Here is a 72,089-nt window from a genome sequence, read left to right on the forward strand (position 1 = left end):
CTGGAGGGCTACTGGGAACCACAGACATACATGCATCGGAATCAATGCCCTTGGTCATGTCATTTAATGTAGGACTAGGCAGCTCTCTTTGCTCCCCACCAGCAATTAAAAAAAATACTTGATGAGTCCTGCAGAGAAATTAGCTTTGATGAAGACAACTGCTCACATCTAGTAAGAACTGATTGATCTGAGGCAAAAAAAGACTGATGTGTAAGGGGGTTTTCCCCTCACCTTCAACCAAGAGAAAGTCATTGCTAAGCTTTAGACAAATTCTTCTCAGAACAAACTTCAGTAAAAAGTGTGTATGAACCCCATCTGCATTCACCATCTGAAAATACTTGCTAAAGCTATTCATGAGGGAGTAGTTAGCAACACATCAGACAAAATAGAATCAGACAACAGATCTCCAGACTTGATCCAATGAACACTGAAGTCACCAGGAATTTTCCACTCAGTTTTGGCAAGAGTTATTTTGTAAGAATATATAAACCTACAACAGGAAGTATTTATCCCTCTGCTTTATGTTTTACTTGAGTATATTATTTGAGATGATATTGTCCATGCAGAACTTTAGTTTTCCTTGGCAAATGTAATCACAAGAAATTGCCTCGGTAGACCATAGTTTGGATAAACATAACTTGTCCAGAGCTAAAATCCTGACTTCTTCAACTATACCCAGGCCCTTGCATCAGTTGTGGGCCACACAGTCTAGAGAGCTGAAAAGCCAACAGCAGAAGCCCCCATTACACATTTTGGGACCATATTTTGTGTGAAGAATACATAATTTTATTTCTTCTACTATCCACTTTGAAAGATGAGATCCCAAAACCTGCCCCTGCCCCAACACTCTCTGTCAGCAGGGATAATTTCTCCTGTGCTCCTGACAATTCACAGTCATAGTGCCAAATAAGACAGACTGATTTGGTGTTAGCTGGTGGTATTAAACTCTAAACAAAGTGAGGGGCCACCTGACTCCCTTAGTTGACAAGGTCGGACCAGGATCCAACATCTGTTCTGGCAGTTATAGAGATACTTCAGGAACATCTTTACTGAAACTTGAAGGCTGTGCAATTTTCATGCTTGACAGCCAAATGCATACAAAAACACAAGATACAAACAAATGCATTTGTCAGCTTGGACAAGCTAAATTTACTACTTTATATAAGCATACAGCTTGTGTACTTTGAAAAGCCACTGAGCAAATATGTTTCTCCTCAGGTAATGCCAAACAAATATACACAGAAATGAAAGGAAAACAAAAGGAAGAACAGATGCCTGTAAGTGAAGTCATCATCAGATGGTAGCTCTGTTCTACCAGATGAGGAAAATGGCCTGGTACATAAAAGTCAAACTCTGTTGACGAATCACCTTCAGAGGCTGACACATGACATCCCAATACCTCTAGACAAGGCAAAAAAACATGTTTGGGCAGCAGTCACAATTCATGCTGAAATAATTTGAGGATTCCTGCTTTAGTCTGTTCAGTCCAGACCAGAACCTCACACAAGTAACATTTTTAATTTGAGTAGCCCTCAACCTTAAGTTGAGGCCAGTTTGGGAAACTAAGTGAGTAAAAATACTCCAGTGCATTGGATGATGTCCCTGCATCCCTCCAGAGACCCAGAGTGTTTCTCCAATTGTGCTAACAGTCTTTGGGGCTTATATTTTTGCTATCAGAGAGAACATTTTGCCTGAAGGAGGATTGGAGAATGTGGACCACACTGGTTGAAGGATGTGGGGCAAAGAGAAAAACCATACAGCATTTTTCAGATGCAAAAGAAATGGACTTAAACTCACATTAGAGAACAGAATCTTCATACCTGTTCGCAATACTTTATACAGAGCTGTAAACACACATGGCCATATTTTACAGAGTAAAACCCTGCTGCAAACACATTTAATACCAAAAATGCTTTTTACATTTACTTGTCATTCGCATTCTATGGATTCCTTCTGCGAGCTTCAAAAGACAAAATAAAAATAAAATGTTTGCCCAGTGATCAGCAGCAGAACAATCAAACGCAGCTCCTTCACCAACCTTCTGACTCAGATCTTGTGAGAAGGACTGGCAGCTCCTTTATTCTCAATATAAAAATGCTATGCATGGTAAGCTCTTCAAAAATAAGAAGCTGAGAGTCAGATCTATCTAATCTCAAAACCAAAAAGAAAATAAAATAATAACAGGCACACAGAAGACTCAAAAATAGGTTCAATTGCTCAGTACAATAGAAACATTGCCAATAAGAGAGCATGGCCACACCCAAGTGCCCACAAACTTGACCCTTGGAAACTGCATTTGCCTGTGTGGGTTACAACAGGCCTCTGACTGTCCCCATTCAACTCCCTCAAATTCTGAAGGGCACCGAGACCATTTCTATCATACAGAATATTATGTTAAGAGAAACAGCATTACTATGAGTACTGAGGGAAAAATTGCTATTTGCAATCTGCAATTTGCCCAACAGCAGAAAAGATTTCTGCTCCTCCTCATATTCACTAGAAGGAAAACCAAATTTATGAATGTCCAAGTAATTCTGGTTTAAGGGCACACCCAGGTAGAGAACTAGCAGCATATGCAGGGGACAGTTAGAGAAGGACAGAAGATATGTGAGTGAAGAACCCAGTCATTGCTAATGACGTCAGCAGAGGGTGCTTCAGTTTCTCTGTTATCCAGCCCTTTGGTATTATTCTTAACTTTATTTCAAGCTCCAGTAAGTTTTATTTATTAAGGTGGTCACACAACTCTGGTGTCTTAAAAGAACAGCTGCCTTCTGGCTTCAGAAAGAAGAGATTTAATGTGATTAGCTTTAACACCTTTCCAGTATGCTGTTTAATAACCACCTGATGACATTCTGGGAAGTTAAAGAATGGTCCCCTTTGCTTTTAAAGCCAGATTTAAACCCCTAGAGGAGATATTGCAAAGTTTACCACTGTACTTGAATCTGGTCCTTTACCACTATTTTAAAAACCTGCTTATCTAGTTTCTCAGCCCCTTTCTAAATGATGAGCTCTTTCTCACTCGCTAGAAATTCACTTCCAAGTGGATTTCAAGCATTGAGAACAAAGGCTGCGGGAAAAATCATCATGTGCTTAGCTACAAACAAACTAATTTTGTCAATATAAATCATTCACAGAAAAGATTAAATATGCATATATACTCATAACTAGAAACAATAACATCAGCCCTTTCCCACCTTTGAGGCAGTCCAAAAATGCAAACCAAAGTGATTCAGCCAGCTCCTCAGCCAGCTCTCCTCTTTCTCTTATATGAGGAGCTAAATCCCTGTTTGGTGCAGAGGAATATGGAACTGCCACAAAGTCCAGTGGCAGCCAGACAGCTTTGCCTGACTCTTTAGTTGCCAGGCTAATGTTAACAAGATGAAGGAGCCTGAGTGAATGAATAAACAGTACTGACTGAAGCCTTTTCCAAACAAAAAAATAAAGTAATATACAGTCATGTCCTATCTGTGAAAGGAGGGCCCTCAACCAAGTAAAGCGCTGGCAGGCAGATGCTTTTCACCCTGCTCACAGTCTGCTCATTTTAACTGTGGAAGGGGTCCAGAAGCCATCAGATGGCCTCGCTGAGTACAAGGCTTGCAGTGTTTCCTTATTTCCATCTGAGTCATTTTGAAATTTATACCTGTAAAACAAAGATATAAAGAAGAGAAAATGGAGATGTTTAAGTGGGAGTGTGAATAACGGCACAAAACTTTGATATCTGAAGCTGAGCCATGTTTGTATGGGCAAGTTTAGATTATCAGTGATCTGAAAATAAAAAGGAATGTGATGCCAGGTTGGTTTTTTTTTTTTTTTCCCTTCATTAGATTGCTAGAGATCACTCATTCCCAGCAGCTTTTTTTCCCCTGTACCAAGGGTACACAATCACCGAAAGTATGATTGCTGCTGCTGAAAGTTTCCACAGCCAGATGAAGGGCTTCACAGACACAGGGGCAGTACTCTCTCTCTCTCTAGAAGTCGAGTCCCACAATCAACACATTACACAGTATCTTCCTTTTACTATCATCACATTCACCATCTTTCCTGGAAAGAAGCCACAGGCTGACATTAGCTTGAAATATTTGCTTTCTGGGGCAGTAATTGTTTCTGATGGAAGAACAAAGTTCTAGAAAATCAGTGGTTTTGCTTCAAAAGTAGCCAGTATGGTTAAATTATCCCCCTCCTTAAGCTGCACTGAGTTAGCCTCCAAGTAGCTTTTGCAGCTTTCCCATGCCAGATGCCTAGCACAAAGAACAGTGCAGAGTAACACTGAAAAAGTCAGTGAGTGTGCTTTGCCTGCAGACCGTATAAAGCAAGTAACATTCCCCTAGAAAAGACAGCAACATGGAAGAACAAATCACACAGAAAGCTCATAACGACAATACAAAACCAAGCCAACATTGTACAACTCCAGACCAGAACTGCATCTGAAACAAAACGCTGTGTTTAGCTTTGGGCAGTTGCTGCATTAGCTCTAAGCTTTTACATCTGGAGTAGGAGTCAAAACGGATGCAGATCAAGCATTTTCATATAAGCAGATTTGTAACAGCAACAAGCAGTCATTTGCAGCAGACAGGTGCACCCTGTACAAAAGCAAATAAACAGCAATGCCTGACCTAAAAAAGGCTTGGCTGCATGCAGCTGGGGATAGAAGATGGTTACAGTAAGCAGGCTGGAGTGCTCAGAGAACTGGGGAGGAGCCTAACAGGGGACAAGCAGCGATCATCAACTATTATTGAGTGCACCCTCAGCAAGTTTGCTGATGACACCAAGCTGTGTGGTGTGGTTGACACGCTGGAGGGAAGGGATGTGCCATCCAGAGGGACCTGGACAGGCTGGAGAGGTGGGATCGTGCAAACATCATGGAGTTCAACAAGGTCCTGCAAATGGGTTGAAGCAATAACACGCACAAATACAGGCTGGGCGAAGAGTGGATTGGGAGCAGCCCTGCAGAGAAGGACTTGAGGGCATTAGTGTACGGAAAACTGACTATGACCCAGCAATGTGCGTTCGCAGCCCAGAAAGCCAACCGTGTCCTGGGCTGCATCAAGAAAAGTGTGGCCAGCAGGTACAGGGAGGGGATTCTCCCCCTCTACTCCGCTCTCATGAGACCTCACCTGCAGTGCTGTGTCCAGCTCTGGGCTCCCAACATGAGAAGGACGGGGACCTGCTTGAGTGAGTCCAGAGGAGGCCACAAAAATGATCAGGGGGCTGGAGCACCTCCCTTATGAGGACAGGCTGAGAGAGTTGGGGTTGTTCAGCCTGGAGAAGAGAAGGCTGCGGGGAGACTTTATAGCGGCCTTCCAGTACTTAAAGGGGGCTACAGGAAAGCTGGGGAGGGACTCTTTATCAGGGGGTGTAGGGATAGGATGAGGGGTAATGGTTTTAAACTGAAAGAAGGTAGATTTAGAATAGATAGATGGAAGAAGTTCCTCACTGTGAGAGTGGTGAGACACTGGCACAGGTTGCCCAGAGCAGCTGTGGCTGCCCCCTCCCTGGCAGTGTTCAAGGCCAGGTTGGACGGGGCTTTGAGCAACCTGGCCTAGTGGAAGGTGTCCCTGCCCATGGTAGGGGGGTTGGGACTAGATGATCTTTAAGGTCCCTCCCAACCCAAACCATTCTATGATTACCGGGTCTGCAACAGAGCAAGGTGTTTCATATTTCCTTTGTAAATCTTTGTGGTGAATTTACAGGTTTTAATGAAGTGCTTTCTCATACTTCCTTCTCCCTCTCAGCATAGTACCTTCCATTGCTCTGTGAGACCAGTATCACTGTATTTTACACATGGGAAACAGCAGCCTGCTTTCAAAGGAACATTCTGTTTGGGAGAGTTTTTTATCAGAGAGATTTCATGCCTGTTGCATGAAAAAAGCCTGAAACACCTGCTATTTTGTCGGATAGCTGAAGGTACCTCAGATTGAAAAGTAATAGCTATGCTCATTGCATGAAATCTCATTACTTTGGAAAGGTTATAGATTTAGCCAGGTAGGACACATGATCCATCTCAGGCCAAGAGTGACAAGAACCACCTCTGTGTTCATCATTGCATTCTCTAATCCTTCTGGATGGGCTGGGAACCCACTATTGTTGCTGTGGACAGTTTATAGCTGAAGTCCTCAGTTGCTATTACATTTACTAGTTAAATCAGAAAGAAGCCTCAAGCGGCTATAAGACCCTGACCCACAGGCATAAATCAGCAATGTGTTCACTGCCCCTGATACCAATGGGACTGCCTATAAAACAAAGCCCATGATTCAGCACTGGGATACCGGAAAGGAAAGAAAAGTACCAGCTAAAGGAAAACTGCAGACAAACACAAGGATTTCCACCTAGGTTACCTAAATACAAAAAGGAATAAAGCATTTAAAGTACTTTATCAGCTGGAATCAATTCAGGGGGAATTTCAAATTAGTAATTTTATGATTAAAAGATTAGAAGAGGGTAAATAAGCAAATAGGAAATAGACTATTTTAGATCAAATTCTGTACCTTTAATGAAAGTTATCAGCTAGCCATTTTAATGAATTTAGAAACTTTAAGACATAAAATGTTGTTATTCTACAGAGCATAGCTAATCTTTTTATCTTAGACTTGTTCATGGTTTAGCTCTTTTTAATGGGGTCTCACTGAAACCAGGGATACTATGGACATACAGAAAGAAGTAAATTGAGTGGTTTTGGGCTAGTGATGGTGCCGAATCACCATAGTATGGATATATGAAAGTGGGCAAGACTGCCAAAACTATCATTTATACAGTGAAAGCACTGATATGATGGCAGAAATTCCAATAACTGCTTTAAAAAACACTGATTCTTTCTGCAGGAAATCTTTCTTTTGCTATCAAAAGTAGCTCTAAGTAGAACTGGAAAATTAGATTTAATTCTTCCATTGTCCATCTGAACAAGAAGCTAAGTTAACTCCCAGCAGCTGAATTACTTCCTCCTTGCCTTATCTTGTTTCAGAGCCAAGCAAATGAAGCTGGTTGAAGCCTTGTGCAGGTACACAGGGTATTTTAAGTAAACAAAAAGGTACACAGGCAGGAAACACTGAGCTTGTAGCTGGAAGTATTTTCATCTGACTACCAGTTCACAGTTAGGCACCAGGCAGTCAGAAAAAGAAAGAAAAAAAACAGTGAAGATTGGTTTTCTGAAAGGACAATTGTACCATTTTAAACTCCTATCCAGAATGCAGCTACTTCAAAAAGCAACACAATGCTTTGCCCTCACTTTGAAGGCTACGGCTTTCCTGCATTACCCCTTAGAATAAATGGTCTCAAGAGACTACAGGGTAGCTGGCCCCTTCCACTTGCTCTAGGCAGGGAACACATTTAGCTAGAAAAGGCTTCTAAATACTTCAATGCAAGTACACTTTTACTTGTGCAGCCTGTAGACACCCATATATAGAACAACTTCCATCTCAAGTAATTCTTTCCTGGTAGGGCTGTGGGTTCAAAATCTGAAGTTTCTGGAATTTACAGAATCACACTTTGGTTGATTTCTCAAAACATGGAGATAGGTGCAGCCACAGACAGATGGTGACGGAATACAGCAGGGCAAAGCTACCATAAAACTTCACTTTTGCAGCCTCTGTTCTTATGAATGAGGAACTATGCTGTGATACTATTCTTCCTGCCCTCAGAGTAGGACCTTCTACAAAGCAGGAACCAATATGAACACTTTATGCTTTGATTAGACTAGATCATATTTCTCTTGATTGTTTTACACTGTGAGCATTAAATTGATTCTCTACTACACTTACTTCTTCCCAATCCAAACTCTCCATAATGTGACTGAGAAAAGAGAACAATTTCTCAGCGGTACAATGAAAATAATAGCTGCATGGAAAATTCTGTGAAGTCTGCAGATGACAAAATCTCTAAGTGCAGATGACAAAATCTCTAAGTGCTGTGACTTACCTATAATGATTACCTAATTAATGTAATGAAACCTTAAATCTTATTACCTTTATGCACTTTTTTGTTGAGTTTGGGCAGATTTAAGCAGCACACTTTCTTAACCTTCCGACCTAAGGGTGAAAAATAATACATTACCAGTGGAGACAGATAATGCAAATAGCTGAACATATACACCAAATGGGTTAGAGCCCACAGACATTTTGATTACCGTATTTACCACTGAAATCCTTATGCAGAGAGATCTGTGAAACATAGGGTCATCATGACTGATTTTTACATCTGTGTATAGCTTTTTCCGTAGCATAGAACAGGAATTAATTTGTTCTTTTCCATCATTACTAGCAGATATTCCTGATACATTGTGAAGATTTTTACCCTTTGAAATGTCACATGTTGGCAGGCAATACAAGCGGCAAATTCCAGCAGTCAACCTAAGAAAGAGACTCTGCACTCTTTTTATAGTTATATCACTCAATGAAAATATAAAAGATTATGAACAGGAAAAAAGAGTATCTCTGGGTCCATATGCACAGGAGTGTAGGATAAATTGCTTTGGATGGGCAAAACCATTTAACTATTCCCTCCCCAATAGACCTACATAAGAGAACTGTTGATTGCACTTGACACATTATGTGCTGGACACAGAGGGAGGAGAAAGGTTGACTCTGGAGCAGAAGTAGAGCAGAAAGGACAGAGGTAGGTGATTTCTCATCAACAAAATCTCACATAAACTCAATGTTTCTGGAAATCCCTGTGGTACAGTTCTACAGCCAAGCTAGTGATGGTGGCTACTCTAGCATCCAAGGGGTTTGAGATGTCTTGTCACCATCATTTCATTCTGACATATCAGGTTTTACATAAAAAGTACATTAATCTTGCACACCCAGGTACTTCTACTTTCCCATCAGCATGTTTATGGATAAGGGACAGCATTTTTTGTATGTTTCTTCCCCACCTTCTGACCCAGAGAAGCACCAAACCCGTAGGACACACATTAACAAAAGGGAACATTATTATAGGATCCCATGTGTATTCATTTGGGTCTTATTTGGTGTTGCTGTCTCCTGTCCTTCCTGGACTAGCTTCTGCTATGCTCCTGAAGACACATCTAGATATTCTCCAACTCCCTTTGCACTATTCCTTAAGTGTCCCTCAAGTGGCTTGGGAAGCCTGAATAGAAGCAGAAAATGCAAAGGGAGGAGAAGGACTTCAGGTACATATATGACAACATTGTTGTAGTGTTCACTCCCCCTCACCACAGGTCTGACAAACAGCTCTACCACTTAGAACAGACTCTGGGCAGCTGACTTGACCAGTTTGAAAGACGGCTTCCACATGTTTCTCCACACTTATATTTACACATAAAGTGATTCTAGAAAATATGAAGCATGGCAAATCTGCTGTTCCTGACCTTTGGACATTTAGCTTACTTGTTTGTCCTTACCTCATATTCATTCTCTACATCTTGTGTAAAATAAATACCATGGATCAACCATGGTGGGTCCCTGAGATTTATAACATCAAGCATCAAATCTGAACAGGTAACTAAAAGTTACACCTTTCACTTTTAAAATCCTACTAAACTGTCTCCCTGCAAACCCAGAATGACTTCTCCATAGACAGATGGAAAAAACCTCTGTTTTTAAGATTTAAACTGCTCTGTGAATTTGTGCACTTTGGAATACTGCAAAATAGTAACTGAGTGCCACAAAGTAATACAGTAATAATTAAAGTGCATAATATCAGTGGTAAAAAAAAAAAAAAAAAAGTCATCAGAAGAGCTACTTTTGCCTGTTTCACTACTGTATAAAGAACTTCTCATTTACTCCAGTTCTGGTGACCTCACTGTTTCATATTCCCTTTCTCCATAAGGGTAGAAACTTTTTCCATTAATGTTTTTCTCAGTATCCAGAAAATAAATTATTTTTATATTGGCAGATTGTTATCTACTGGAAAAATAGAACAGGAATTTTTTTCAAAGGAGCGGGTTTCAGAACACAGACTAAGGTAAAAATTAATCAAGTTGTACTACATGCAACAGGAAGTAACAGAGAGGGAATACTACTGTACAAACTAAAGCATCGATATGCAAACACATTCTGCAGTCTAAGTCCTTTCCTAAATTCATTCTTTTCTTTCTAGTTGTCAAGCTCTGTTTGTTTTCTTTAATTAAAATCAACATAGAGAATAAGCAAAGAATAGGAAAAGAAAGGAGGCAATTGTGTTAGAAGAATATACTGTACCTTCTGCAGTAAAGGCATCGACACACAAAAGACAGACAAACAAAAAGCCACATAGTGCCAGAAGCTTCATCCTTCCAACTAATCACCAGACGTCTTCAAGGAGGCTGAACCAGCATTCAGGTCTACCTCCAGTGCAACCTTACCTTTTTATAAGGTAAATCAAAAGGAATGCTCTGTTCAGAATGGGTGGAGATTTGGCCTTTGTATTGCACTTCAAGGGATGAAAAGAAACAGCCCTTCCTATTACAAGAAGCAGTTTACTCAAAATCAGGCAGCAGTTAGCTGCGTTAGAGAGTGTCCTACCAGCTAAAAAGGAGTACCTGGCTTTGAGCGTTAGAGTATACAGGGATGTTCTGCTGCAGATTGTTTGTCCTGTGGTTCACAGAAGCCTCCTTAGGTGATCTTGTGTGCTCCTCTGGGTGCTTGGAATGGCAGAGAGCACAGCTGAAATGAAGCTGTGTGGACAGTGAACTGGAACTGAAAAGGCAAACCAAACCCAGAGTGTTTAAATCAAAGCAATTGCCAATGCGTTGTTAACATAATTAACAAGACAGCTGGTTAAGCATCAGATATCTGAGTTTATTATTAACTTCTCAGTATCTATTATATCTGGATAATTAAGTCTGTTACAGATTCCAGTTAACAGTCAAGATTAAGAAGTCCGTCAAATTCAACACAATATCAAGGTTCAGAGAGCGTGCATTAAAAAAAAGAAAAAAAAGGTCCTTCACGCAGGGATCAACTGCAGACCTGAGTCTCTTAAATAAGGCAAAAGTTTTGGTTTGGCAGCATTTAATTCTCACAGCTTATTCTGACAAGATTTGGGTCTCAAATACCAGAATATGCTGTGAACTGTGTAGTGGGACCTGGAAGCCACTCAGACTTGGAATTGCAGCATTGCAGCAGGACAGAAGGCTTCACTCAGATGCACATACGTTGCCCTCTCCGCTCCCCCCCACCCCTAAATTTCAAATGTTTCACATTTCAGGTTTTGGATTTGGCTTGTTTCTTGCACTGGATCAGCAGCCATCCAAATCAGGTCACCCCTTTATCTACCAATTTTATCCCCAAAAGCTTATTTCTACATTCCTATCTAGCAATATCTAAATATTTTAAAGACCTCTAATACCTGACAGTCTTTTTTTGCCAAGGCTGACATTAGCAAGGCTCTAGGATCATATCACTAACAACACTTGATACAGATAGTATTATCTTTAAAGTGCTTTATGAACAGCCCTGCCTTACCATTGGCACACCTCAATTGTTCAGACTATAGTAAGGTATTTAGCTCACATCACTGCTAAGCTTCTCAGAAAGTACTTTTACAGTTCAGTCAGTGATACAGAGAAAGATGAATAGGACAAGAGTGTCAATGTTTTGATGACCTCAGGCTTCTTTTGAATAGTTGAAACACGGATGTGAACCCTCAATCCTGTACTTTTAAAACCAACATTTTGCTGGTTAACAGAATCAATCCTTTAATTTGTGGAGAAGTTCTATACTCCCCTCTAAAAAAGGAACAGTCATTACTATTACTGAAGTAGATTTTATCAGTTAAGTATTTTAGAAAAAGAACTAGTTATATAAAATATATAAACTAGAACTACTTATGTAAACTAGCATTATAGGAAGGACTTTTTGATATAGAAACATCTCTGTAGTCCATTTTATTAACTGAATCAAATTTACAGCTTCCATGTACCAGCAAAATATTACATTGCTTCAGATGAACTTTAAATGGAGAAGAAAGTGTGGCTCTCATAGCTTTGAGCACAGAACGAAATCTACGGTGGCACGAACAGAATCCTTTCAGACTGGCTTTCCTGAAATAATGTTTTCCATTTGATCAGCAACTTCCCAGTTTAGCAGACCAAGGTCGATTTGTTACCAAAGAATTTCAGACTTGCGTTTGTGTCAATTACATGGCACAGCCCATCCTACTCCAATTCAAGAAAATCTTTGAATATATTTCTGTCCAGTCTTGCTCAGCGAAGCACTTACTTGATTTTAACAACATATCGAGTGATTTCCCTGTATAGAAAAGTCCTGATGGTTTTGTTACATCTTTTCTTTCAAATATCCAGTGAGAGATTTTGAGCAGTGACAGTCTCACTGCATATACTAAATATCTGCACAGATAGCATAAAACAAGTAGACACAATCTTTTTCAAGGAAACAAACAAACAATAAACAACCTAAACTGAGCATGTAAAACAGAGCTGGGAAATTTAATAGGCTAGTCAGCCTTCTTGCTAAGGTTTGCTGAAGATCTGAAGTGTCAATAAGGCACATGAAAGGATAGGTAGGAGAGTCATTTTTCTGCAACATTCAATCAGGCTGTCTGAATAGTGAAGCAAGGATGTACCTCACAGTGACTACAGTATTTTATCTCCATTACACTTTCTGAGAAAGTTCTAGGCAAGCTCATGTATAGATGGTGACACTGCACAATATAGAAGAATCACTGCAAAGGGAGTCTAGATATAAGCAGTTAATAGAGATTCTCAGTATGGCTTTGATATTTACAAAAGTAAAAACTGATATATACCTAATTCCACAGAACTCAACCCACTGCACTTTTAAATCTTGAATCAAATATCACTTAAATCTTTATTTGTTCTACATATTTAAGCCTGTGAAAACCTAGGAAATTAGAATATCCTAAATTTTGGTCTTGTTAAAGTCAGTGAGGCTTTTTCTACCAAGTTGACTCCAAGCCAAATTCTCGATTATATTTTCGGTGGGGTTTTTTGTTTGTATTTAGAATCCCAGGTCCTACTGAAATATCTGGGAAAGATGGGGCAACAAGGGATGCATGTGTGGAGTTTGAAAGGAAGAAAGGAAAGAACATGTTATTTTCCCCATAACGTGTTTTAAGATGTATCACTACATATGCTACTATACTATTGAATTAATTCGCCTTTTTTACAGACAAAAATTGTACACTGAACACATGATTGAAAGATTTTTTTCCAAAAGCTGTATTGCTTTGGTTTTCCTGAATGAAAAAGAAATGAAATGTCTTGCTTTACTGACAAGTCAATTTTGTGACTTAGCATAACCATATATAGGTGGCAACCATGTGAACAGAATGTTTTAGTGGTAACACAGAAAAAAAGCTTGGTTTGTAACCAAAAGACATAGTCTCTCTAATGATAAATGGTTAAAGCTCTCATACCAAAAAAATCTTGTTACTTCTTCTGACTGTTTTAAAGCTTTTTACTCCCCAAACCAGTTTTAATTTCACTGATTTTAAGGTGGTTATTTCTGAAATTTACACTCAAGGTCTTCTCATGCTTCTCTATTAACAAAGAATTACCATCTTCTCCCCCTCCCCACCACCACCCCCCTGCCGCCCCCAAGAATGACTCTGTTGATATTCGGATACCTTTGTTGATAACAGAAAAGTAAAAAAGGAAAATCCCATCACTGAGCGCATCTTATCTCTGTGTCCTAAAATGGCAGCTGCCTCACCCAACTGGCTTTCTTCCTTAAACATAAAGGTGAACTAGAAATGAAAAAAACTCATAAAAGGTACATATTAACTCAAACCTACTAAGGCTTTATACCCAAAGAATTTTTCATGTCTTTCTGGCAGTGAATTGCCTCTCTTCCTGTGTGCATGATAGAAAATAAAAAATGAATACAGAACCAGGTAAGATAAGAAACGAGTTGCGTAAAAGAACTTCATCACATGATGGCTACTGTCATTTCCAGCTATGTTCATTTCACTAAACTGGAAAAGCATTGGAATGTTAAATGCACTACAGTTGCTGCCAACACCTACCTCAAAAGAAACCCATTTTTCTTCTGAAATATTCACAACAGAATATTGGCAACAGGAGTGTTTACAAAGACTTATTTTTCTAAATACAGATAACTGCATTGTAACATTACCATCCACCCCAAGGAAGAAAGCAGCATGTGCTACTTGGATGTCCCATTTGTTTTCTGCTTGGAAGAGGCAGGCTGCTACTTGGTCTCCTCTGTTACAATAATCTGAGCCTTCCAGCTACTGTGATGGGAAATGAGACAACCCTGTATCCTTACCACTGCATGCCCAAATACCTCACAGAGGGGAAATGGAGCAGGTGGTAGGAAGCTCTGCTGGCTGCCCAGGGGAGCAGTTTTAAATGGTTTATGCTTCTGCCTTTCAGCCTGCTCTTGTATTTCTCATCCTGAGCTTGGAGAAGCCAACCAACCACTTGCTTAAAAACTATTGTGCCAAAAATAGCACAAAGGACTTTGCCAGATGAGCCTGAAGTATTGCCTGCAAGACTCCAAGTCTGCTCGCTACCAAGGGAGGCTGTCACTATCTCCACAACTTTGGTTGAGCAAATAGGAAGATGTTACCTGCAAAGTGTTTTTGGCCCTCAGACCAGAGAGGATCAGTGATCACTACTCCAGAGCATGGCAACAGTTAATTTCTGTATTTTCTCTTTTCCAATGTGTATAGCATCTGCAGCCTAGATACTCTCATCCATTCTGCTGAAGACACATCACTTTCTATAAGAGAAAATATCTTTAGTCTTATGTTCTTTGATTCTTAATCTTTATTTCACATAATCTACCCATACATAACCTCTGCCATTGCTGGCTGTCTGTGTCCCCTACTCAGTATGTCTGTGCCAGTAATTACGCTCATTTAGGTCAGCTTTTTAGATATCTCCTCACCTGGTGTTTGTAGTCACCTCCAGTTTCTGTCCCTTCAGTCTGTTTTCTTTTCATGCTGCTTTTTTCCTTTCTGCCACTCCCATGTGTTTCTCTCTGTCATCCAGTTCTGCCCCAGTCTTTTTCCTTTATTGTGACCTGGTAACAGTTGAACAATGTTTTGTTGCAACTGTTCAACTGATTTTTATTTTTTTTCCACTTAAGCTATTTTTTTCCAAGACATGAGTCTGATTTTTGGCAGAAATATTTGACTTTTCAATAAAATACAAGTGCAGGAAAACCTAAGTATTCTTTTTTTTTGAACCAACCTCAAGTCATATACATGCTTAGGCTCTACCATCATTCCTGATGGGAAAGTTCAAGCATAAAAGCATAAAATTTCCCACTCATCACGTGGGTTAAATTGTCCATTCAGGATAATTTTGCATTGTGGCTAGAAACCCGCTGATGCATACACCAAACTGACACAAGTTAGCTTTTGAAATCCTGTAAGAAGTCAGAGCTCTCCACTGAGAGACAGAATTGTTTGTCTTACCGTCACCAGTCTCCCCACCGAGCCAAACCCGCTCTCGTCCGCTGCCAGGAAGCCCACACCCTCCCGCCCGCAGCGGCAGCCCTGTTTCGGTTTCACAGCACACCCTTGCTAACTGGCCTATTCATCACAACATTCACCTTGCTGTAGCCATGCTAACTCCCATCAGCTGCCTTCCCAAAACCCATATATTCCAAGACTACTTCCCTGTCGCTCCTCATGACTGCAGTTTTCCGTCTGCTTCCTTTTTTGTATAAGCAAGCTTTGTGTTCCGTATATACCAAACACATCCACATACTTCAGAGTGACATGCCTAATTGTGGTTGAAAGGCCAAAAGTGGCTCAATTTAATGTGGGTTTTGGTTTATTTGCTGGTTTTTGCTGCTATCTACTCAAGTGTTTGTTGAAATCCCCTGCTTTTCAAGGGGACTTTTAGCACGACAAATATACTGAGGAACACTACAGCTATGGCAAAGGTTGAGTCTGTAATTAAATTAGCATCTCATAGACTGGGACTAAAATGGACAGTAGTATGCCCCTGTGCACTATGGAAGACATGGATTTAAAGTGCTTCAAATAATTTTAAATTATGGTTTTAAAAAGCAGATTTTAATATCCACTCTTAATCTTGTTTCACATTTGTACACATTCATTATTTCCCTGGAAAGGTTCATCAATGTTGGTTGATATAACCATTACTGTCACATCAATTTTTGGAAAATATGGCCTTTACTACTTTTTGCATACCTGAAGGAGATACAAACACTTCTTTTCACATTCACAGAGCTCAGTACATGCTTTCAATATTCATAATTTTAACACACTAGATTCACCTACTAGAGAATTAGGTTTTAATTTGTGATTTTTGCACACTTAACTTCTGCCTCTACAGCTGACAGTCCCCCCCATCCCCATTTCCCTGGCATTCACAAATTCTTTGCTGTTGTGGTAGGATGAGTTATTCTTTGATGTCACCAACTCTACCCTTCTTTCCTCCCCCCATTTCCAAGATCCTATGCAGGTGTTAGTTATCCCTTACCTAGGCTAGGATAAATGCCTGCCTTTACCACAAGGGCTGATTTTTCTTCCTTCCAAGATTTATCCCTGCTGCTCCTTCATAGGTCACAGAATAGTGGTAGCAGGAGGGTGCTTGACTCCATCTTTGTCAGAGCTCTTCCTCTGCCTTATGCCCTTGACTATGTTGCCTTCTTTTCCCAAGGGGCACGCATTCAGATGGCTATCAAACACGCTCTACCTAGTTCTGTAATTGCTGTTCTTGAAAGCATATTCATCTCATTTCTCACGCCTGCTAATTTTCCATTTCCTTCCTTTTCAGTGCTACAGCCAGCGCTTCTGTGTTGTTAGTTATATGTACATGAAAAGGACAACTGGCACAACTAATTATAACCATAAAACTCTGTGGGATTTTTTTGCAGGTCCAGGCATGATTCAATGATATGTAAACAGAATATGGCTAAATTCCCCACCTTTTACAGGAATTCCCTATTTTGTGATGTATGCTAAAGAACATTAAAAACAAGGCATATGCTTATCCTGCAATTAAATTAAAATCCGATCCTAAATATTGACTACAACGGATGTTTCTAAGGATTTCCATTATGTTTCAAGTAATTCTACTTTAAATCATGATCTAAATAAGCAGCTGCATAATTTTTAATATTTTACTTCAACTTTTTTAACAAGCATATGAATCGGTTATTTTCCTAAGAAAGTGTTCTTCATGGTCAGCTGGTGTAAGCAAGAAGGCCAGACCTGACTCATGTACATATTTTCAGTTTGCATGGCAGAATACAAAATGATATTTAAATCTCACCTTATGAAAGTATTTAATGTAATTAGCTTTGTAATTTTCATCCAGCTTGCCCCACCTCTAACACTGCTGGAGGCTGTGAGGTAATATACACTGCCCTTCATGAAACCTATATACTAGTACACCTATAAAACAATAAGACTTGGTATGCCTGGTGCCTTTAAACAACTTGAATTTTCTTCCAAAAGACAAAGATGATTCCTCCCTATTTCTGCTGTCATTAATGAGCAGGACAATTTTTTTTAACTCTTCATTATTTGAAAATAATTTAGTAAGGCATCTTATTTTTTCTTTGATAAATGATCTTTAGTTTATAGCAAACTTAGAATTTAAAAATGGTTGCCATAAATTCCCTTCAAATTTTGAAATGGACTTATTTTGAAAATAAAGATGCGTTTAAGTAACCCTTCTACATAGTATTTAAGAAAGAATTGGATTTTATTTCAACATTCAACTGTCTCAGTGACCTTTAGTCATCGTAATAAAGTGGAGACAGGCTCTTGCAACACAGGAAACAGTACATCAATCTGTGGCAACCCTCAGTGGGGATGGCTGTTCAGACCTGTAATCTGGCACTGGAAGGCCAGCTGCCACAAAGGCAAGCAACCTGCTGGCACAAGGCTGAGATCAGTCACTAACCCACCACTCACCCACCCCCATCTTACCAAGCAAGAACAGCCTCTGAACACAAGTATAACGCAGAACTGACACACTCTAGAAAGACAAATGTCTCGTTCACACACCCCCAACATCTCTCAGAGTGATGACTTTTAGATCTAACCACCTCTCCTCTGCCAATGATGAATGGGAATAGGTTCAGAAAGACATGCTATCTTTGTTAATTCCTTCACTCAGTTTTGACACCATTCGGTCTGCTCTTGCAGACATTGTCATTACATTTCTGAACAAATCTTTAGCAGTACTGTAAGGCATTTCTTTTTACTAACTTGTACATAGGAGCTAAGCTTTAACTGAAAGATAGGGGGTTTGTGGGGTTTTTTTGTATGAATGAGCAATCTTGTAATATATTATACATTCCCACTTCTTGCTAGTGATCTTAACACCAAAAAGAATTACTGGAAAACTGTTTTTTAATTACCACAGTTTCATTTAGAGAAATAGCGCGACAACATCATCTTCTTGGAAAATGAGTTGGCCAAGAAGGAATTTGCCTTGGGCAGGGGAAAAAATAAAGCTGCTGACCGCTATCAAGGAAAAGAAAATAGAATTAAATATTTAACTGGAAAATGCAAGATTAAATGTAACTTCCCTGAAAAATACTAGCTAGATATTTTCCTAAATTGTACAGTGGTCTAGGTGTCTACAGAACTACTGGACTTCTTCCTAGACACTAACTCACCACCACTGCAATGGTGAGATAGCAGAGGCGAGATAATCTACTTGTATCAAGGTAATGGTTTTTGAGTTATAGGTCTTCATTTACTGAGTGCAAGGCTAAAATCACTGCACCATCCCACCAAGACTGGACACAGGATAGTATACATTACCATCACTGCCAATTCACCTTATTCCTGACTGCAGTGATGGTCTGTTCAGAGATGAAGATCACTTTTTCCTCCTAAGCAGTAGAATACATCTTCATCCATCACCATCTATTCTAAGAAAAATGATGCCACAAAAAAATCAAACAACAAAAACCCACCCCAAACTGCAAAACCAAACAAGAACAATTGCATTTCTTGAAGTAATACATTCCTTTAGGATTTCTGAAGGGCTTGTAAGAGCAAGAGTAACTTATCAGATTCCTCCCCTGCCCAAGACAATGTAAGGAAACAAAATTCCAGGTATGTTTTCAAGTTATATTTGAGCCCCAAGGGAATGAGAAGAAATACAAGCTGAGCTGAAATGCAAAAACTCACTCTCCTATCATTTTTGTCTCTGTACAGAGGCAGATTCAAACAAAATTTGGACTCTCAGTAAAAGCTTCAGCAGAGTTCTCCTATCCCATCAAATTTCTAGCTAAAAATAAAACATTGTTGATGAAGTTATGTGTTTTTTCTTCCACTTCTTCCTAGTCACATAAATATAACTGAGGTGACCATAAATGCTTTGGGGGACAGACTGTGTTCATTGCATTGAAATGGTGCCCAGTGAACTGGATCATGGGATTTTAGCTCATGCAAGCTGACACAAGCAGCTGACACTAAATCAAACGATGGAACATACCCCTCAGACAGAGGAGAAACAGTCTTTTCTTCCTGCCAGCTCCTAACTCTGCATGAGCTGGCAGGAAGAAGAGAAGTTGAAACTCATACCACTATAGAAATGCAGACTGCCTTAGCCTTAGCCTCTAAACACCTTAGTTCAAGTTCTGGACCTCATATTACCAACTTATTTTTGTTGTGTTAATTGATCAGCATATCCACAATGTACAGAAGAACCAGGCAGAGGCCAAGTAACAGCATTTATACCCACTCAGAAGGACAAACTCCCTCTGCTATTCCTGAAACCACCTCCTGTCAGATCAGTACAAACAGGATTTATCTATGTTTTTAAGAAAGAAATCAATATGCAGATCAATCACAAAATCTTTCCAGAAGCCCTAGAGGCTGACAGCTGCACAGAATTTTCTGCTTTGGAGGCTTGCCAGCTGAATTAAATGCCTTATCTATTCAGGAAAAAGAAGAGCAAGGTGCCTGCCCAGACACTGGTCACTGTACCACTTCATTTCCTCATACTGTTTTCTGGAACTAAGCATTGGGCAACCAGACTAGTTATTTCGCACGAAAGATCCAATAGTGTCTTGTATTCTTCTATCATCTTTCTGAAAGAAGGAAAAAGCAAAGAAAAAGTGCTTTCTCAAGCAGCAGCTGAAAGAAGAATTAATCTTTTAGAGCCATGGTAAATGGCAAAAGGAATAACCCTCCCTGTTTAGGTGTCTGTGTTTTTCCCCACTCGGGAAAGAAGTGACACACAGCGGGAACAGATCTGCTTCCATAATGAGAAGGTTACACAGCTCCTCTCATCACCCCATCACGGAGGTGTGAGCTCTAGCAGATTAGCTGTCAAAAACAGTTTCCTAAATCACATCTTGCTTGAACTAGAGGACCAGAATACCACAAGAAGAAAACGTTTCCCTCGGGCATAGCACACTTAGTGCTGCATTCAATGTAAATGTTTTTGGACTGAAGCCTTGCCTTGTTTCAGTAAGCTTTCTGTTTAGAAGCCTAGAGCTACCACATAGACTGGCCCTCATCACACATCTATGGCCTTGAAAGACTAGAGAGTACAGAAATCATGTAAGAAACCAGGGGGAAAGGGGACACATCTGTTATTCCATCTTCACCACATTGCCTGCAGGAGGAAAGTTAAAACCAAGCAAAATAAATACAGCTACAAGCCTCACCTTAATAGAGCAAGGCTATCCAGAAGAGTGACCTGTGGAGACAGAAGAGTGAGCACACAGAGCTCAGAGACCACAAACACCACACACGAGACTCGTAGACACGTCAGCCACCAGCTCTGCAGAGGCTTTACTTGAAGGGCACAAACTGAGGAGTGGCAGGACACTTGCTGAAAAAGCTCCGTGAAAGATGTTTTAAACCCTGCTCCAGGACAGTCTCCTAAGTGATTACCAACTCACCATAAACTGCTGGGAGAAAGGATAATCTCAGTCTTGGTCTTCATTCTGGTCTTTGTTAGTTACCATATCCCTGATGCTGTCATTACTGCCTCTAATACAGTGGATACAACTACAGCCTGCAGTAACCGAGGCCAGCACATACTCCCAGAGGACTACATTGGTTCACCATAACTAGTCTAGGTTGAATTAAATTAACTTTGTACCCTGAAAGTTCTTAATGCTCCCTGGTTTCTCACAGCCCAGAAGTTAGTTTCATTTATCTCTAAACATAACAAGACCTTTGTTTTATTCTCCTTATGCCACAAGCAACTGCTTCAACCCAGTTAGAAGAAATTCTCATATACAAAATGCAGATTCTTCATTTTTAGAAAATATTAATGAATTTTATAATATATTAGCATATCACCTCCAGAAATAATGACTCTATGAGGACCGCAATTTTATCTAGTTTCTTTTCGGCAAGTGCAAAAAGACACTGTGGAGCATGCCTTAATTTAATGATAAGAACTCAAACTACTTTTTTCAAGATTTTGAGAGACATTCTTTGTGGCTTTTGAGCATAAAGTATGAGATGTGAATCTAAGGATGCATCCCTTATTCCCCTGGATGATTCAGAAATACCTACGTCCGCACTCAATTTCCTTCCCAGACCCCAATTCACCTTGGCAAACAGCAACGGCTTTTCAACTGCAAAGACATAATACAACATTTACTGCTCCTTTAATACAATTAATGCCTTAAAGAAGACTATTGTACAAATGCCTCAAACTTCCAGCTGACAGACTCTAAAGTCACAGGTTAGCAGGCTATATAAGTAATGTGTTTTCATTCCATCTTCTGTCTCCAACATCTCCCATGATACCCTTCTGTCTTACAATTTTGTATATTCTTTGACCTTATTTGTTAAAGACTTTTTCTTCTGGAAGTCTGAGGATGATCCTAGTTCATTGCTTCTAGTCTTCCATTTCCAGTTTGCTTAGGAACATTTTCTGCCTTCCCATTTCTCCTACTGTATCTTAGGTGTCATTTACAACGAACTTTAGCTAATTGCCTGAACGACAAGTGGAACCTGAGGAGGGAGCTCAGCTTTTTAATTCCTGTATCTCCTGGAAATACTACACTTTCAGCTAGCTTTTTTTTTGGTGGAGCTCTTTGTCTCCATTGTACTTACACACTCTCTGCCAAGGCAAGCACTACTCCCACCCAACACCCACATCTGCCCCAGTTAGATGCCACCAACACACACACACTCCACTGTGGAAGGGGACATGGGCAAAAGATCAACCATGTTGCTCTTGAAGCAATTCTTGCTGCCTTGGACTACCTGACTAGCCAACCTGGAAACATGGCACAGATCTTTGTCCACCTTTATCAGTATGAGCTACCAATGTAATTGAATCCACTGCAGCCACCAAACTGTAGATTCTCAATTTTACTGTCTGTAAAACAAACAAAACACAGAAAACCTTTTCCAGCTCACCCCACCGCCTTCTTCCCTTGTAGTTCATGGATGCCACTACAGTTCAAGTGAATAAAGTGTTTATAACAGACTTGCTTCAGTTAACTGATGAAACAGACTCTCAAGTGCCACTACTGTGTAATCACAACAGACTTTAAATCTCAAGTCTGAAAAAGGCCGTAACTTGACCATCCAGCCCAACCTCTTGCATAATTTCTACCAAAACGTTACTTCCAGTAACCACTGCACTATAGCATGAAATCCAAAATTGGCTTGAGAGAACTAACCACAGACTCCATTAACCTGTGGCAATTTTTGAATTTTTCCCCCTTGAACTGTGTTCCTGGGTTCTACCCTGTTTTATCATGATTCTAATATGGTCCTGTCTCTGGCTAATGAAACTTACAATTCCTTTTTTTTTTCCCTGCTATGCTTACACACAAATATATGTTTTTCCTGTATTTGTTGTCAGTTAAACACCTGCTTAAGCTTCTTCTCACTAATACTAAACTTCTAAATCTCACTCAAAAACATGGAAACTGTGTTTTCCTTAAATAAGAGTTTGTTTACTCAAAAAAGGAAAGCACGAAAATATCTGATCTTCCTTGCTTTTGTGACCAATTTCTCTTACTCCCCTTAAAAGTAGTTATTTACAAACACCCAGCAAAAGTTCTATAATGTTTCTTTACTGAAAGTCAGGAAAGGAATACAGTTATGTATAATCCTGTTCAACTGGACCCAACAATAAATCAAAAGAGGAAAAAAGAACTTCTTATGACTTTATAACTAACCGTCAAAAACGTGGTGGACAAGAGACCCCTAAGGAGAAGGGACAAAATAAAGTCAGCAAATAAATTAAGTAACATTCCTTATTCAAGAAAAAAAAAAAAAAAAAAAATCAGCTTTACTCCTCAGTTTTTGATTTCTGAGTTTATACCCTCCCAATAACCACCACTTTCCCTTCCAGTTTACAGAAGTGTATGAAACAGGGTATTAAGAATTAGAGGATCTAACCCAGTGTTGATCAGCTTTTACAGATCTGAAAAGGAGGATATACCCATCTACAACAGAGGCAGAAAGGAGGATCCGGGAAACTATAGACCTGTCAGTCTGACCTCGGTACCAGGGAAGGTCATGGAGCAGATCATCTTGAGTGCCATTAAAAGTCATATAATGGACAACCAGGGGATCAGGGCGAGTCAGCATGGGTTTATGAAAGGCAGGTCCTGCCTGACAAACCTGATCTCCTTCTACGACAAGGTGACCCGACTATAGGATGAGGGAAAGGCTGTGGATATTGTCTACCTGGATTTTCAAAAAGCATTCGACACAGTTCCCCATAGAATTCTCATAGAACAACTGGCTGCCCATGGCCTGGATGAGCGTATGGTCTGCTGGATCAAGCACTGGCTGGATGGACAGTCCCAGAGAGTGGTGGTCAATGGAGCTAAATCCAGTTGGCGGCCCGTCACAAGTGGTGTTCCTCAGGGCTCGGTGTTGGGACCATTTCTGTTCAACATCTTTATTGATGATCTTGATAAGGACATAGAGTGTATCATCAGTAAATCCACAGATGACACCAAGTTAAGCGGTAGTGTCAATCTGCATGAGGATAGGGAGGCTCTACAGAGAGACTTGGATAGATTGGATCGGTGGGCCAACGTTAACGGGATGAGCTTCAACAAGGCCAAGTGCCAGGTCCTGCACTTGGGCCACAACAGCCCCATGCATCGCTACAGGCTTGGGGAGGTGTGGCTGGAGAGCTGTGTGGAAGAAAAGGATCTGGGGGTTCTAATTGACAAGCAGCTGAACATGTGCCCAGGTGGCCAAGAAAGCCAACGGCATCCTGGCTTGTATTAGAAATAGTGTGACCAGCAGAAGTAGGGAGGTGATAGTCCCCCTGTACTCTGCACTGGTGAGGCCACACCTTGAGTATTATGTCCAGTTTTGGGCACCTCAATACAAGAGAGATACAAGCGAGTGCAGAGGAAGGCAACGAAGCTGGTGAAGGGCCTGGAGAACAAATCCTATGAGGAGAGATTAAAGGAGCTGGGGCTGTTCAGTTTGAAGAAGAGAGGGCTGAGGGGAGACCTCATCACTCTCTACACCTACCTGAAAGGACACTGTAGAGAGGTTGGTGCTGGTCTCTTCTCACAGGTAATTAGCGATACAACAAGAGGGAATGGCTTTAAACTCCATCAGGGGAGATTTAGACTGGACATTAGGAAAGAATTTTTCACAGAAAGAGTGGTCAGACAGTGGAATAGGCTGCCCAAGGAGGTGGTGGAGTCACCTGGATGTGTTTAAGGGTCGTTTAGATGAGATGTTGGGGGATATGGTGCAGGGAAGAACTTTGGAGAGTAGGGCTGATGGTTGGACTCGATGATCCAAAGGGTCTTTTCCAACCTGAATGATTCTGTGATATAAACCATCTAATTCTCCTTCTGAAAGTATTCAGTGTTCAGGAGACCAAAAAAAAAAAAGTTCTTCCTCAGCTGTATTTACTCTCAAAGCTGCTGAGCAAGACATACTTAATGGATCCTAATACCTACTTCAAATAATCTCTTGTTTTACAATTAGACCTCCCAACTGAGGGGATAAAAAACCCCACCAAAATAAATTGCTTACAGTAACATCACCCTAAGAAGTTCTATTGATAAATCTAAACAATCTTTTAGTTCTAGAAAGTTTTCAAGTTGTCTATTTGCATTCCAAGAGTAGCCTGACAGTAGGCCAACACAAGCCCTCAGATGCTCTCCCTGAAAAAATGGGCACCTGTTCTTGTGTCTATCAAACTATCACATTTTAGATTTTCACCTCTCCCCAACAGACAGCTGTCTTAAATAAGATGAACCTTAATTCTTCACTTAAGACTTCAAATGGAAAGGAACAACTCTATATCTTGTTTTTCCCTAGATAGCACAGAGTACTTTCCTAGTGATATATTCTCATCCACAGGAGTCAAGCCACATCTTTTCAGAAGCCTGAGCGCAAATAAGTGCTCATGCTTCCCAAGGCACTATTTGACCTGATTTTTGTTAGGTTATTAGACCTTCCTGCTGGTCCCAATTTCCATGCAAACACCTCCCTTCAGTAGCGTGTTCTACACCTTACTGCCTCAAACAATCCACAATCCCTCTCTTGGTTTACAACCACTAAACCTTTGTCATCAGAATCTAGACAAAAGGAGTTTGGCCCAAGTTTTCTTTTATTGCAGGCACAAGTATTAGAATTATGTTGTAAGACAGCTCCCCATAGATTTCAGAATTTGAGCACACTGCTGTGTTCAGCTACAGGAACAGTATGTAGACACTGATTAAGCATATGGAATTGCTTAAAAAGATAAAACGCTCTAAACAGGCTATTTACACTGGACATGATCCAGAGATTTCTTCCATCTAAGTACTACAGTTTCTTTTCCTTGAGCTGTAATAGCACCAGGAACTAGATTATGCCATATCATCTCTGGGCACAAAAGAGGCTGCAACAAGGTCCTTTGCAATCCAGTTTCTTCCCTATGATTGAAGAGACTAAAAATACTACAGTATGACGGATGTAAAAGCAGCACTGGCTGCAATCAGTAGCCAACAGGTTACACTAACAGAACCACTTGAAGCAAGTGTAGATCAACAACTTCCATCTGGGATACATCCCCAAAAAGATGCTAGCCAGTGAAACTAGAAAGCACCTTTGTGGATTTTTTTAGAGAGGAATATGCACGCTATTAGAAAGGAAATTGTAGCCAAAATAAAAATTTATAGTACTCTTCACCAAGTTATTGGTGCAGGGGGTACTAAAATATTTCTGTTAACACAGGGAAAATGAGAGTAGGCAACCTGTGAGGCTAGAATTTTATTGTTCCATAAGTCAATACATAAACATAGCATATTTACCAGAAATCGAAAGTCCGAGTTGTTGACGTTAGCTCAAAACTTTCTTGTGCCCAAGAATTCACCTGTTATTCCAACATATAGCAACAGAGTTTGGTAAGTACAAATTTCTTAATGTTAAATCAATTTCACTGGTAGGGAAATCTCTTTTAGACCAAGCTAAATGTACCAATTTGGGGAAGAGGTATAAACAGACTAAAGCATACAACATTATGGTAAATTTGTGATACTTGGGCTTACAGCAGGCTATTCTCAATTCCCTCTTTCTGTGCCAACTGTACAAGCTTGTAAGAGATGAGCACTAAGAGCTCTTCTGAAGGACAAGGCTTCACCTGCAATACTGAAATTTTAGTCACTGGAAGAAAGACGCACCTCTATTGCTATTCAACAGCTTGATATATCTAGTATTGAAAGAATCCAGCTATTACATCCAGTCAACATTAAAGCAAGGAGTTCTCACGTGTACTCCAAAAAGAGACTGAAATTCATAGAGGACAGATGCCACAGTTTCCTCATCTCGTCTCCTTTACACTCTTTGGTCACCTCACCTGTCAAATCCAATGCATTTCTGACAATTGCTTAAACCTTTCTGAAATTTCTGCCCAGGTAGAAGTCATTACTGTATTTAGTGCCATATCCAATTTGTTCAGTTCATCTTAATGTGTCACTAAAATATCATTTAAACAATCTTAACTGAAAACTGTTGCATCTCAACAGCATTTAATGAAGTAGCTTGTGTCTCTATCTGCATATGGGATACCAGTTTAGAAATTACTTCCTTTACTATGCAGTAACAGTAAAAAAAAGAAAGAGTTGAACTGCTGTCAAACCCACTAAAAAGCGGATAAGACTATTTTACTCATATATTAAAAATAATTTACTTTCCCAAAATAATGTACAATTAGAAGCAGTTCACACTATTTTAAACACAGAGCTGGAAAGTATTTGAAGAAAAACTATTAAGTCTGAATCACATTGCACTGAAACAATATGCTGAAATGCTTTAAATTTCTGACTTGCAGCAAAACTGCTTGTAACCATGAATTTTTATTTAGTATGTGCACTAGGTAGGCTGTCAGACAGCTGCAGAGGAGCCTTGGTTTACTTTCTCCTGCCACCTCCACCACCGGCAAGCATGGTGGCCACCCGAATGAAGATGTTCAGTGTGTCTGTGTAGATACCCATGCACCTAGGAAACAGGAAATAGAAGTTAATATTGTTGAACAGAAATAGCATTATTTGGTGTTTCATACCATTATACTTCATTTTTAAAAGCCTTCATGAAACATCTGTTACAAAACTCAATTATGATTGTCCTCGGTGCTTGGTTCTATCATCTTTGCCAGTAGGAACTATTTACAGAAGTCTATTAACAGACAGTATACAGCTGTCATACAGTAGCCCTCTGCTTTTATGCTATATTTTTATATGTTTATCTCCAAGAATTTTGAAGAAAGTCAGTATTATTCTATTTTAAGTATAAGAAATGAGAATCAAGGAGGTGAACAATTCACCTAAGATCAGACAGACAACATTTACAAGCAAGTTACTTGTTAGTCAGACTTGGTCTTTACTGAGAATCAATTAATCCTTCTTTCCCTATCTATCACATTGTTGAAGCTTTTTTATTTAGTGACAAAGACTAGTGAATATTAAGTGACTATGAAAGAGTTAGCATTTCTTCTCAGCTGATATTAAGAGATACTTTCAGAAGTATCTCTTCAGATACTCTCCCAGCAATACTTCAGAAAACAAAAATACTTTTCAGAAAGTATTGCTGGAAGCATGAGACAACACACATTCAACTCCATTTCTCTCATCTCAAGCAGATGGTTTCAGTTTTAGCTCCACTAGCTATTTTCACATTGTATTTTTAAACTCCGTGATTCTACACATTTAACAGTAAAACACTTTTGAACAGTAAACAAAAGGTCTGGATGCTTTTAAAGCATACTTTGATATAGCTTGAAGCAAATTCTTACACGGGCATTGAGGTCAGCTGTGTTAACGCAGAATACTTACGCATTGATTGGATCATATTTTGTTACTCCATAATATGGAATAGTTTCTGCACGCTTGATAACATGCTGCGTATCATAGAGCAGGAACATGCCAAAGAGTACCAGTCCACCATAAACAGCTACAGAATACAAGCCAGCACCAAAGGCAGAAGTAGGAGGCAAGAACATGGATCCTGGAGAGGAATGTACAATAGTGTTAAACAACGCTACTATGTGCACCTGCTACTCCGAGTTGCGTCAAACTTCAGTTACTGCAGTACATGTTTTTCAATGAGTATTCAATTCTCAATTCGTGGTGCATTGATACCAAGAGTATCAAAACACATATACAACCTGATCCAGTAATTCTGAACACCCTAGGGAATCATGTACTTTTCTTCATATAAAAGTACTTCTGTCCCTAGGACTACAACAATGCCTAGAAACACATAAGGGAGAATAACAAGTGGATCAAGAACTAAGATCATGTCTAGTGCCTTCTCTAGTCACTGGCAGTAACTAAAAATAAAAGCCACCACTACTGGCCATTTGTCAGATTAAACTTGCTAGAACTGTAACTTCAGGTCTGTTTTCAAGAACAGATTTAACAGAGTATTTTCTGCTATGTTAGAGTTGCAAAGGCTATTTAAGGCAAACCTTAACTGGACAGACCAATCTGCAATTGAACATGAGATGCACCTTAGCAGCTTAAGTTTATAACCTACTTTATCTGACAGTATTAAACAGTATTTTACCAATTGAAGAGGCAAGAACAAAGCCTAAGCCTATTCCAAGTGGTCCTCCCATGTTCAGAAATTTTTCGCTTGGAGCACACATAGCCACAGTTGAGAGCCCTCCGACGATGCCAGCAGTATACCAGGCAGCTCTGATCAGCAAAGGACCACCCAGGAAGGCTAGAGGAGCCACCACTGCACCCATGACACCTAGCCAAAGGAAAACAAAACAACACCCATTAAGATTTGGAACAGTTCCGGTAAAAACAACACCTGCCAAAACAATTTTTTTTTTTTTTCCAGTCAGACAACATGGTCCAAACTAGTCTACTTACATGACAAAATACCAATGCACTCGATTGTGCACCTATCTAGAAGGGAACACAATAAATTAGCAACCTTAATTTCCATGACCTACTTCTAACTAGTTCTGCAGAGTACTTCAGGGAGCTGGTCTTTGGAAGAAAGACTAACAAAAGTCAACATACTATCTGTTCAAAAAAGAGCTGGTAAGAGATACTTGGTATGGACAAATCAACCACACAATAGCCATAGGAGCACTCAACACTGAAAAGCAGGACAGACTTCTACTAAAATAATTACTTAGGCAAGTAAGTCAGACTTTTTGTTAGTCATGTATGAAACCTCTACCTTGTCCATTAATATCATATTAGGTTGTTTAACTTAGTAACAATCACTAAAATAAAAACAATTTCTTCTTGGTAGAAATGTTAGCTCTTAGGAGGCAAATATGATTCCAGTGCCTAACATCCACATGTCTTTCCTGAACCACAAGTTACTTCTGGCAAAACAGTTTTGAAAAATTACAGCCATTGTTATTTGAAGTAGGTATCATTAGTAAGAAACTGATCTGTACTCACAGCTTACATACCTGATGGGAACATGTACCTAAGTTTAATACTAAAATCTGATTTTTCTCGTCAGAAAGTCAAATACTTTCTTATCCTGTACAGCTGAAGAATGGTAAGTGTAGGCAACAGTGCTTACAGGAGCTACAGTGCCAGAAAGCAGTCACGAAACCCAAGCAGCTATGAAACCAATTAGTTCCATCCAGCGTGGCATATATGTATCTCAAGTTTAATTTGAGCATGACTTTTATAAGGTTATGAAAAATCAGAGTTGTGTTAAGGACACTTGAAAAAATCTTCCTGACATTAAAGAGTTCTCACTGGTCTCTGAAAAAACTCAACTCTCTTACAGCAGTATATAAAAATTTACCTTAAAGTCAAAGTTTTGTTTAAGAATCCAGTCACACTGAAGCACAGACATCCTGACAATGAACTCTACAATCACATACCTGAATGCATCATCCAAGCCAAATGTTTAGCTGCTGGACTATCTTCATAGGATATGGACCTGACCAACATTCCAGCACCAATCATAGCTGCAAAAGTTGCACCTATTGCCTGTAAAAGCAGCATTGCAGGGCTCAAGTTAGCATTAGGACTTACGGTCTCCACTTTAACCTCCTAGTCTAAAAGTCAATAGCATAATTCTGAAAAGAGCAACCTAATCCATAACTAGAGCATTTATCAGGTTTTTTTCTGTAAGGTTACAGTCAAATCTTTGCAGATTCTTGCTTGCAGTAAATCCGATTTTACTTTTACTCAGTCTTCTAGGAATCCAAGTTTAGGAGTAAGATGGCAACAATCTCTTAAGTTGTGTAAGGTAAGAGAAGGAAAACATATGGTTCCACCCCTTACTCTAATCCTCATTAAGGTACCTAAAATGTCAGCCTGCCTTTCTTCTTGTACATTTCTCCACCCAAAGCCAATACTCAGTTCACATGCTTTTATTATCAATGATTTTTAAACCTCATGGCCCCCCCTTACTGATGATTCAGAGCTGAATCATCCAGCAGCTAGCAAACTGGTCAGAAATTTACAACTTTTATTTATCACCAAGGACACATTATTAAATTAACCTCTGTAAAATTATGTAGGTGTTGGCATTTATCTATTATCATTCCACTCCACTTAACACACTGAATATGTACTAAGCAGGCACATTTTGTTAGCAGTTTGCCTGGGTGATTTGCCTACCAGTATCGTTTCAGCCTGAGCAAACAGGAGACAGCTTTCAAAGAGCTATGCAGAAGAGCACTGGGAGAAGCAAGAATGTATAGGGACCTCAGTTTCCATTTTCAGAAAGCAACAGAAATAGCAGAAATAGTGTCATTAGCCTCAGATGGCATATAGCTGGTAAGGAAAGCATAGCATTTTTTTTGCTCATGCAGTTTGTCTTTGACAAACTATCAAAAAAGCGTAGAAGGTGCATGTCAGCATATAATTAGAATCACCAAATTCTTAATCACACTAGTGTTAAGTGAAGTTTTGCCTTACTTTTCAACAAGTAGTTTACATTTCACATTTTCATATATCAACATATATCACATTCACATATATCACCCATCACATCTGGGGTCTTTTCTCAGTAAATGTTTCTGTATTTAGGACGTAAGCTTACCAGCCAGGAGCCTCTTGTCATAAGGCTCATGAGTGCCGGAGATCTGCTTACTGCTACAGCAGAGAGTGCTGTCAAGCCAATGCTTCCCGCAAAATACATGTAAGTAGAGTGAATCCTGTCTTTGACATACTGCGGCCAAATACTGAAAAATAACCAGTCATATGTAGCTGTGCAATTACCAACATCAAAATAAAGACCAACTAAAAACACAACCGAGCTGTTAAATATATTCATAGCTATGGATATAAGGGAGGTTTCATAACAATGGTATGGTCTAGCAACTTCTGCCATGAGTTTACCTTACAACAGGGGGCTGAACCTTTAAATCTCACTCATCTAATGTAACATAACTCTAGAAACACTGCAAATAACAAACTGGTAATTACAGTTCAATTCTAAGGAGGAAGCATACATGGAAAACAATAACAAATGCTTTTTAACTATGGAAAAACAGAGCATATGTATATGTAACAAACCGGTTTAAGAAAAAATGTCTACAGAACATATCCTGGGCACTAAGCAGCCTGCCGAGCAGCTCACAAATTGCTGAGTCACAGTGCACATGATAATCTGACATCACAAGACACGAATGTCATTTTGAGAGCTGTAACAATAGCAACAGACCCAGATGTGAATGAGAGTTTCTGCAGTATGATCTGGTCATGCTACGGACAGGAAGCTTTCCCTGCTAACACCAAACATAGTGCATGCATTCACTCCCATTTTACTCTTTTGACCCATTACTTCAAGGCTGGTGGAAAAAAAAAAAAAAATCTAGCTGTATCAGTGAAAAGCTTCTCATAAATACAACTAGCATTCAGCATGAATGCGGATGGTCACTTCTAAGTGCAAAGGCAAAGTAAAGCAAAATGTCTTCAGCACTCATTTCTCCCAAGCCCATGCTTATCACTAACCACCTTTGAAGTCTAAGTAACTGTATGGTTTTGCCATCAGAATCAGGTTGGTGTATTGCTTTTTGGCCAACAAAAAAGTTTTAAGCAAAACATTTATTAGAGCAGGGCTTATGCCAAGATAAGTAGTGTGTTCCAAGGAGACTCTTTCCAACTGCTGTATTAAAGTTGAATGAACAGTCTCACAGGAATACCAGGCAAAGTGGCCTTAACAATATATTTTACAGAAGACTACCCTTCATAAATTATCTGTGGCACACCTCATAAGACATATTTATATATTCTTCAGAAATAAATTTCAAATTTAGCAAAACAAAGGAACTCACTTAAGTCGATAACCGATTAAGCTTGGGTAATTTAAATTTTGCTTTCAGTTATATGCTTTAAAATCCTGTACAGAGGCAGGGGTTTTCTGTTCAGAGCTTAAAAAAAGTGTAAGCTATGCGTACACTGGGTGATACCAGCTAAAGAGATGGACATAAAGGGAGATTCACTTAACGCACTCTTTACTTAAAACAGTAAGCCATCTTACTTACACAGCTCTTTCAATAGCTCCAATCTCACTGGACATGCCCATTCCATAGTAACAGAGGGCCCCCAGGCCAACAGCAGCCCCTCCAGCAACAATAAATTTCCCCAGGCGATCAACTGTATAAAGAAAAAAAAAAAAATCCACGCTCTTATGAATGCTTTTTCTTGGATAGTTAATAACATCCTCACACACATTTTGTTTTATCTGCAATAGCTGATCCATGTTAGGCTTCTTTCTTAAAGCTCCACGTAACTTCAAGTCACTGCATTACCAGCTCTCAAAGAGTTACATGTGAAAAGCTCTACATTCAGCCTACCAACACAATGTAACTTTGTAAAACAGAGTAAGAAATTAGAGACCAGCTAGTAACACACCAGGTTTACTGACCTTCATTACAGTAACAGGAATTCTAACACAAAACTAGTTAACAGGTTCTCCAACAGAAGAGTTCCCCTGTCAGCTGATTTAGTATACTACTTCACTACTCAACTCGCTATAAAACAGGAGAAAAACTAGACATTGTGTTCTTTCCTCTCATTCATCTGCCCTTAATGCTTGCTCCTTCAAGAGCTCTTTGGTAGCAATTAGGTCCAGATCAGTTTAAAAAAGGGATTTCCAAAGCTCACGGGCAACAACACGATTTACTATTGGCTTCTACTGTCTGATTTTTAGACATAGTGTCTGTGCCACATATCAGATTACTGCTACAAATATAAATATCAATCATAAAACAGTTGTTACTGAAGTAAGAGCAGCTGAGGCCAAATACCTTCAGTTGTATAAGACTACACATTTTCCTAACGTGTTGTAGCCAAGACACTATCTGGCCAATCTATGTATATTCCATTTGCCAATTCAATGCTACAGGACATATACAAGTGTTCTCCTGAACACTGCCATCTAAAAAATCCTTTTGTAATCCCCTGAAATTAGGATCTACACTAGACGTACTAGCAAGGACACTAAGCCAATGCCTTGCATAACCATAGCATCACAAACTTTGCTTTGGAAACTGTACATGCTGTAGAAAAATCCTTCCTTTAAACACTATACAAAGTAGATGTAGCAAAGCAAGTGTTAGCATACTTTTAAATATTTGCAACCAAGTCTCCATTAAGTGACAACCATTTCTGATTTAGTTAACAGCAGCTTAGAGACAACAAAAAATTTCTCTCTACTATGACATATTTGCAGCTATAAACTTTACAAGGAAAGACAAGCAGAAAAACTCTGTCTCCAATCATTTGAGGGAGATCACTAAGCAAACTTCCATATGAAACAATATTTTTAGTCTCTTTAATGGTTTGAAGCAAACTAATTCCTTTGGGGAAGTTTTAAGGTAAGCTTCAAAGAGTCTCAGTATTTAAAGCAGAGCTACTCTACCTTTAAGTGCTGTTTCTGCAGATGGTTCAAATGCCGCTTCTTTAATTTCCTGGCCAATTTTTCCACGCCTTGCACCGGTTCTTACTCTGGTGGCATAACACTGTTAGATTCAGAAATAACATAAGAAAGATTCAATGAATAAAATAGGAAGACATTTCTTACCAATTTACTTGCTACAGTCTTATTCATCCATGCTTACCTCCCAAAGACATGAAGCAACTGAGCTCAAGGAAAACAACTGAACATTAAAGTTTAGGAAGCTTTATGAATAACATTCACATATTCTAGAATTACAGAACCAGTGCAATGAATTTCAGAAGCTGAAGTTCTCAGTTTGTATTTCTTCTACTTTAGTCCCACTATACTAAACAAGGCCATAAGGCCTTTTTTTATGTAAAAACATCACTAAAGTCTTTGAAAAGAAAGTTTTTACTTTTTTAGTTTAATATTATGTTTAAGAATCTAACTCAGAAACAGGGAGCTAGGAGGAGGTCAGACAAGAATTTCTGCTCTTCTCACCTTACGTAGTAAGGCTTGCCCATTGCTAACTACCTCCTTTAAATTCTTTTTTCCAATAATTTCAATGGGAAAAGAGTCATCGCAATAGAAAATATTTTAATTGCTCTTAAAAACCCTGTTTTTTAATTGAATAACACTCTTCCTTCAGTAAATTAGAGCAGGTACCTCAAACAAGCAGAAGGCTCATGATCATTCAAAACAGGTACTCCATGTGAAGCAATTCTTCTGACAAAACACTCAACCTTTTAAAATATCAGCAGTCAGAATCATTAGAAAGAGAATTACCTTACCTGGTTAGGTTGCCACAGCCTGTATGCCTTTATATTGGAGTTCCTCAAAGCTGGGGAAGCCTGAGTAATGGTGGGGCGGATAGTCTGGCAGGATAATGCCCTCAGGCATACTAGCCTTGCAGCCAGCATGGTTGCTTAGATAATTTAACACACTGTTCCTACAAGTACACGAAAAAAAAAAAAACTTTACTATTTTGTTATGTGGTTTTCAAACAACTTACTACTTATTCTCAACTATACTACAGCCTATAATAGAAATGGCATTATCACTAGAGTACTGTAATAAGATCCGGGACTTTCTTAAATATGCATTTTAACTCTGTTCTATCTATATTTGTCTTCTATTTCCAGAGTCTTATCTCTCACAACTTACCTGAAAACAGGATGACATACCCCTTTTCATACACATAAATTACATCAGGACTCTTTAGGTATTTATGTTTGAGTTACTTTGGCAACTAACTTTCATTTTGAGATGTAACACTGCATGAGTACTCTGCCCTCCAAACAGATGTTCAAAAAGATGCTCCAAATCTGCATAAATTTCTATTAAGTATAAACCTGAATGAGTAAATAGCATAACACAAGTGGTGGAAAAAGTTTGAGAGGTTTTAAGCTATCCTTTGAAGAATTAGTTAGCTTTATGGACATAGCATTCAGTCAAGGTCACAGCCCAGAATAACAAGTTCAGGTCATCTTATACAGTTTTGACCAGAGAATAACAACGCCACTCATGGGCAAATTGACAGCACAAGCAGACACCTGCCTGTGTATTCCATAGGTAGCATTAAAACTGCTAGCTTACTTCCACAAATAGTGCACATGTTACACATAGAACCCCTCAAGTCCTTGTAGTTACATACACTTTAACTATATAAAACCTCTGATATCACAAGACACCCCAACTACCAATACACTTCTTCAACCTGTTCATAGTTTATGTGTACAAAGTCCAATATAGTTTAAGAGCGTTCTAAATAAAGGTAAATTTAAAGATGCCTGAACAACAAGCACCCACAGCATCGGGCAGCTAGCATTAACCACAAAGAAGTGAAAGTGAGAAAATGATCCTGCTGCTAGAAAAAGTGACTTTGCTTTGAAACTCGGTTATGAAATCCTGCTTTTATAAGTGGAAGTACTTTCAGACACACCGTTTCTGCCACTAAACCCCACTCTTCCACTGGGATGACACCATTTGCAGTAACTTACAATGACAACTGATTTTGATTTTTTTTTTTGAAACTGATATTTGAACCAAGACAACTTTAAGCATTAGATTAAGATCAAAGCTGAACGACAACACTATTAAAAATAAAACGAAACACTATCAACGTTCCAGCGTATTAACTGGAAAACGCAGCAGTAAGGAAACACTGTGAAGCCACTGCTGCACCGAAGCATAAAGAAACCCATTCCAGGCTGGGCAGGGCGGCGAGGACCCCTGAGGGGGCAAGGAGGCGGCCTGCGCCCACCTCGGGCCTGGCCCGGGCCGCGGGCCCTCACTCACTTTCGGCCCGGGCCTAGAGCCCGCTCCCGCCCCCCGCCGGGCCCGCCGCCGCACCCCAGCGTGGCGCCCGCAGCCCCGTCCCGCTGCCGCCCCCCACCCGTCCCCGCGCACCTGCGTCGCCGCTCCCGGCCTGCTCAGCCCGCCCGGCCCCTCGCCGGCACCGCGCACCTCAACCCGGAACGGTGCCTCCGCAGCGCAGTGACGTCAGGCTGCGCCGCGCGCTCCCGGTGACTGGCTCGCTCACCCCACGTGACTCAGAGCCTGCAAGGGCCATTGGCTCGAGAAGGCCGGGTGAAGCGACGCTTCGCAGACTACGGGACGGCCGCGGCAGCCATTTTTAATAAGGGCGGGGAAGCTTCTGGAAGCTCCCTGAAGCCGCGCTCTGCCTGACGCAGCTCTGCATGTCGCAGACCGTAAATCAGGCGCTGCCCGCGGTGCAGCTGCCGCTCCCACCGGGAGGTGGAGGCGAACAGCGCTGACCAGCAGCCATTTCACCCCCGGCGGCGCCATTTCGAGCGGGGGCGCCGCCGGGCGCTTGGGCCGCACACCCTGTGCTGCCCGCGCATCTCCCGGCAGGGGAGGGGAGGCCGCCCCCCGCGGGGCGAGCTGCAGCCGGCAGCGGGCCGGCCTGGCTGCTGCAGATAGCGGTCTCGAAGCCCCAGCTCCTCTGCAGATTGTAACCGCGGCGCCCTCGGTGCACACACGTAGACACAGCGATGCCCGGCTCGTGGGCCGGCCCCACCGCTCAGGGCGGACTGCCTGCCCTGCCCGGGGGCGGCGGGGCTGACCTGGGCCTGCCTGCCTGCCGGGCAGCTGCGCCGGCCTGCCAGCAGGTGGCATGAGCTGTGTGAAAATGCCCGAGCCAGGCCTCCAAAGTTAACTTTACCTCCAAGGAGTGTAACAATCCATCTTGTTCTCTGCGCTTTCCCCCCTCCATTTTGTCAGCCGCTCCGATTGCTGACGCAGAGTTTAAAATGGCAAGGAGGAGAGGTTTGGCAGGCAGCGCACCTCAGCGGGTTCTGGTGGCCACGGCGGCTCGACCGCGGTGGACCACCAGCTGTGGCTGAAGGCGTGCCAGCCTGTTGGCGGTGTCTGTGGCCTGTGTCTCAGTGCCTTGGCCCTGCTCATGGCCTTTTTGTCACCTTTGCCACTTGCAGCATGTGAATTTAAGCCTTGCCCTTCTCAGGGTGTCAGGAAGTTCACGACGTTTACAATTTTCTTCCCTTTTGGCAGAGTAGACTAGTTTGAACTGGGAGGTAAACCTCTCCCTTTATTAACTTACCCTTGGATTTATACCTCTCTTCCATGTGGATATATTACACCTCCTTTAAGGCAGGTGCCTGCATGCCAGATAAACAACAAAATACAGTATTGTGTACATAAATTGCAGAAATGCAATCCTAGCCTTGCCCTGGGCACTCCAGCCCTTTCAGGGGCTAAACATCTCCTTTTTGGCTAAACTAATTCTCTAGTGGCAGCTTCTTTCCAGCCATGCTTCAACTGGAGCTCTGAGCTTTTTTTCCAAGCTTAACCCTAACCTTGAACTGAGCCCTAGGAAAGACACTGCAGCACTTCCCTGGACTATGAGTTCCTCGGGGGGATATTCTTTTTGCAGCCCTTCATTTTCTTTGGCAGCTCAACTCCAGCTGGAGCTTTGGGCTTTTCCTTTCCACCAGCCCTAACCCTAAGCCTAGGCTGAGCCAAAGGCTTATGACATGACTCTGTCCAGAACCTTAATATTACTGGAAGAATTCTTTTGGCAGTCCCATTTCTCCTTTGCCAGCCCCATCCCAGCTGCATATCAGGCTTTCTTGTTCTCTCAGTGCTAGTGCTAATCCTAACCCTAGTTTGAGCTGTGAGGCAGGCACTATTGAGAAACACAGTATTCTTCAGAGGAGAACTCTTTTGGCAGCCCTATGTTTGCTTTGGCAGACTCTTTCCAGCCCCACTCTAGCTACAGCTCTGTAGTTTCTTTCAGCCTTGATGCTACATGTGGGCATGGTTCTTCACAGCCAAGTAAAACAGACTGTGAGAGCCTTGAGCAGGATCAAAGACAAATAAAAAAAAAAAAGGTGTTGAATGTAGAATTAAATACAGAAATAGAATGGGAGTATGGATACACTTTTAAGGACTGTGACATGAGCCCTTCTGTATCTTGGAGCCTCCTTGCTTAAACTATAAGAAAGGAAATACAGTGAACTGCTAGTTCACAAAATAAAAGTCAGTTAAGAGAAATCAGATGTGGGAGAGGACTAAAAATGCACCAGTACATAGGATCTTTAAGAAGAATTTGAATGAGAAGAATGAAGCAGAAGAATGCACAATAGAAGGGTGGAAATTCCATCAGAAGGGACGAAATCTAATGGGATTCAAGGTCTGATTCTTACTTACTTTGGTGCTTGTTTGAATGAAAATCCAGAGCTTTGAAGTCTATTGCCCTGAGGTCTCCTACTACGGAAGAAAAAATGCCAGTTTCAGGCCTCAAATATGTTGTTTATTTAGAGCCTTCTAGTGTTTATTTCAGAGTTTGTAACACTCTATAATTGTTAGGTACTAAAGGATTCATTATAATAATTAATATTTAAATTTATAATTCAGTTATTAATAGTCATAATTTATGCAAGGAATCAAACTTATCTCTTTTACTGCAGCATGTAATCATGTAAAAAATCTCCTGGGACTTTCAAATAAGATCCTCAATCCAGCTCTGTCCCAAATTGTTTCTTAAATAGACAATTTTGCCAGAAGCAACCCAAATCCACACAGGTCCCACATTGCAGCAAATTCAGCTGTTGAAGCTTTTTCAGAGAAACTTGCCTGCTAGCAGCTCCTCCTTTTCTACTAGATAGTCAACATATATGTGAATGCTCTAGCCAGTGAAATTGGTGCACGAGTGGGAAAACAGTGGCCTCTTATGTAAGCAAGTCCCAAAGCATCTAAGAGTTTTTCAGTTAAAGTCAGCAGGTTAGATCCTATCTGTTGGAACCACTGCAACATGACCATTTCTCTCCAACAGGAAGGCAATAGCGTCAGTCACTGTGCCACCTGGTATTACTGCAGAGCTTCAAAGCAGCTGGCTGTACTTTTGCAGTAGTTCAAGCTCATGCTGACAAAAGCATGGATAACAGCATGACTGAGGCTTGTCAGTGAGGTGGCAGCCAAATGCACAGACAGAAATTTGCTTTTTAACTCTGATGCACTGTTCCTTCATGGGATTGTGTTCAAATGCAGTGTGCGTCCAACACCTGGCTCTGGGTCCGGTGCTGTTTAGCATCTTCTTTAATGACCTGGATCACGGGACAGAGCGTATCCTCAGGTTTGCAGATAATACAAACCGGGGAGGGGTGGGTGATACACCAGATGGTTGTGGTGCCATCCAGAGGGATGTTGATTGGATGGAGAACCGGGCAAACAGCAATGTCATGCAGTTCAACAAAACTGAGTGCAAAGCCCTGCACCTGGGGAGGAACAACCCCGTCCACCAGCACAGGCTGGGGCCACCCCACTGGAAGGTAGATTGGCAGAAAAAGCCCATGTGGTGCTGGTGGACACAAGTTGAACATGAACCTCCAGTGTGCCCTTGCGGCAAAGGCAGCCAGCAGTATCATGGGCTGTGTTTGGCAGAGTGTTGCTACCCAGTCAAGGGAGGCGATCCTTTCCCTCTGCTCAGTGTTGGTGAGGCCACACCTGGAGTGCTGTGTTCAGTGTTGGGCTCCCTAGTACAAGAAAGGTATGGGCATACTGGAGAGAGTCCAGCAGAGGGCCACAGAGGTGATTCAGGGGCTTTCACATGAGGACAGGCTGAGAGAGGTGGGACCATTCAATCTGGAGAAGAGAGGGTTTAGGGGATTTTACCAACGTGTATAAATACCTGATGGCAGATGGCAGGGAGTAAATGAGAAGGAGCCAGGCTCTTCTCAGTGATTTCCAGTGACAGGACAAGAGGCAATGGACATAAACTGAAATACAAGACACTATGTTTAAACATAAGAATTTTTTTTTTTTTTTTTTTTTTAGTAGAAGGGTGATTGAACAGTGGAACAGGTTTCTCAGAGCATTGTGGAGTCTCCATCTGTGGCGATTTTCAAATGCTGACTGGACAGAGTTTTGAGCAACCTGCTTGTGCAGGGGAGTTGCCCTAGATGATCTCCAGAGGTCCCTGCCTACCTCAGCTATTCCATGAGTCTATAAGTACTAACATAATGATGATTCCTGAAGGATCTGAAGCACTTTTGGTTTTTCAGAACTGATATGCACCAATAAGAGGTGTTTGGAAAAGCGTAAACATTTTCTCCAGGCGGTACTTAAAAAAAGATATTTCCAAAGAAACAAAAACACCAAAAAAGAAAAAGCACAAAGATAATGTTTTTTGAAAACAGGTGAACAGTTCCTTAAAAATGAAAAGAATAAAGAGGAAAACTTGTACTGACATAAAATTTTTCTACAATTTTAATTTTAGTAGGCCATGTTTTCACCTACAACATGTTTTGCATTTGCTGGAAATGTTACAGTTCTTTAGGCAGGATCAAGTACATTTTGATATTAAAGGGTTAATATCCAATTAGAAATTTTGCAAGATCAGAAAACACTACTGTGAATGGACTTGAGTGTCCCAAAGGGATATGTGAAGTTGGCATGGCAGATGGTGGGGCAGGCTCCAAGCCCTGCCTTTCTGCCGGGCAGGGGCCAGGCGAGGGAGCAGCCCTTTGCCTGCTTCCTGGCCTTGCTAGTTCCCAGGAGTGAAATTTCCCATAAACGGCTGCTACCAGGGCATAAGGGATGGTGGTCTCCTGCTGCCATGCCCAAGGGGGAAAGCTGATCTGCCAGCCTGACTCCCAAAAACTAGTCCAAGTTCCCCTCCTCTCTTGTATGAGAAACATCATACATTTTTCAAACAGTAAAATCAGTCTGTTCTTGCAGATAAATGGTTTCTTAATGGATTTTGTTTCTTACCATGAAAGCAAGGATTGTGAGCAATGCAGTCATCTTCCGGGAGAGACCATGTGACACATTTTCAGCCATGTGCTCTGCCTTGCCAGCCACCTGAAATGGGACAGTAAAAAAATCTTACGGTCAGCCTAGTGCAATCCTGGAAAGGCACATGAGCCACAAGAAGCCCATTATTGTGTTAACAAATATGGTCAGTGTCAATTTTGAAGCTTAAACTTCTAACTCTGCAGCTCTGGCATCCTCCTGCAGAAAAAGACAGTTGTTAACATGGCTGTGTTCATCAGCAGAAAATAAATAAATCTGTGGTTAGCACAATTTCTCCTTAGGGTAAACTGCCATTGAAGTTTTTCAAATTAGAGCTTAAGAAAAATATTTTGAAGGTTTTCTGGCTGTGCTGACTCTAGCACTCCAGATATCTCTCCCAGCAGATTACACGGGACTCTTGGACTTAATCTGTTCCTGCTATTCATGTGACAAATGCATATTCATTAAGCATTATGTTCTTATTTTAGATTAGATATCATAAAACAGTGCAGTGTGGAGGGAATTTGGGGAGAGAGTACTGATGTCTTTCTCAAAGCCTGTCGAGAAAAAATTGCCATTAAAAAGAATATTACTTTTCGGTGGAAAAATAAAGTATTTGGATATAGCTTCTTTCATGAAGGAACGTGAGCAGCAAGAACAGGCTGGGATGTGCCAAAAGTGAAGCAGTGTCAATATTTTCTACAGGTGTGAGAATTTTTGGGGTCTTGGTTTATTCAGCCAGATCTCAAAACATTTCAAACAGGCAGTTGCTTCATTACAGTGGCACTGAACTGTGCTGACACTGAGGTTAGTGTCGTCACTCATTTCTGTTAGAAAGTTTGCACCTCATTAGTTTTCAAAAGCATTGCACTAAAATTTGGACTGCAGCTTGTGTATTTTGAGGACATGCATGTATATTTTCATTAAGCAAAAGTAACTTCAATGTAGTAATACTGTATCTGGAATTGGAGGAAAAGTTTGTGTGTGTTTATGAGGAAATTTCCTACACACTATCATAACAACCATGAGCTACAGGGAATTTCACATGTTTTACCTATCTTGCTAAAATAAAATGAATGCATTGTGGCAGGCACTTCTGGTGTAAAGTAATGTCTTCTGGGTTAAGAGATGGCTGGCTTTTTGTGTGTATACCTACATTTGTGTAGAAAAAATCACTTAAGAATAGAGAAAAAAAATATCTGTTTGGAACCCCTGAAACAGCCTGGAAATACATCTATAAGAACAGAAATAGCAGCCTTGTTTTAAATGTGTATTTTCATACTGCTAGAGGTGTTCTGCCTGTCATCAGTACTTTTTGTGAAAAACAATGCTGCGAGTACACATACCAGCTTGCTCTGTGAGTACTCTGCAAACTTTGAAGTTACTAAGGAAAAAGTCTTTCAGGTAGAATTTATGGAAACAGATGTCATAGAGCAGCTTTATGGGAGGAGCAGGGTATGTTGGGTTTTTTTCAGTCAATACAATGTTTTCCTTCTTGGGCATACTAAAGAAAGGAGCGTCGTATCAAGCTGTGGTGATAAAGAAGCTTTTGCTCTTCAAAGCCCTAAGGGGGAAAATCTAAATGGCCAGATCTTCACTGAGAAATTCCTGCATCAATTTTTTTCAACCATTCAGATTTAGGCCCTATTTTGTAGAAATGACTTTGTTTTTATATTATCTGAGAGGAAATGTCACCCAGGTTGTATTCATTTTTTGTAGCTTGGATTCCCTATGGCCATACCAATAATCTTGATGAACTCTTGTCTCTGATCTGCATCTGTTTCCTTAGGGAAGAGGTGCAGCTGCCTTTGCTACAGCCTTCTTATCAGTACTCCCTTGTTTGACCTGGCACAGCCATTCCCTCTTACTTACTCCAGGTCTTTCCCTGGTCGCTGCAAGTTCCCAGGCCTCTTCTCGCTACTTCTGATGTTCCCCCAGGCTTCCCCTTGGTTACAGTTCTAACACCCTTTGGTCTGCTTCCAAACCTGCTATGTTTTATCCTTGCTTTCTCCCTGACCTTCATCGGTAGCTTCCCCCTTCTGTTCCTTCTCCCATACCAGCTGTGAAATGTAATCAACTCTTGGTTAAAGGCAGTTACAGTCCTTCCCTTCATTTTCTTAACAAGTCATCTGCTTACTTTTTCCAGACATTAAACAGGAATTTTGATACTAAAGAGCATTTGCTTTCAAAACATATTGTGGGATTCATTCTGGCCCAGACAGTCCGTAGCCATTTAAACAAATCTTTTTGCCCTGCCAAAAGTTAATGCTAAACTTTATCAACTGCTAAAATAAACTTCAAAAATCGGAAGTTTGATATCAAGTCTTATATTTTCCATTACATATTTTAAATCTCATTTGGAAAATGAGGGCTAGAGCATTCATTTCTATTCCTGAATTTAACCAGGGTTAAAATCCATGAAGATTTATAAACTTGGATGTCAAATCACCAGTTCGGTAAATCGCTTAAGCTTGTGAGTAACTATGATACTACTTGGAACAACACTCTAATATATTTAACTTAAAGCACATGCTCAGAACTGTTGCTTTAGTTACTCAGCAGTAGTGCTTTCGTTATTCAAGTGCTCAGAGATACATGAAGATGAGTACTTTGGTGAACAAGGACCTGACATTGTACGGTTATAAATGAATATGTAAAATAGAACATTTTGTTCACTGAAGATTCTATTTGAATAAATTGTACATAAAAGGACATTTCTTTTTCTTGATCCATGTTTAGAGTCTATAGCATGAATTATTTATTTATATCAGAGGATAAAAGCTGAAACAGTTTAAAAATATTTTTCAATAAAAGGGTGAAATCTGCGTTTACAGCATGAGACCTCTCAACCTCCAGGAAACTGCTATTCATTTCGTTTAAATACAACAAATACTCATTTTCCTAAATGCTTGTGAACTCTATACTGCGGCAAAAAATGACCCATGACTTTTTCTAAAATTGCTGTTTGTGCTTTCTTACTACTTTTAACATGCAGGGCACTGTTCTTCTGCAACTTCTTGGAAAAAAAACCCTCTTTGAAATTCAGTAAGTGTTGATTTAAAGTGATTGGTTTCCACCTGGATGGAGTGAAATTTTCTTCTTGGGAAGTTTAGTAGTACATTAAAAGATGCAAATTAATTCATAATTCTTTCAGCTCATTCTCTTGGGAACAATTACACAAGGAAATTATTAATGTACAAGAAAACAACAGTTAAAAATCTCAAAGGGCAACAAGGATGTGGAATATATGGAAACATTTAGACCTAGCTAATAGCAGAACTCAGTTATAACAATAACAGTTCATAAACCAATTTTAATTTGTTGCTATTTGTAAACTGATAGCATCCATATGGTGCAGACAAGGAATCAAAGACCCTGGCAAAGTGAGTTTACAGTCAAAGGTCCTGTTCTCAACGAAGTGCTGCAGAAACACAGTGTGAAAGGTTGAACACATGCTACCAGGGCTTCTAGGATCACAGCCAAATGCAAGGCTTGAATCAGTTCACCAGTTTCAATGTCTCTGATGTATACCATTCCATGATGATTGCATACAAGACTATCATTTCAATGTAAGCTTCTGCACTCTGATAAGTAAGCCCAATGTTTTCATCTGTATAATGAAAACCTCTCAGAATCCAGTTAATATTTGATGAAAAAACAGCAATCAGATTTGCTTTTTAGGCTTCTTTGATACACTTATTTTTTCTTCTTTTAGTTAAGGTGTTAAACAACTCAGCCACTTTCCTTTCCATTTTTCTTTTCATAATTTATCTGGCATGCTTTTAATGTTACATATCTGATGAAAATTTCAAATATTTTTACCATCAGAGTCATAACACAGGCTACCACCAGGATACCTGTAATTACTTTTGGCTATCTGCTTCCAGCACGCCCTGACATCTGGCTAGCAATGAAAAGACTGAGATGGAAAAAACGTGTTCTCAAAATACTGTAAAACAAGCATCACTACTGAGTAGTGATCACTACCCTAACGTGGGCATTATGCTGGCTTAAAGAATTTGACCTTTTTTAACTTTAAGCACAGCCACATAAATATAATACACATAGATCAAGCCTCTGTTGACCAATACCCATTTCCTTGAGGTGTCCACACTGAAAGTCTGATCATAGCTTAATGCACTGAGGCAAGACAATAAACAGGGACATCACCTGAAATGAGAACAAGATTAGATTATGGATATAAAAGAATAAAATAACTTGCTCACATATGTCTTTCTCTACAAACTCTAAGGAGTACTGTTTACAAATGAAAAACATTTGAATTTGAAGAAATAAGATGCACTGCAGATATTTCAGTTTTCAGAATAGCATAAGAACTGAAATAGTCAAAATCTAAATAACATGAATTGACAAAAATAAATGCTCAAGAAGAGTGGACACGGTAGGACTGTTGTACATACAAATCACCCAGACAGAAATCAAGGTTCTAAATACAGCAATATTTATTGTATTTTCTAGTGACAGTGGGCCACTTCCAAAAGTCCCTCCCTTAAAAAAAAATTCCAAATTCCAAATTAAAGACATTGTTTTGATGATGTGTATAAAGGAAAAGAGAAGTTTCTGCATGTTAAAAAAAAGTATGTTTGAAAATACTGGTCGAATTCCTGTTCTGTCCTGCTCCTGCAGTTGTCTGACTGGATGCATGTATTTCCTTTTGCCAAGCTAAAATAGGCAGTTTGCTTCCAGAGGAGCAGTTCTATCTCACAGTTCAGTTAAGGCTACTGAGAGAAATCAAGGATTATTACCTATCTAATACCATCATTCTGTATATTCAAAAAAAACATATGGACTTACTGGAAAAAAAGGAGTAGACACTTTATACATAATTAATTTAACATCTCTATGCAATTCAAATTCTACTAGCCTCTTTTAGTTAGCTGCTGGTTTCTGCTGGAGACCAAAATCCCCATGGGCTGGGAAGGAGATGCCAATGAATCAGAACATTTCTGAATAATAAGAATACTGACAAGGGGCCGTTATGGTTAAACTGTTTTCAAATGCAAATTTAACTATATGAAAATGCAAGCACAAGGATTTTTTTTGCTGAGGGCAGGAGAATACCTGGTATCTTTCATGTCATGTTTATTTTTGCCCTTAAAAAACCCTCCAAAACCCAACAACATAGAAAACTTCAGAGGAAGGATAGGCTATATGAAGAGGTCTGTGATACGCTGTGGGCAATAAGAGGATGAGGGCAGACTAAGCTTTTTATAACCAAAATTTTCATTCTGTAAGACTTTGCTTCAGGCTGTTAAATGTGAAACAAGCTGATGGCATCAATTTGATTCTGAAGGGTCATGTGAGTCTATGAGAAAGCTCTGATTTAACTTAACTTGGGATTGCGTTTCTCTGACTTAAAGGATGAAATGGACAGAGATATTCCATGTCACCACTGAAGTGATTTCTTATAAGGTTAGCACCAAGGTTCAATAACTGAGGTCCCTCAGCTGTTGCCTGTGTGATATGCCTCTTTGGTGGCAAACCAATGTCAGCCTAGCATAAATGTAAGTGCCAGAAGTGCACAATCTTAAAGGATCAGGGTAAAGCCCTGGAGAAAACAATTCAAGTTAAATATCATCATTGTTCTTGAGAAATTACTTTCATAGCTATTCTAATTATGGCCATTCCCTATCTATATAGACAGCAGACAGAGAAAAGAAATGTCACGTAAGGACAATCTTTTTGGAGTTTCTCCCTTTAGACACAAGCCTGGGTTAACATAAGAACTCAGCAGGCTGCAGATAAAAAAGGTGAGAGCTCCTCAAAATATCAGGCGCTGGGTTTGATTACTGTATTTCTGGGGTTTGGCCTTTAGCATTGTAGTCATTCAGAAAGCAGCTGCTGGTTACTACCAAAGCAAAATCTGTGATATAAATGCGTGAAACTATGAGACACTGAAGGAAATCGCTTTGAAAATGCAGCGATGCCTCATTGATCCAGCAAATTCACTTAGGCTGCTGAAGTGTTCCCATCCCCATTATCAAAGCATCACTCACCTACCAGAGGTGGCCAGGTGAGACATATCTCAGGTGGTGCAGTTTCCTTCCCAGTAACTAGAAAGCAAATGAACTGGAATTTTTAATCTCAGCATGAAAAATAATCTTCTTTTCTTTGAAATGGATATTGTTTCACCTGTGATCACAAATGAGAATGAGTGGTGAGCAAGTGCCATAAAACCAGCTTGGTTTAGTTTTAAAGGTATTTATGGGAAGTCTCACTTATTGCTAAATGATGGAGAACAGTTATAATCTGTTATAGTTAATTTACTACTACATAAGTAAAAACATGCTAAGAGCAGCACACTTGTTAAAGCTCACTTAATGATTACACAGCACTTGGGAATAACATCTAGGTAAAGAGTAAGCAGTAAATTGAAGTTTTCTTTAGAATCATTTATTTCGGGAAAATAAGATGACCAAAGCCCTTTACATTTTTGCTGATTATAAAAAGAAAAAAAATATCAGAAAGTAGACTAGGAGGGATTTCTTCTTGTGATTATTGGAATACTTACTGCAGCTGGTAAAACTTCCATGAGAAGGCTACTGCCTCTAATTCTCCATACCATTACAGCGGGTTGAGCTGAAGTCAGTACTGTTATCTTGCTGTATCACTCTTACAACAGACTGAAAAAAAATCAGATAAAATACTGGACTGAATACTACTTAATGTAATGCTACTCTCTGTTGTTTTTTCTTGTCACCACAGTATCTGAATATGTGATGTATTAAATCAATAGTAATAGCAAAATCCCAAGCCTCAGATCAAAGCTAGTGTTTTCCTCTTTATAGGAGCAAGGATTTTAGCTGACTCAGGGTTATTTTGGGGGTAACCTTGGTAATCCTGGGGTGGTGATGAGAATGGTGAGGATAAGTAAATAGTAAAGAGATGGTACTGTAGCACCCTTTCTGATGGAAAGGTGTTCTCTAAGGGTTAGATTTTGGCATGTTTCATCAAGAAGTTGGGAGGTGATCTGTCTGATCTCTTCTGAAAGATCATCAATAGAAAACACTTCCTGCCTTCATTCTTGTGCTTCAACTGGGGTTTTTCACTTTTGTTCAAAGGTATTTCAGACCCAATCATACTAAGAAAAAAGGACATTAAGGCTAGATGAGCTCTAATTTAAAAGTTAAAAATGTCAAAATATTTCTGTGGCATAGTTAGATATATTGGAAAAAAATAATTTTGAGATAGATCACAAAATTAATTGCCAAAGTTACATTTAAAGCCAACTCAATCATTCATAAGTATGAAAATGGCTGTACCCTTATTTCTTTTCTTTTCCATGATGTACTTGTTCAATAAAATGTGGCATTTTTGTATTGAGTACTTCTGTGAAAGAAATTGATTTAAAAAAAAAAATCTTAAATGTGAAAAATCCTCTACAGCAATCCCAATATGCCAATTTTAGATCATTTTTTGTCACCATCTTTTCATAAAGGAGCTTTATAAAAGTATTACCTCTAGTTCAGGGGCCATGTTGCGGCCACCCTGTGTACCAGCATGAGTGGATGGCGATGGTTCAAAGCTCAGTCTCCTGGGGATGTCTTTGATAGAACCTGCTGTATGACAGCTTTGCTCTAAAATGAGGACAAGGATCATTTGGGACTAGCAACCTTTTATGTGCTAATGCAAGATGAAAAAAGGCTAATAGCTGTGGAGCTTACCGCATCCAGAATAGCTCCATAGTTGAAGCAGTGTGGAGGAGTAGGATGGGTCCCCACTGTGGATGACAAGCCAGCTGAGTTATCCCAACTCAGAGCCATGAACCAGTGCTTCCTTTTTGTCTCTGGCTGTTAGAAAACCCCTCCCTGCACATCCAAATAGAGCAATGACAACATGCAAAATGGATCTTGACTCACTTTGCACATGCATGTCTCCAGTACTGATGGTGATGCTACAGCATCAGATCATTATTTTTCTTTTTATACACATGCTGTAATTACATGATATTAACCAATGAGAGTTACAAATGTAGATGTATTCACTAATTTTTTAATGATGCTTGAATAATTGGTGGCATATGGGATCTTAATGAAGACTACATGTAATATGCTGTTTGTCTGATAAGAAATTTAAAGTACATCTTTTTGTGGTTTGTAGTATGATCACTAAGAAGGCTGGAATCAGTGAAATACTATATGATTAAGAGAAAGGCATTCTAGTGTTTTCTACTCATTGATAAAGGAAGACTGTATATAAAGCAAGATTGATTAAAAGTTTCTTTTCATGGAGACACATTAGGTAAGGACTCTGAAATGTACTCAGCACTGATCAAAATGAGAGCTAAAAATCAAGAAATCATTGTCCTGCAGAGAGAAAAACCTTTCATCCATGATAAATCATAAATATTGAAAACTTGCACTGGTTGTTCAGAGTTCTTAATGGTGTCTGCTTCTGCAGGACCCATGCAAATCTGTGTGTGCAAAAAACGCTTTTAATTGCAGAATTTTCTCCTCAGACATTGTAGGTATATGCTGGCTGTATTTGTTATATTCTGAAGTTCTTTCAACTCACAGTAGACTTCTGCATATAAGATAAGGCCCAGGGAAGATAGAGACCCTTATTCTCCTGTCCCAAGTTGTCTGACCTTTTACCCTTCTTTAAGTCTACTGCGGGTAAAAGTTTTGCCTTGGTGATGAGGAATGATGAGGAAGAGGGTGTTTAATAGCCTGTCAGATGCACAGCCTCAGAAACAGGAGTCTGGAAAATGTCTTCTGTGTATTTTCAGCTGTAGTCATTATTTACATTTTTCTTAGCATTTCTCAAAGGACAGACAGGAATGCCAGCCTTCCTTTGGCAACGACAGCACAATGCTCAGAGTCATTTGATATCCTCATCTTCTTTCAGAATTGTTCCAGAATAAACTTCTTTAAGTCAGTCCCACAGAAGTTTTTAGAACACCATTTTAGATTAAGGTATGAGGAAAAAACATTGAAAGAGCATTTAAAAACATAAATTATTTTTGAGTCCTATCTCTTCAATAGCACTTTGCCAGACATCATTGAAATTTGGCAAAAAAGTTTTAACTAGTCAGAGACCACTCACACAATTTGAAGTGGAAAGAGCTTTTTTGATAATATAAAGGGGGCTACATTCACTGGGTTTTTGATGGAAAGTAAGTTTCAGCCGTAACTGTGGAGCAAATACAACCTCTACATAATAATGCTGCTATGTAATTTATTAATCTAAAATGTTCCAACTTACTACAGATACCATAAAATCCTATTGGTGAATTCACAGGTCTGAAGGGCATATTATATAGAAAAGCAGTAGAGGCTGCTGCCCATGAAGACTTAACATAACTAGTGCTTAATAGTATTTATTCATAAAAGGTAAGCTCTTCCCTGCAATTTGTATCTTACAAATCATTTAGCATGCACCCAGGAAAGTTGAGATATCCTAGCAAAAAATAACCACGCAAAAAATTGAGATACGTAGTGCCCATATTTTTGAACATGAAGTAAATTCCAACATGCAACTTTTACATAAGCTATCTATACCTTCTGCATTTGTTTTATACAATAAATCTCTTTTCCTAGAACTCTTGATTACCCTTTCAGCAAAACACCTTAATAGACTGGCAGAGGTCAAAAGCATATTTGGGTAACCATCTTAAACACGTTTACTGAATTTTAGCATGGAAAGAACTTGTGCACAACACAGGCCCTAAGGTCTCACATGATTTCAGCATCAACTATGGAACTTCTGATCCAGGTGAAATCTCAGGATTTTCCTTTAGGAAGACACCCGTTCTGTAAAGGGTAGAAGACTACATCAAGGTTGAATGTGATCTGTGGCTAAAATCATAATTGTGAAAAACGTATGGGTCATTTCCAGTCTGTGTGTCTCTAGTTTCCACAGGAGATGCAAAAACCATGGTCCCACCAAAGCACCTCTGCCTTCAACTCACTTTCTCTCTTTCCTTATTCCTTTATGCCCAAGAAACCCAGTAAATACTTGATGCTGTATCTTCAGCACCTCATGGTGTAATATGGAGTAATTCTGCAGAAAGCTACTGAATTTTATTTGGACAGCAACAAGGATCCTGATTTCTATTACAGTATTCTAGAGTAACACCAGGAAACTCACTGGAGAGTGGGAGTTACCAAAGGAACCCAAAGGGGTTGGAAGCTGCTAAAAATCAAGGACAACTGGTTATATATCTGCTTCTTTTGGCTGTCTCTGTCTTGCTGTCTACCACAGTAAAACCAGGGATTTAGTGATACTTCTTTTTCTCCTGAACAGAAAGAGTTGATTGTAAAAACAAACCCAATGAAATATTCAGTAATAAAATGGTCAAGTCACTAAATAATGCATTCAGCTGGCTCTAGTGGTTGACCTTTGCAAAATGTTTTGGAGGTGAAGTGCAAACTATTTTTTTCTGATGGTTTATTCCTGGGGAAACACTGCTATGAGAATTCTATTCCACAATGAAAGCAGCTCATTTTTTAGCTTTAATTATGCATATTCTTTAGTAGGTGGCCTTCTTCCTTTTTAGTGGGTACTGAATCAATACCCTGGCATAGTGCTAATGGGCACTGTGCTACCTGAGGTGCCATCTTTCAGAAGAGAGGCTGAAAGCATGGTCTCATTTTTTGTGATTTTGATGGCTCCTGTGGTATTCACCCCCCTCCTTTTTTTAATAATAAAGGTGTTAGCATCAGTGCCTTGGCCACAGTTCAAGTTGGATAATTACATTCTGTCTCCCTAAATTTTCCTTTGTGCAGTTTTAATTTAATATGGTGCTCCTCTTCTCTTCCTGCCCTAAGTTGTTTTGTGTCATTGCTGGGCACTATTAAATAACCTCCATATTTCCCCTGGGACAGCTGCATTTAAGCTGTGGGTAAGGCAAAGCCTGCACATGAAATTGGTGAACTGTTCCCAGAGAAGGAAACACAAGCTCACTTGCAATTATTACATGCCAGTATTTACCTGGACAAACTCCAGCTTTTCTGCTCCCCTCCAGTAGTTTACTTTCATTTGGAGTTTGACTACCCAAATGAAAACAGCAGCTGTAGGGAACACTGTCCCTTCTCAAGAGGTCACAAGGCTCGTGCTTAGGAGGACTTTTTCAGCAGGCAAAGTAGTTTTGTCCTCTTTTGGAGAACATAAGCTGCTACAAGCAGCCTTCCTCTACAACAAGATGTGATATTTAGCCATAGGCTGCAGAGGGATGTTGGGGCAGGGCTACCCTGTCCCAGTTGGGCAGCTGCCTTCCCTCTCTCTTGTCTCTCTTGGAGGGTCAGTTTGTCCTCCTAGGGCAACTGAACAGGTCCATGAGCTAGCTCCTGCTCAGCCCTCAGTGTTCACCTAATACACAGAGGGCTACCCCTCCAACAGACAAATTCAAACAGGCTGTACATGAGGCTAGAATTGAAGCTAACACTAGCACATTTCTGGATTTAGTTTACAAAGTGACTTTCCTGATGGTCTTAATTGTACCTAAACTCAACACGTTGAAGTTCAGTATTATGACTCTCAGAAGATACAAAAGCAGAGCTGAGAGGAACAGTGGCTATTAGGATATAACAGGTAGATCGGGCTGGTGTAATGGGAATCCTAAAAGAGGAAGGAGCTGAAAGAGCTCCTCATAACAAGCAGTGTAATGCAACCTCTGCCACGATTACAGAGAGCTGGACCTGCAGCTCCCATGAATGCTGACAAGGAGACCTTGCCTACAACACAGGAGCTGTGGTCCTTTACCTGAGTGACCCCAGAGCAGCAGGGGCCAGACAGTGCTATGCGTTGCTGTGGGCATCTCCCACCAAGAGCATTTATATATGTAATAGTATTATTGACTGAAGAGTTTGTAAGAAAGCCTGGCAGTTGCCCGGGAAAGGCTCTGGATTGGAGCCTCCTGGAACCAGGAGAACCAGTCTGATGCCACATGGAGAGGGGAAAGTCCAAGTCCTTCTTGAAAAGTTTTGAGAGAGGCACTGAGTGGTCATGGCACATCTGTTAGGTTTACACACATAGCAAGCGGACTAGTTAGAGCTCCAGGGCAAATGCTCCATGTGCTATTGCCTACACTTCTCTCAAATATTGCATATGGAATGTTTCTAGAAAATGCAGTATCTGAAAGTAAAAGCATCTAGGAGACATCTACACTAGACACTGTTAATCCAGAGAAGTAAAAAGGCTTGAATCTAACATGAATTTTCATTGGCATGAAGCCCTTCTTATGTAGACACTGCTGCTCAAGACTCAAGTAAATCAACTGAGCATCACTGTGACAAGCTTTTCCAATTGTACATGCTTTTAGATGCTATAAGAGAGAGGGGGGGGTAAAAGGAATTGTGGTACAATACAAAGCACTAGTGATCTTTTGGCATGAATCCTTCTGAGGCTGTAAATCAAGGTAGGCAGGTCTTCATCAGCTTGATAAAAAAGTAGGCTAAAAGTAAATATTAAAAATATAAAGCTTCAAGTGCAAGCTGTGTAACCAGAGCTACCCAAAATAGGCTTATGGCTAGACCTTATTATATTTTTTTTAAAAAATCATGTATTTGAAGTCTTAACTTGAAAATAAAATCATAGGAGCAAAACTCTATTGCTATAAATCAGCAAGACTCCACCGATTTTCCAATTTACTGTATTTGAGTAATCTTAACTATGTATTATCTCACTTGGCTTTAAAACATTGCCAAAACTTCAGGCTTCAAGGCTTTTCATACCAATAATATTGTTGCTCTTGCTTCCATCTTTTTTTTTTTTTCCATTTTTAAATACAGCACGCTTTTATTGTTTAATTTAAAGCTAGTCAACCTTTCCTCCTGCTATCCAAAGACATTTTGCATGTAAAAACAACAATTTGGACCCAAAGTCACCACCATCTGCTTATTTGTAGCAAGATCCAACTAAAGGGAGTCTTTATTAAGCCCTCAATGGGAGTCATGTTGACTGTGCAATGAACTCCATTTTCATTTTCCTGATAAAAATGAGACTGTTTCTTTACTGATCCCTATTATTATTTTGTGATGTTCTGCAACTAGAACATTAAAGGGACCTTAATTTCTTGAGACCCATCCCCTTCACCCTATCGTGGCTGTTGCTTTACCAGGTATGTAGTGTGTATCTGGTTCTGGCATGATATTAGGGGGCAGAATTGAATGTCTTTATAGATTTGCTTTTATTCATTCAGTGTCTGAGGGGGAAGGCAAGCTGCTAAGTATGTTGTTTTTTCAAATTGCTGAGCTATCCTTAGTGTGACCCTCAGAAAAAAAAAACCCAACAAACCAAGACCCTGCAATACCAGGGTTTTAGAGGGGCAACAAAACCAAACAGCTGAAGAAAAAACAAAGCCCATCATTGCTGGTAGAAAGTGGAGATTAAATAATTGAAGAAACTTGCTTTGTGTAAGTATCATCAACAAGAAAAGACTCAAATAGGTTTTAATCTTGCATGAAGTTTCTCATAACCTATTATCCTGAGGGACTTTGACAATAAAAAAAACCCTTCTCTGTTCAAAGAAAAGTATGCGGGAAAGAGGAAAGTTGTGAAGTTGACATCCTACTTCAGGTGGATCACTTTTCCTTCTAATGAGGACATATACCAATTGAGGTGCAGCACAAAGGCAGACTGCTGCTGCTCTAAGAGTTCACTTTTGACCCTTAAAATACAGTGTGTGGGGGTAGGAAGTTGTTTTTTACTCCAGAATGTTTTTTTGAAATCTCTTTGTTGCAATCAAAACTATCCCAACACATTTTTACAGACAGAGCTCATTGCACTACAAAGATACTTTTTTTTTTTTTTTCCTTGGATCCAAAAGGTATTTTATTGGATTTCATTGAGATGTATGACAAGTGCTCTGAGTTCATAGACTGACATTTCCTATGCTAAAATCACAGATAAGGTTCCTAGCATTTATTGTTTCTGTTACCTATATGCAGTTGTATAGAGGGTAAATTGAGAAAAATTAGGTCCTTAACATGTACAGTAGTAACTGTAGATGTTCTGTCCATAAAATTGTTCAAGTTTGTAGGGTCATGAGATTTTACACTGCTTATCCTGCTTGCCACTATGGCCCAATATTGAGACATTGTGATACTCTAGCATGAATGCAAGAGGGGAAGAAGTCAAGAGCATTTTCAAAGCTGACACTGATTGAGAGAAGGGGCTTTATTCCTGCTCAGCACACATGAGTTGGGATTTGTCTGTCTAAATTACAGGTCTACAAAACAAGTATCCCTATCTGAACTCTTTGGCTAGGCTTCCTTTTCAGTCAAGGAGAGAAATAAATGTTTCTAGATTTATCTCTTCCTAAGGTATGAAAATTAAACAAGCACAGAGGGGTTATGCTAAATAGCTACTTTTATACCTTGACTGTGTGAGAACAGAGACCACTAGCTCCAAGAGATGCATCCACCCCTCAGCCTCTAGCTGAGTTCTTCATCACCTAGAAATTGGTGGCACCCAGCCACTGTTCTTTCTAGCTCATGCTATGCAGCTTCTCTTTAGCCCTGTATAAAACTACTGAGTATGAAGGCAAGTAGGTGGTATCTGAGTATGAATGAGGAGGAAACCAGACAAATCTATACAAAATACAACACATGCTCCAAAGTGAAGACACACCTTACATTATGCAGGTAGTAGGTACTTCAGTTAGTTTGCTGGGAAAATGATGTACAAAGAGACCACGTGTGTAGACCAATTTGAGTGAAATCCTGATTCAGCTGAAATCAAATGCAAAACATGCAGTCCTGAGCAGGCTCAGGACTTCAGCCTTTGTCTTAAGAAATGGCACATTTCTAATACAACTACCATAAAGAAAACAACTCTGGGATGCTTTTCAAGGAATATTAAGAAGCTTAAGCCCATCTTGATGAGCTTACTGATTGTGACGTTCAGCTCACAGAATATAACAGGGATCACAGGTTGAGGCAAATGGGCTATCCCAGGACTGGACTTAGTCTTGGGCTCTCAGAAGGATGATGAGTTTGAATGTTCCAGTGAGAAGAGAGCTGCAAGCAGCTCTTCCTTCCATCTCTGTAACGCACAGAGAGAAAACAAATCATTATTCTTGCACTACCTGCCACAGATAGCAGTAGATGCTTTTTTATTTAGACTACATTGTTCAAGCCTACCCATTTCACAGTGTTTCTGCTCTGGCCACATCTCAGTTGCTACTTATCAACATTTGGAAAATTCTGTTGGAATCTACAGCCAGTGGTGGTGGGCAGCACAAAAGAAAAATCAGGTCATGTGATTTTAGCTAGGCAGCTAATTCTGAGCTCTGCCACAGTCAGCGAGAAGAACTTTTAAGTGGTGTGTGTGAATATAAACGTCAGAGATATCTGATTTATGTGCAAACTGTAGACTGATACACAAAAGAATGTATGACCTTTAACTCCATGAAATACCTGTCAGCCAGCTGTGCTAGGGAAGAATCTACATGCAGTGCCTGTAATGTGTTGATCCTCTTTTCAGGCCATCCAGGGTTTGTATCTTTTTTCCCAAACATTAGAAAATGAATTGACTACAACCACAGCATTCATGTAAAAGCAATGTATCTGATATGAGTGATACAGATAAGAACACCTTTCATCAAAAGATCCCAGGGGTACTATGCATCTTATTCACAGGAGTTCCAGTCCTGTAACAAATTCTTGTTTAAATTTATACACGAGCTGCTCCACTGAAATGTAATCATATGCGTAAGCCCTCTCAGAATCAGGGACTAGTACTGCGCAAGAATTATGTTTGTCTCTGCTGATAACAAAACTCTCTGTAGGGCAAAATAAAAATAGAAACTCTGTTAACTCTTTGAATTCCTTGAGGAATTTTGGATGTCAGATCCGGATTTTGTCCAGACCACAAGGACCATCATCCTACTCTGGCTGATAATACACCAGGATATTTAATGACAGAAGATAAGCAGGATTTTGTGCATCTGAGGTGAATACTCTGCTGAGAAGGTCTGAGATTTGAAATGGACTTCTCGACTGGATGACTAATTCTTTAGCAAAGCCAGAAAAAAAACCCACAATACAAATGAGGCATTAGAGTCAGAGAAAGAGTCACTGATGTTCTGACAGACCTCATTTTTGTATGTCGTCCCCAGTGACCTCAGAGACAAAAAGCTACGTAATGTGCCACCATGAAATTAAATAACCCCACCTTCCCCCAGAGTGTTTTACTAACCTGCTGGGTCTCAATGTCTGTACAGGTGAAGCCAGAAGCAATATAGAACCTTTTATTTTATTAATGAAGAATAAATAATGAAAAAGCTTTGAATCCCATTCTCATATAGAATGTCAGATAGCACTGGTTGCCAAGTCATGATGTCATCAAAATTATGTATCTAGAACATGCTGCAAATGTAAGAGCTGTCTAAACCTGATTGCATAGCCTGTCTCATCATCACACAATTGAGATGTAGATCTGAATTTCACCAGAGTCTAGAATTTTGGTTTTGATCAACGTCTGATATCAGGAGAGGACAAATTTCAGAGTTAATTTTAAATGTTAGTGCTTTTTATGCTCAGATCTAGCAACTGCTGCATAGAGTCAGACCAGTGGTCCATCCTGCCTCTCTACTAGCCATGGTGTCTTGGCAGTATAGCTCTGATGTAAATAGTGAGGAGTGATGAAAAACAAATTTCAGATCTAACTGTCTCTGAACTTTGGGGAAGTTCCAGACCTGTATTTGGACTCAGATGTGACCCTATGCCAACATCACACCAAAGCAAAACTTAAACCTGGGATTGGTATGATGATTACTTTGAGAAAGTACCAAAATGCGGTTCTGTTTGCAAGTTCTCCTGGGACAGTCTTCTTTACTGAGCTTCTGAAAAATCATACTTCTAAATATACAAAATAATAAACACATGATAAAAACATTACCAATGTGTATCCTTTTCCCCTTCCCATGTGTACCCCTTACAACAGTTTGCAAGAAGCATGGAAATATTCTTGTGATTATTGTAACATACTAGAGTGGAGTCCTTTGCAGTATAAATCCCATATAGCAAACTTAGTAGCAGCATGCCCTTCTATTCCACTCACATGAAAGGAGGAGTGTTCTTACCCACCTTATAATTCAGTTCAGGTAATGCCTCTTAAATAATACACACTCCCTTCCCAGAAAGCAGTAATTTATCAGTGTTGTCAGATAACTGCTTATTTTGAGCTGTTAATGGAAATACCAGTTTGCCAAGTGTGGTAAAGCTCCTTCCTTCTGTACAAGTGGAATTCAGCAAATCAAAATCGGGGGGAAGAGATCTAACTGCTGACAGTCTTCAGGGGAAACTTTTTACTGTCTTTCTAGAACCACTGAAAGAGCCCAGACTATGCTATTTGGCAGCTTAACCTCAGAGGAAGTGGAAAGTAAAAAAATCTTTGAAAAACAAATAAGTTCAAACATATACCACTGCCAAATCCTCTTCACTTGGAATAAGTCTTAGGTAGCAAATCCAACCTCTACTTTAGTCTGCATACACTACAAAAAAACAACCCAACCTGTTGATGTGGAAAACTTGAAACAGCATGAAATGAAAAATTGTATCAATATTTTATTGAAAGCATAGACCTACTTTTATGCCACCTAGAGATATTTTAAAATACTGGGATTTAGGTGGTGAGAGAATAAATGGACCATAATTTAATCTCTCCACCTATCTAGCTGCATTTCAGAAAATTAAACTGCCCTGTTTTGCACTGATGGTTTTGTGATCCTGTGTTTCCACAACTCAAAAGTCTCCCGTGTCCTTGGAAGAGATGAAGGCAACACTTGCTCTTCACCCAACCAGTGATGTGGACACACTCAGCAAACACTCAAACCTGTTAGTGTGCCACTGCAAAACTGCTGCCCTCTCCATGTGAGTACACATGCAGACCTTCACAAAAGACACAGGACAAAGCTGCTACTCAGCTCAGGCCCAGCCAAACAAACAGGAGAAGCCAGAGCTGACCCCACACCTCTGGCTCATTCAGGGGTCCTCTCAGCAGTCAGAAATGAGGCATCTGAAGGTCAAACTGGCTCTCCAGCCCCCCCTCACAGCCTGATACCTTCTCTACAAGGTGTGCTGCATGTGCCAATTACTGAGGAAGGCCATCTACTAGATGGGTCTCAGACATACAGCCCAAGAAGTCCCAGGATTGATGGCCAACATGCTGGCTCCATCTTCATCAGCTCTAGTCCCTGCTGGCACAATGCAGAGCAATGGAGTCCTTACTCTCCCAGCACCTCTGCTCACAGTCATGTTCCTTCCCCTTCATCTTGCTAGCGAAGGTGAGAGAAGCCAAGAGCTGGCAGCTTCCCACCAGAAAGACCCCAGTGTGCATGGAGGCAGTACTGAACAAGTCCAACAGGTCCATGGAAGCAGAAGCAGATCCTTCCACCTCCACCACAAGGTTGGAAGACCCATGCCTCCCTCTGCCCTTGGAAACATTTACCCCAGTCCACTTCGCCCAGCAGAACCTGTCCCCTCAGTACTCTGTTGTGGCACCTTCCACACAACCATGAGTGTCTTCAGAAGCCTTAAGGGCAACAGAAGATCAGGCCTGTCGCATTTTGGTTTTCCATCCTGCAAAGTCTTTTAAATTGTTCTGCATTTAATAATCCACATCCCTGTCTTGTGCCCCACTTTGACTTGAATCCTTCTGATTCCTTCCATCAAATTGACAAGATGAAGGGTTCCTTTTCTTAAATATATCTTTTCACAAAACCTATATGGAATATGCTCACTTGTGTCAGTGATCTGGAAAATGTGCTTTGTCTTTCTTCCAGAGAACATGCACATTTCAGATTTCCCTTAAGCTTTCATAATTATTTCTGATCTCGATGGTTTTACTTTGTCAGCCCAGCTGATACCAACCAGATGAGAGAAATGATTTGAGGGTGGATTTTTTCTAGGAGAAAAACAGCAATAAAATTCTGTAATTTCTCATTTTATTGTAAAGACATGTCATGAGTATTTGCATATTCTGGCTGTGAAGTAAACAGAGCTATAATCAGATGACATGACAAGAAAGGCTTGAAATGCTATTCAAGACTTAAGGTGTAAGTGGTTATACCTTTTGTGTGAAGAATGCTCGAAGGAAAGCATCATATTAGGCACCTTGCTCAGTACTTGAGCCTATTCTCACAACTACCATAAAGACTGGGATACTGAACATAACAAGTTTATACATGTGAAGTGTGTGTACACTACAGTGAATATGTACATGACTATTAGTTTAACTCACAAACCTGGTAGATAAAGGGCTAGCTCCTGTAGAGCTCATGGCATTCTGAGTTGCTTTCAGCATTTCACTCAGCCCCATCACTGCATCCATCAGCTGGCCTCAGAATGGAAGGGAAGATGAGATAGGAATTATCAAGATACAGCTTGTAATGGCTGAGTCATAACACTAAAGACCTCTAACTCAAACTAACAGGGTCATTTAGGAGGTATGACTTGCTGTGACACCTGCTGAAGAAGAGAGGATACTCTGGGTACTTAACATTTTAGAATAAAACTCAGTTTCCCTTCAGCTGTGTTTAGTGTCTGAACAAACTCCAGGGCACAAACTCCAGTGCCAATTTAATACAGAATTCTATTTGCGGAGACTCATTATCTGCTTTAAAAAAGGTTGAAGTCTTGGCAGAAAGCAGCAATAGCAACTGTCTATTCAAATCTAGAAACTCTCCAGCACTTACCCTGAGACTCAACAGCCGGGGAAAAACTGAAGCATTGAGCAGAGTTTTAAGCAGACACCAAAGCCCAGAGCAGCCAGTGGCAGAGAGGTGCTGCAGGCACAGGCAAGTCAGCAGCCTGTCCCTGCAGTCACCCTGTGTCCCTTGAAGTGCCAACTGGTGCAGTCTGCAGAAGCAGAGCTGCTGGCATCCCAGCTAACTGCTCCCCACTAAACCAAACCTGGTTACATACTTAATTACATGCTTTAGTTCTTTATAAAGCAGGACTTTAAAAATGAGACACCACCATTTTGAAGGCCTTATTTTATACTAGAATCCTACAAATTTCCTCTCCTGTAATTCCTTTAGATGGGAGGTTTAATTTTTGACTGCTACTCTCTTTGCAGATACTTGGGCCCATTTTAAAAAAAGTGAAATATATAGAGAGAAAAGTGCAAAAAAAATGTTTTCTGCTCATTCATAACAGCAGTGGCTTCAGAAATAGGTTGGAAGAAACTCAGGAAAAACCTCCAATTCAATTAAAAATTATCCAGAAACAAACAAAAGCAAAAATGTGAACCTGGAGAGGCACAGGCATTTTACAAGTTTTGATCAGATGCTAGGCTTGATGACCCAGGCTCACCTTTTATTACCTGCATCTTGTCTTGCTTCAGACCTATAGTGTATAATAGAGACCTCTAAGTTCTTTCACTAAGATTAAGAGCAGACATTATTTTAGAAGAAGTTAATGAAACACTTTGAGGGTGTGATTTGGTATGAAATGCTTTTCATCTCCCAAAGATCTCAAAGCACTTTACCATTCAAATGAAGTTATACAGATGGCTCACACTCTCACTGCTCAGCTGTAACCAGCTGAGGAATGGACTGCAAGAAACATTTAATAGTTCCCCTTTAACCCTACATAAATCGTTAGAAAAGTAATTGAAAGATACCTCTCAGTCGAAATGGGAAGGGGAATGAAGGTGGAAAGAATTCAATTATCTGAGTTGCAATTTGACATGGGGAGTGTATCACACTTTCTTATTGTATGATAACATTCATCTGCTCTGAGTGGTGTTCTGCATACAGCATATACTGCAAGCAGTCTAAAGTGATAGAGCCTGAAATTACTACCTGTCCTGAAGAGATTCCTGCAGCAGGAAGACTGGTTTGTAATTAACACAATTTAGCACACTTGAAATCTTTAATCATTTAAGGGGCATGGGAGGAACACTAGGGGCTTCAATCCTTTGCCTGAAGGGCAGATAAGGTTGTATGAGAGCTTTGTGCCCTTGTTCTGCTTCCTGGCACTCCCGCTGCAAAGCCACTAGTGAAGTAGCTCCTTAATAGGAGTCATGAAAAGCTCACACATTGAGGACACTGATCACTGAAGGGCTCTCAGAGAAGCAGAGGTAGGTTCTCAAGCTAAGGTACAGCTGCTCCTTATCTGCTGGCTGGAGGTACCAACAGGTGTCATTACAAAATTCACCAGCTTTATTAATTCCTTTTATATTTACTCCCCACCCACCCAAAAAGTCCTAACTGGAGACAGTGGCAGGCAGTGTGTTGAACCTGCAGTACTTACAGTGCTAGAATTGAACAATAATGATGATGCAAAGGATCTTGAAAGATCACCAGGTTTAAGTTCCTGCCCAAAACAGACTCAACTACACCTTATAGCATTTTTGGTGAAAATTGATCTAAACTGTTCTCAAAGAAGTCTGTCTCAGCATCCTCACTGTCGAAAATCATTTCCGCCTCTCTAACCTGAATCTTGTTCTCCGGTCTGCTGCAAAAATTAGGATGTATGTACTGTGTCCAGTTTGGACTACTGCTTTCTTTAGAACACTGGAAGGAGAACGTGTTGGTTGGCATTGCATTTATGGAGAGAGGCAAGAAAAGGTGGTATTGAGGAAAGAAAGAAAGGCAGCTGAAGCATCAGACAAAAAAAAAAAGTTACTAGTGAGTGATATTTTGTAGAGTAAATGAATGGAGATTTGATGAGGAGCAGAAGTAACATACTGCAGGGTCAGCAGGGAAACCCTAATTAGGCAGGATGCCCTTCCTTAACATTAGAGTTATATGCTTGATTGAATAGGTACGATTCTTCCTAATACTGCAGGTGACCAACAAGTCTGCAGCGTACAACCAACCTGTTTTTCCCTCTCTCTTGCATACACAGACAAATACTAAGAGTTGTTGTACAGGCTCTCTCTTATTGTAGAATGGTTTGGGATGAAAGGGACCTTAAAGATCATCTAGTTCAAACCCTCCTGCCCAGGGACATCTTCCACTAGACCAGGTTGCTCAAAGCCCCGTCCAACCTGGCCTCGAACACTTCCAGGGAGGGGGCAGCCACAACTCTCTGGGCAACCTGTGCCAGTGTCTCACCACTCTCACAGTAAAGAATTTCTTCCTTATACCTAATCTAAATCTGCTTTCTTTCAGTTTAAAACCATTACCCCTTGTCCTGTCACTATACTCCCTGATAAAGAGCCCATCCCCACATTTTCTTTAGGCCACCTTTAAGTACTGAAAGGCTGCTATAAGGCTCGAGCAGGTCCATGTCCTTCTTATGTTGGGGACCCAGAGCTGGATACAGCACTGCAGGTGGGGTCTCACGGGAGCGGAGTAGAGGGGGAGAATCCCCTTCCTCGACCTGCTGGCCACACTTCTCTTGATGCAGTCCAGGAGACAGTTGGCTTTCTGGGCTGTGAGTGCACATTGCTGGGTCATGTTGAGCTTCTTATCTACCAAGTCCTTCTCCGCAGGGCTGCTTTCAATCCGCTCCTCACCCAGACTGTATTTTTGCACAGAATTCCATCAGCCCATGTGCAGAACCTTGCACTTGGCCTTGTTGAACTCCATGATGTTTGCACGGTCCCACCTCTCCAGCCTGTCCAGGTCCCTCCGCACCACACAGCTTGGTGTCGTCGGTAAACTTGCTGAGGGTGCACTTGATCCCACTGTCCATGTTGGCGACAAAGATGTTATGCCCATGCATCCTCACGCACACATAGACACACGTAGTTATAACCCATGGGACCCCTGCACCTGCTTCCTGTCCTTTTGCAACACATACTACTTACTGGATGCCCTGATTCAGATGAAAGCAGAGTTAACATCCTTCTCTAGATGAGGAAGACACTCTCTAACATGCCATGGTCAGTTGACAAAAGGGGGAAAAGAGAGTAATAGGTGTATGCAAATTAATAGCTCACACCATTTCATAACACACATCTCCCAGCAGATGCCACAGGTAATTATGCAACTGAGGGTAGTGCTTCTGGGAAAACTCATAAAATACAGCTGTTATCTCATTGCTTCCAGCCCATGTCTGGTAATGTATAAATAATGTTAACAGCATCCACACAGACTGACAAAGATTGGATGTGCACTGCTATGCACGCCTGGTGAAATACAGATTTTGATGTAAACTTGAGATGTGTTAGAAGAGAAAGAGAGACTTTGCATCTTTAAAAACACCCTAAAACACACATACCACACTGCTAGCTATAAGCAACAAAGCCTCCTTGCTAGAGAACAAAAGCTGGGTACTTAAGCACTTTCTGAGTGTCTCTTTAGGCAAGCAGCCTTCAGACTGATTCAAGATAGGTTATGAATATGGAGTAGCAGCTTTTAAGGATGGACTAAATTCAGGGACATTTTGTATTCATTCCAGTTGGAACTAGTAATTGCATAATACTTCCAGTTCACTTAAACCCAAGAAAACTGTGTCATATCCATCTTCTGTGTTTCAGTAGATCAGAGAAAATATTAAGAACCTCGCTCCCAGGACCTATATCTCTAAATGTGCCCCTTGTAAAAATGAAGTGAAGATGCTCTAGTTACAGAATTGTTAGCTACCAATGGTTTTGGCCCACACTCTGCTTTTGGCTTGGCAGAAATCAGTAGGAACCTGTTGTCTCTTAAAAAACACTCCACATGGAATGAAATGCTCTCAATCTAGCTCCTAACAGCCCTCAATGTCAAAACCTGCCCTTAGTGGTAATTAGCATTAGTGGAGACGATAAGCACTGAGGTAGGCAGGGGATGTAATGAGTTCATGAATCCCCAGGAGAAGTCCCTAAGGAGCAACAGCACGGAATCTCACTGGGAGTACAGTAAAGAGAAGAGCTTTGCTCTTTGCATGCAGGATTTGAATTTCCAGGGCTGCTTTTTTGGCTCCTTGATGGGCCCTAAATTCTTGCAGGAAGCAGTTGCCTGCATAACACTGCTCTCCAGGACCTTGGACGGCAGCTTCTCTCAGGCTGTGTTGAAATTAAATAGTAATAAAAAAGTAATCTCTGAAAGTGGATACTAGTTTGAGTTAGAAAAGCCCTTGCCAAAATATGCTTTCAGAGCAGGCACAGCACATATATTATTGAAAAGCTTTGTTTCTATATAGTGTGCCAAGTTGGCAGAAATGCAAATTTAAAATTTAGAAGTGATTGCTAGGGAGCTGGGCAAGAAGGAGGAACTAGAAAGAGAGTAAGGAATTAATAGCACTTGTTTCTTTTAAAGAATAAATCTTGAGGTAGTTTTCTTTTTTTTATGGCAATCTTACATTATTTATCTTTCTAGGTCAGAAAATAAGAGTAAATTTTATATGCGACACTTTTTTGTAATCCAGTGTTACAAAACTGACTCTTACAGAATGCTGCAGTATTTTACTCTGCTGTCCTGGCATATAGGGGGATACATTTTAGGGTCCTTTGTGGTTCGTGTACTGATATTGTGCCTGGCAAGATCCTTGTGTCTTTTTGAGAAGGGGAAAACAAGAGCACAAAAATAACACAAGAGTAAAACTAAGTAACATAGCCTCTATATCAAGGATATTAGAGACACTTCCCTAGGGAAAACTGGGCTGATTTTTCATCCTCTTTGGAGTCTGTCATCTTTTTCAAAGTCTGTGCTTATCCACAGAACTTATTTAAAGGACAAGGCACTAAAGCTATCAGGATGCACTACAGCAAATGCTGACCCACTGCTGGGGAAAGGTGGAGTAGAAGTAGGGTTGACAGCTGTAATTTAAAAAAAAAACCAAAACCAAACCACAACACTTTTGTAATAATAAAAGAAAAAATGTAACTGAGCAACATCTGATTACTGCAGTGAAGTCACCTGATTAACACAAAAAAAATTTCCAGGAAACTTCACCTCATACCCTTAGTCCTTCGTCCTTATTATTACTCCTTTCTATACAAAGAGAAATAAAAGTAGGCAGCATTTGCCCCTTCATATGGAGATAACTTCAAGAGCTGATAATGCTTTTGTACTTAAGATGACCACAGCCAGATATCATTCTTATGCTTTATCACCATGTATCACAGCAACTTCTGTAAGGCTAAATCCAGGACGCTGGCCCTGAAGAAATAATGAGAGTTTTCTATGTGTTCACGCTCTAAGCAGAATGTGGGAGAGCAAAACTTACATTAATGACGTGTTACTGGTAGGTCATGAATTTTAGGATATTTCTGCAACATCACACAAAAAAAGCCCATGGTGGCACCATGACCTCAATTCAGGTATGCAAGTCAGTGTCAAAAAAATAATATAAAATTCCAGGCTCAGATAACTCCTTTCAGCACTGCCCAAGGAAGATTCATTTTCATCCTGATACAGTTTCACCGCAGAAGGACAGCTATATTTTGAGAAATTAAAGAATAAGTTCTCACACAGGGTTCAGATGTATAAATAGTTAGGTATATAGTTTCAATATAATTCTCAGTGCATACCAGCAAGATGTGCTGTCAGTACCCTGTACTACAGCTTCCTTCTCCATCTTTCCATTCAATGGATCCACAAAAGTGAGATAAATAAGTCCCTGACTCAGGCATGAAATATCTCTTGGATCCATTAGTGTCTATGCCTGAAGAGTTTGCAAAGAGGTGAGTATTAGGCTAAAAGCAACAGCAGATACTAAATTCCACATAGGATTCAGCCTGTGAGGCAAGAACTGTGGTGGCACTGTAGGAATCTGACTTTAGATGAGGTTCTTAAACAGAAACTTAACACAAAAAGCAATTTGTCATGAAAGAAACAGTCACTATTTGCAAAATTGCTTAAAGAAAACTCTTGTCACTGAGGTCATTGGTGTTTGACCTCACCATAGCAGGCGTTTGTATTGCAACAGACAATATCAGTTTTTTTGTTTTAACAAATGATAAGACCATTTAGCTTTCAGGTAATAAGTATGAAGCCTCCAGAAATATATAGCAAGTTCCTTCACACATCAGTTTGCTTTAAATATTGTAAAATTCTGATCCTTAAAAAAATTAATAAATAAAATAGCAATAATAAAAAGAGCTGCCTGGTTCCACACTTCCAGGACTGCATGAATTACACAATTCCGTCAAATGGAAGGAAGAATTAAAACTGGACCTGCAAAATCCCTAGCGAAGAGCTGGCTGAAACCCAAACAGTTATGAATTTTATGGGCTGAGGTGTATTCACCCAGTTACACTTTCAATTTCTGACACACAAACAGCAGAGCTCAAGAACGTGAGCCAGAAATTTTGGCATTGCTGTGGCAGTTCATCCTCTCTCCCCAGTTGTTCAAGTTCTGCTTGTCTTGATACAGACTGGAGAGAGCAGCTCTGTCTCCCCTGTGCATCTGAAGAGACAGACAGGCAAAATATTAAACAGCTACAGATGCTGAAAGAAAAGCAACTGTTCAGTCAGCTCTTTGGGTTTTTTTTCAAAGCCTTGCTTGTAGGACAAAACTGATGAGAATGTCTGATGATTATTTAAAAGGAAAAAAAAGGAAATCTGTCTGATAGGAGCACAGCTAAAGCTTAATCTATTTATGTAACAAAACAGAGGCAAACTGCTGTTAATATGCTAGAGAGGCATAGAAATTTTTGCTAATCTATTATCAGGGGACAAGCTGCTATTCTGGCACAGTGAGGGCTCATATCAAACTACCAGTCTGGCAACCCTTTTTGCTCAAATCGCTCACATCCCTGGTTCTTCATAAAACAGGCACTCCTCACTGTTATCAGTCCCAAATGGTTGACACACCAGAGTAGAGCATGTCCTATTTCCCTTTTTTCTGTCTCAAGCATGGAGCTACAGCACAAGACTTTTCCTTTGCAGTCAGTGCATGCATGGGGCATGCTTCTATCACAGTGGGAGAAGTTTTCCCTACCAAGCTGGTTGAGAGAGGGCATGGAAGAGGTATGCAGTTGGTAGGAGTTGGTGCTTATTGCTAGATTTACTTTGATGGGACTCTCTTGTCCAGCCTTCCTGTACCTATGACCAACTTGGTAGTTGCCATGTTTCGTCCTGTTCAAGCAGGCAACCTCATCTAAGGTTCACACCACAGACTCAACATTCAACGGGAAAAAAAGGCAAAGCCCAACAAGTTTCTGCCAATGGAGTAATACCACAGCACCTCTCCGTATAGAATGACCATCATTCTTTCCATGGGGAAACCAAAGCAAAATAAAGAAAACTCCTCCCTTTAAACACATCCCACTGAAAGACTAGAAATTTCATAAGGTGCCGAGGTTCCAGGTCACAATGTCGTGTACTTCTTCAGTGCTATTCTAATTAAACAGGCAAAAAAGAGTTACAAAAGTGCTGTCTCCCAACCAGGTATACCAGACACAGTGAAATCCGCCTAAGTGTCACTTCACAACATGCTCCCTGCATTGCAGCTCCCCCAGAGTGTGAGATAACAGCTAGCAGGAAGATCTAGATGTTTTCAATGCCGTTTTCCAGGCATCCAAGAGATGCAAAGGAGCCGGATGAGAATCAACCCAGAAGGTCTTTGTCAAAGACATAGGCAAGAAAACTTGCCAAAGGACTGTTCTGTCAGTAGAAGTCAACACATGACAGGTCATGATGGGAAAGGAGAAAGGGAGAAGCCACAGAAGAACCAACACAGACTGCAATAGCCTTAACTTGGGGAATAAAATGGAGCCCCTTGTCCAGCCACAGGTTGTCTCCTTCGTATTTGCTTACCTTGACAGCCATACTTTGTAGGTGTTTTCCCTGAACACGTAGCAACTATGTGACTTAATTAGCAGCTATGCAAAGTACACATTAAGGGATCCAATTCTTCTGCTGTGACTCCATGGCTGCTGAATGCAGTACAGCCAGGGAGCATAGACAAATCCATGTTCTACAGAAGATAAAGCACGTCAGTAGCTTTTCTCCAGCATCATTTGCAGCTGACATCCCCTATCTAGGTGGTGCCATCTGTTAACCATGTCACATCCATGATCTCTTGAAGGAGGCTAAAAGGACTAAACTGTTTCAAAAGTAGAATAATATTGATATCAGAAGGAGAACACTGCAGTGCACTGACATCCTATATCCAAGTGACTTCACTTTCAGAGTGATGGCAATGAGCAGTGGGGTTGCCATGGAACTGTTCAGCTCGGCACTCAAAATGTTTTCAGTCTTATGCTCTGCATTGTTCCAGTAAGACATTTACCTGTGTTGCCCCTGCTGAACTACATTCTCACATTTGATATGCTGCTCCACTTTTACAACATGGTGCCATGGGAGTACTTGAAAAGAATAGACTGCCACCAAATACAAAACAACTGCTGCTCTGCACTTCTCCTGGGAAGAAGTGAATGGTTATCTTCCCTTCCGTTCTTCTGCCCACCCTCCCACCAAGCTTTCTACTAAACACAATTACATGCAGCATTTGACAACAGAGCAGATAAATTATGTGCTGCTTGAATTGAAAATGTGAAGGATAATAGGGATAAATATCAATGCATTCACAGATGACACAAACCCATTTCATCACTTTCAAGGCTTTTTGGTTGTGCCCAGGGATGACTTGCATGAACTGATTCCTCAGTGCATTGTTTTAAAAAAAAAAATCTCGAGAGGAAAAATGGACTATGCCTAAGAGGTGGCTGACAGAAAAGAGGAAAAAGAAAAACAATGAAAAACACACAAACCACAAAGGGAAACATTTTAGGGGCATGAAAACCTCTCCCCTGAGAAGTTTAGTTGAAAATGTTCCAGTTTCACTGAAACTCGAAATTGAGTCTGGCTTTCAGGTAACTACCATTTATTACCATCTGACTGAGATTTATGTGCTGCCGGAAATACTTTCTTATGACTTATCTATAATAATTACAGGTGAACACTTCTGCAACAAGAGGAGCCTTATTGTTGGCTTCCATTAAACACAGAAGTCAGTCATCTAAAAGAAGTGGCAGGCTGCTGTCTCTTGTAGACACCATCATTTCTGAGGGAAATAGCAATTTGGGCAATCCATAATCCTTAGTTAAAAACTCTAATGTAGCTCTACTGTCATTTCTGGTATTAAACCAGTAATTTTCCCAGAAATCCCTCCAGTGTAAAAAACAGACAGAAATCTCAATTTAGCTCTAGATGTGGCTAATGGACAACTTCAGAGAACACATGCTAGCACAGAGAATGCTCTGAGATCAAACTTCTGAATGCAAACTAAGGGGTGCAGAGGGCTTTACTGCTACTTTGAGCTTGGTTTAGAGTCCTGCACATTTCTTCCTCCATTCCTGTGTGAAGAGCTCCGGACAGTACTCTGCAGGCTTTCACAGATGTCCTGTGCAATTCTCAGCTATTGGGTTAACCTTTGAAATCTAAAAGGCATCAAAGAGCAGCTTTCAGTTGCTGGCAGTAGACACCACCTGCATCTCTAAAAAATGGAACAACAACCTGCCTAAGCACAATACTGCATTGACAGACCAGTAAGTTGTGGCATTTTAGGATACTCTCTGCATGCAATCCACCAAGATCCACATTCAGGACTGCTTTCAGAAAGTTAAACAGCCCAGAGAGGCAGCAGTGGGCTGTTGCCATCAGAAAAAGGAAAAAGACTGTGTGGTTGGAGGAAACGCAGACATTTCTAAATGGCACAAGTTTGCATTTCTACTTTTTATATCCACGTCTGAAGTTCCTGCTTCCATCTGAGGTTCATGCTGTTCTAGTGCAATGTAGGGGGAACATGCACCTAGCAGGGGATGGGAAGAGGTACAGAGAGCCACAAAGTCACCCATCTATTCCCTCTCAGATGGAAACACACACTCTGTCCTATGCTTCTTCTGCCCTCCCAACACAGACATTGCTGCGTGGGTCTTAATCCCTCTCTAGGCTTCCCAAACTCTTGGTATACTTCGGGGCCTCCCCACGTCTTTGGGGGCCTGATGTGAACTCTGATACATTTTGCTGCCACCCCTCCCCAGCTTTGTGCAGCTGCAGGAGCAGACTGCAAAACTGAAAGAGAAGCTGTCCTTCACTACTAGGCACCCAGAGGCAGAAAACATTTGCAACTGCAGAGAAGTATCATACATTCATGTATTTTTAACAGGACTTGGGTACAGGTGGGCTTTAGGCTATGGACCGTGGAGTTGCTTCTGGTGCTAGCCCTTGCGATTCAGGCTGCAAGTGGGAACAGGGGACTGCTCAGCAAGCAACTGCATCTCAGAATCCTTTTAAGGATGAGAATTGGGTTCAAAAAGGAACAACTGTCACAAGTGCTTCATTTCACAGATACAACTAATCCTGTTGTGCTGGCAGACTTCCTTTTGACTAGCTGGGCTTACTTGGCTGACACTTCTCAGCAAGGAGGTACCAATTTACTGTTAGAAATGTGCAGATGCAGTGCAGGACCCGAGGTTGGCCTCTCCTGACATGCAATGGTCTGGCACTGGCACAGGCAAAATCTGGAGAGCAACTGTGGAAAACCTGTCCGTGAAAACCGCCTACAGTTATTCTTTGGGGCCCCTCTTTCAAGACGGGTAAAGCCAAAGTCACACAGCCAGGCCACTGCTCAGTGTGTCAGCGATTTATGCCATGAAATTTCTAGCAACTCTGAACATATTGCAATGCAACTGGGGGAACAGAAAGGAACTCTGTGTGCCTCGCTGAACAGCTCAGAGAAATGGGAGCCGAAACAACATTCAAACCAAATGGTTCCCTTCTCTGCGACTCATATGACAAGCAAATATTTTGAGGTCAGGAA

General features: G+C 40.5%; 1 protein-coding gene and 1 long non-coding RNA gene across 3 annotated transcripts; both read right to left on the reverse strand.

Annotated features, from left to right (window-relative positions):
* Positions 1–1,123: 1,123 nt before the first annotated feature.
* On the reverse strand, positions 1,124–24,152 carry LOC141945818 (uncharacterized). 2 transcript variants are annotated; one of them, XR_012629619.1, is made up of 5 exons: positions 14,829–24,152; positions 14,508–14,660; positions 10,475–10,631; positions 7,959–8,021; positions 1,124–3,640 (listed from the first exon to the last, which is right to left on the reverse strand). It is a non-coding gene; the product is annotated as an uncharacterized LOC141945818 (long non-coding RNA). The 2 variants fall into 2 exon arrangements; XR_012629618.1 differs by having other exon boundaries at positions 14,508–24,152.
* Positions 24,153–26,088: 1,936 nt separating this feature from the next.
* On the reverse strand, positions 26,089–36,763 carry GHITM (growth hormone inducible transmembrane protein). The gene is made up of 9 exons (XM_074874477.1): positions 36,616–36,763; positions 34,998–35,155; positions 34,189–34,288; positions 32,810–32,921; positions 31,363–31,504; positions 30,194–30,302; positions 28,897–29,085; positions 28,164–28,335; positions 26,089–27,330 (listed from the first exon to the last, which is right to left on the reverse strand). Exons 2-9 carry the CDS (start codon positions 35,124–35,126, stop codon positions 27,243–27,245), a joined length of 1,041 nt encoding a protein of 346 aa, XP_074730578.1. The 5' UTR covers positions 35,127–35,155; positions 36,616–36,763; the 3' UTR covers positions 26,089–27,242.
* Positions 36,764–72,089: the final 35,326 nt, after the last annotated feature.

Source organism: Strix uralensis, chromosome 7, assembly GCF_047716275.1.
Source record: "Strix uralensis isolate ZFMK-TIS-50842 chromosome 7, bStrUra1, whole genome shotgun sequence".
In the NCBI taxonomy this organism is placed as follows: Eukaryota; Metazoa; Chordata; class Aves; order Strigiformes; family Strigidae; genus Strix; species Strix uralensis.

Excerpts from the sequence above, each read along its gene's own strand:
- GHITM (XM_074874477.1), bottom strand. The coding sequence starts at position 35,126 with ATGCTGGCTGCAAGGCTAGTATGCCTGAGGGCATTATCCTGCCAGACT. Across the intron at positions 31,505-32,809 it reads GGAGCTATTGAAAGAGCTGT|TATTTGGCCGCAGTATGTCA; the intron begins GTAAGTAAGATG and ends GTTATTTTTCAG. Across the intron at positions 27,331-28,163 it reads AAATATGATCCAATCAATGC|GTGCATGGGTATCTACACAG; the intron begins GTAAGTATTCTG and ends CCTGTTTCCTAG.